Below are 72,089 nucleotides of genomic sequence, written 5' to 3'. Positions count from 1 at the left end.
TAATTTCCATTATTATTATTATTATTATTACGTTTTTTTTTTTAAGTTATATTGATTTATTGAGTCATTTATTGATTTAGTGTTTTTTTTTTACTATTTATTTATCTATCTATTATTATTATTATTATTATTTTTTTTTATTTTTATTTATTTATTTTATTTTTTTTGAATTTATTTATTTATTTAAAATGAAATAAAATCTTTTTACCTTTTATAACTTTCGTAATTAAAATTTATTCATTATTATTTTTATGTATATTTCAATTTTATTATTCCAATAAGTTTCTAACTAACCTTTGTATATATTTCATTATATATATATATATATATATATATATATATATATATATATATTATTTATACTTTAAGTCCCATTTAAAAAACAAATTATAATTTTTTTAATAACTTGCTAACTAACCTTTAACAATTTTTAAATTATTTTATATTTTTATTTATTCACATAATTTAACTAATTTCCATTAAATCTTGACTCTGGTCCTAAAGTCAAAATTAGCCGTTAGTCAAGATAGCTATTGGAGTCTCTGCTCAGACTATTTAACATGCTAAGCTGGATTTGTTTCTTCAACTTGTCCTGATGATGAACCACACTTGTTGGTTCAAAACGCGTCGCCAAATGATTTATCTTGTGATTTACGCCGAAGAATTTCTCGTTAACCTGATATGGATCACAGAAGCCTCAATTCAACAGTTATATCAAATCAGAAATCAACATCTACACTGAAATCAATGCATCTAATGGAAGCAATAAAAAATGATTAGAAAAAAATATCTACACTGAAATCAATGCAGCTAATGCAAGAAATCAAATAGGATTAGAAATCAACATCTACACGGAAATCAATGCATCTAGTGCAAGAAATCAAATATAATAAAAAATTGACGTCTATACTGAAATCAATACTAGTGCAAGCAATCAAATATAATTAGAAATCAACATCTACACTAAAATTAGTGCATCTAGTGCAAGAAATCAAATAGAATTAGAAAACATATACACTAAAATCAATGCATTTAGTGCAAGCAATCAAATAGGATTAGAAATCAAATTTACATTGAAATCAATGCATCTAGTGAAAACAATCAAATATCATTAGAATTCAACATCTACATCGAAATCAGTGCATCTAGTGCAAGTAATCAAATAGGATTATAGACCACCATCTACAATGAAATCAATGCATCTAGTGTAAGCAATCAAATAGGATTATAAATCAATATCTACATTGAAACCGATGCATCTAGTGCAAGCAATCAAATATCATTAGGAATTAACATCTAGACTAAAATCAATTCATATAGTGCAAGCAATCAAATAGTATTAGAAATCACCATGTATGTTAAAATCAATGCATCTAGTGTAAGAAATATTCTTTCCACTCTCGCCTCTCCATCTAAATATATATCTCCCTCCATCTCTCTGTCTTTGTCTCTCTATCTCACCCCCAAAAATACACACACTCTCTACATCTCTTCCTTGTCACCCCCCCTCTCTCTCCACTTCTTTCTCTCTATGTCTTTCTTCTTCCCTCCCTCTCTCCCCTTCCAACTCCATCTCTTTTTCCCTTCCTCTCTCCTCCTTTCTCTCCCTCCTTCTCTCCTCATCCTCTCTCATCCTGCCTCTCTAACCCTGTCTCTCTCCCCACCTCTCTCTCTCTCTCTCTCTCTCTCTCTCTCTCTCTCTCACCCACTCACTCACTCTCTTTTCCATCTAACCCTGAAAATTTCTCCGTCCCTCTCTCCTTCTCTCTCCTCCTCTCTCCCCCTCCATCTATCTCTCCTCCTCTCTCCCCCTCCATCACTCTCTCTCTCTCTCTCTCTCTCGTAGCCTTCTCTCCCTCTCTCACTCCTCTCCTTCTCTCTCTTCATTCCTCCTCTCCCCTCTAATTTAGTTTATCTTCTTCAATGCAAGCAATCAAATAGGATTAGAAATCACCATCTACATTAAAATCGATGCATCCAGTGCAAGAAATATTATTCCCTCTCTCCCCCATCCATCTATATCTATATCTCACTCCATATCTCCTTCTTTTTCTCTCTATCTCACCCACCAAAACACACATTCTCTCTCTCCATATTTATCTATCTCTCCATCTATCTATCTCTCTCTTCTTCCCTCTTTTTACCTTCCATATATATCTCTATTTCCCTCTATCTCTCTTGTCTTTCTATATCACCCCCAAAACATACACACTCTTTCTCCATATCTATATATCTTTCCCTCCCTCTTCCTTTTGCTCACTCTTCCTTTCCCTCACTCTCTCTCTTCCCCTTCTCTCCCTCTCTCCGCCCTTCTATCTATCTTCTTTCCTGCTTTCATCTCTCCCTCTCTCTCCATCTCCATTATCACTCCCTCTCACTCTTTCCACCTTTCTCTCTATGTGTCTTTCTTCCGACCTTCCTCTCTCCTTCTCTCTTTCATGTCCTCGCACTCTTCCTTCCTCTCTCTCCCTTTCTCTCCCCCTCAACTCTCTCTCTCTCTCTCTCTCTCTCCCTCCCTCTCTCTCTCTCTCTCTCTCCAACTTCGTAACTATCTCCCTCCCTCTCTCCTTCTCTTTCCTTCTCTCCCCCTTTCTCTCCATCTCTCCATTTCACTACCTCTATCTCTCCACCTCTATCACTCTATGTCTTTGTTCTTCCCTCCGTATATATTTAGAGTTATATATCATGATATATTAATATATATTTTAATATAACAAATTGAATATTATATTAAATTTAAAATTGTATTAATTCAAAGTTATTAAATGTATATTTATTATTAATATTGGAATATAATATAATTAGCTTAGATCCATCTAACTTCAAATCTATCATGTGTGGGTTCATATTGGAATATAACATAACCAACCTAGATCCATCTAACTTTGGATCTATCATGCGCTGAAAGGCATAAAATCCCTCAAGGTGAAAACCTTCTTTTTGGAGTGTAGAATTTGAGGAAAGGTTTGTACCTCGATCAAATCCCTAGATGTATTGATTTTAGTGTAGACTTTTATTTTTTATAATATTGGTTTTTTTGCACTAGATGCATTGATTTCTGTGTAGATGTTGATTTCTAATCCTATTTGATTGCTTGCATTAGATGTATCTCAACTATTTTCTTTACTATTCTTATTGTCACCCGTGTTAGTTTTGACATATTTTCATATCGATTATATGAAAAGTGTAGTTAAAATCGCAAACCAATCAAATGTTTAACTCAAGCTATTGTAGTAAACATCTTACCTTTTATCTCTTGCTCTCCAATATTAATAGGTTGAATTAATATAACACAAAAATCAATGCACACTGTCAATATTTTTTTGTGCTTAAACTAAAATCAATCACACTGTTAATCCAATCACTTTAAAATTAATGTTCCATCATACATCCAGTTACATCAAATCAGAAATCAACATCTACATTAAAATCAATGCATCTAATACAAGCAATCAAATATGATTAAAAAAAGCATCTACACTAAAATCAATGCATCTAATGCAAGCAATCAAATAGGATTAGAAATCAACATCTACACAGAAATCAATGCATCTAGTGCAAAAAATCCAATATAATAAAAAATAAAAGTCTACACTAAAATCAATACATCTAGTGCAAGCAATCAAATATAATTAGAAATCAACATCTACACTAAAATCAGTGCATCTAGCGCAATAAATCAAATAGAATTAGAAAACATATACATTAAAATCAATGCATCTAGTGGAAGTAATCAAATAGGATTAGAAATCACATCTACACTGAAATCAATGCATCTAGTGCAAACAATCAAATATCATTAGAAACCAACATCTACATTGAAATCAGTGCATGTAGTGCAAGCAATCAAATAGGATTATAGACCACCATCTACACTGAAATCAATGCATTTAGTGCAAGCAATCAAATAGGATTATAAATAACCATCTACACTAAAATCATTGCATCTAGTGCAAGAAATCATGTAGAATTCGAAAACATCTACACTAAAATCAATGCATCTAGTGTAAGCAATAAAATAGGATTGTAAATCAACATCTACACTGAAACCAATACATCTAGTGCAAGCAATCAAATATCATTAGGAATCAAAATCTACACTAAATCAATGCATCTAGTGCAAGCAATCAAATAGTATTAGAAATCACCATGTGTGTTAAAATCAATGCATCTATTGTAAGAAATATTCTTCCCTCTCTCGCCTCTCCATCTACATCTATATCTCCCTCCATCTCTTTGTCTTTATCTCTCTATCTAACCCCCCACACATACACACACTCTCTACATATCTTCCTTGTCACTCCCTCTCTCTCGCTATGTCTTTCTTCTTCCCTCCCTCTCTCCCTTTCCAACTGCATCTCTTTGTCCCTTCTCCTCTCCTCCTCTCTCTCCCTCCTCTCCTCCTCTCTATCCCTTTCTCTCTCCCGATATATCTCTCTCTCTTTGCCCTCTAACCCTGTCAATTTCTCCCTCCCTCCCTCCTCCTCTCGCCCCCTCCATCTCTCGCTCCTCCTCTCTCTCTCTCTCTCTCCTCCTCTCTCTCTCTCTTAGCATTCTCTCCCTCTCTCACTCCTCTCCTTCTCTATCTCTTCGTTCCTCCTCTCCCCTCTAATTTAGTTTATCTCCTTCAATGCAATAATCAAATAGGATTATAAATCACCATCTACACTAAAATCAATGAATCTAGTGCAAGAAATATTCTTCCCTCTCTCCCCCTCCATATATATCTATATCTTAGTCCATATCTCCTTCTTTGTCTCTATATCTCACCCCCCAAAACACACAGGCTCCCTCTCTCCATATTTATCTATCTCTCCATCTATATATCTCTCTCTTCTTCCCTCTCTTCACCTTCCATCTATATCTCTATCTCCTCTATCTCTCTTTTATTTCTATGTCACCCCCAAAACATACACATTCTTTCTCCATATCTATATATCTCTCCCTCACTCTCTCTCTTCATTCCTCCTCTCCACTTTAATTTAGTTTATCTCCTTCAATGCAAGTAATCAATTATGATTAAAAATCACCATCTACACTAGAATCAATGCATCTAGTCAATAAATATTCTTCCCTCTCTCCCCCCTCCATATATATCTATATCTTAGTCCATATCTCCTTCTTTGTCTCTCTATCTCACCCCCCAAAACACACATGCTCTTTGTCTCCATATTTATCTATCTCTCCATCTATCTATCTCTCTCTTCTTCCCTCTCTTCACCTTCCATCTATATATCTATCTTCCTCTGTCTCTCTTTTCTTTCTATATCAGCCCCAAAACATACACACTCTTTCTCCATATCTATATATCTCTCCCTCCCTCTTCCTCTCCCTCACTCTCTCTCTTCCCGTTCTCTCCCTCTCTCCCCCCTTCTATCTATCTTCCCTCCTACTCTCCTCTCTCCCTCTCTCTCCATCTATGTTATCACTCCCTCTCACTCTCTCCACCTTTCTCTCTATGTGTCTTTCTTCTTACCTTCCTCTCTCTCTCTCTCCCCCTTCCTCTCTCATTCTCTCTCTCTACCCTCCAACCTTGTCACTTTCTCCCTCCCTCTCTCCTTCTCTCTCTCCCCCTCTCTTACCCCTCCATCTTTGTGTCTCCCTCTCTTTCTTACCCTTCTCTTCCTCTCTCACTCTTCTCTTTCTCTCTCTCTTCATTCCTCCTCTCCTCTATCCTTCATTTTATCTCCATCTCTCCCTTTCACTACCTCTATCTCTCCACCTCTATCACTCTATGTCTTTGTTCTTCCATCCATATATATTTAGAGTTAATATATATCATGATATATTAATATATATTTTAATATAACAAATTGAATATTATATTAAATTTAATATTGTATTAATTCAAAGTTATTTAAATTTAAATTTAATATTAATATCAATATTAAAATATTAATGTTATATTTAATGATGTTTTTACATAGCATGATAATGAAATTTATAATAAAACTATATCAAATTGATATTTTCAAATATTATAACTTTGATGTTGAAATATTTGTCTTTAAAGATTTTAATATATCCATAGGATATGGTTTTTCATTTTAAAGATTCATTTTACAAAAAAATATTTAAAAAAATATTTAAAATACTTTGGAGATTTTTTATTCTCCATATCAAATTAAATTGTTATTTATTTATTTATTTAAAAAATGGTATTGGCTTTAGTAAAGAGTAAAAATGTTTAAAATTTTACCTAATTTGAAATTTTAATGTGGTAATTTTTTTTGTTAAAGGTAAATTTATGATCCCTTCAAATTCATGTATATGATAAAGGAACTATTAAACACATGAGATACTTTATTATCCATTTAAACTATATATAATAATACACAGTTGTGTTTTAATAATTAATCTTAGTCCATTAATAAAAAGCTATATATAGTTTAGAGATTCAAGTTATATATAATTTAAGATTCAAGTTACTGTTTTGGCCGATATTAGCAAATATTATTTTTATTATTTTTTGAGAACGTGGCATACTTACACATCTGGGTCATACTGGGTTGTAGAATGCGCTGCTTAATAATTAGGTAAAAGCAAATATTTTTTTTTTTAAATTATCAATTAAATAGCTTGAATGTAAATGATTGGATAAAAGCAAATAAATATGTATTATGTGACCTACTTTTATTTTCAAAAAATGAACTATAAATATATAAATGTTGTAATGTATCACTAATAATTAATAATTAACATAGAATTAATAATTAACATCGATTATTATTTATATGATTGATAAGTTAAAATTGATAATTTTTTTTATTTTTTTTTATTAACTAGGATTTGATGTTAGATTGATTATTTATTTGGTATGTTCATCACATATGTGATTAAACTAATATTAATTTTTATAATAAAAAATTAAAATATCAAAAGCATATCAATCACATTTATGATTGTGCTTGTATTAATTTTTAAAGGAAATTGGAATTTTTAAAATAAAAAGCAATGACACAAGTCAATACATCAAAGTTTCTAAAAAAATATTTACAAATATATGCAAATCAATATAACTATTCAAATCAATATGTCTTTCTCATAATATCATACAAGAATTACAAAATTTAATAACTCAATTAAAATTATTGATATATATTATATTATCATCACTTAGGGAAACATTATGATATTTTGTATCTTTAAGTGAAATATTGTGATTTTGAATCTTCATCAATGGATATTAATAAAAATTTCAATTTCAATTAAATCTAAAAAAAATATATTAAAAGAACACTCACATTGATGGACATTCCTCAACCAATTTTTCAACCTTTTTAAGTAAATTAAATATTACATAATTAATAAATAAATTAAATCTTATTTCATTACATATAAACACTCTTGAGATTGGAAACCTTAAGAGACAATAGTATCTCGGAATCTCATCAATTCATCATCACAACATAATTGAGTTTATGCTTTTAACCTTTCCAAAAATAATTAAAAAGAATAGAATAAAAAATAATTTAAATTCCTTTTAAATATAAAATATCTATACATTAGTAGCTAAAAAAGAAACTAAGAAATTAAAAACCCTAATTGTTAATATAATTTAAAAATCAAACATTTATTAAAAAAAATTATTGAATTATTGTTAAATTTTATTTTGAAATATGTTTTTTTTTAAATCAAAACACAAAAATTGTATTAAGCAAAAATATACAATGGAAGTATGAAGTACACTGGAATGGATATTATAAAGGGAAAAAAAATTAATGATTCACAAAAGAGGAGGGCAAAAAAACCATCCTCCTTCCAAAAAAAAGAAGCGAGGAGATCCAACACTAGACCTTCTAAAACTTGAACCTACTGCTTCATGAGAACAAGAATAGATTCTTCCAAATTGCTTGCACAAGATGGTACAAAAACAAGACATTTATAAGATTTAATAAAAACTGACCCCCCACTAGAACCACAGAAGGCTAAAGAAGGATGGGCACTAGATTTTGGAGATTTCTTGCCTCGGGCTTTTCTACTTCTTGTTAATGGAGGGGAAGATTGTTGGTTGCTTTTTAGAACCTCTGAATAGGAAGGATAAGAAGAGGGGAGATTGAGATCCTTCTCTTCCTCTAAACTAGATGCTTCTTCCTTCTTATTTGAAGGAGGGTTTTTGCCAATATCCTTAGAAGTAATCTCTCATTCAGAGGGTTAGTTGTTGTTCTTTGTAGGCACTTGATCTTGGATCTACCTAATCTTCTTCAACTATGAATTTTTCCTCCAAGGACTTCAAAACTTCATCTATATTATTGGAGGGAGGATGTTGATGAGATTTAAACCTATTGGAATGAGGCCTCTTAAATGGATGATTCCTGTGCTTCCTTAAAATTAGTTTCAATGTTCCTTGCTCATCATTACTTTGAAAATATGGTAGATGGATAGAAGAAGAATGAGATGTCAGTGCTTTTGGGCAACTTTTTGCAAATTTCCCATACTCATGGAAAAATTTGCATTTCAAAGGAACCTATTCATAATCTAGAACTTGAAGTTGGGACCAACCCTCCAACTCAAGCTAAATCGCCTTAGGGAGTCCTTTTGCAAAATCTATTTCAACACAAATTCTGGCACGAGATAAATTATTGTCCTTGCCCTTATAACTTGTAATGTAGTGACCCATTTTGTCACCTATGGCTTTGAAAATACAATCACAATAGCAAAGAAGGGGAATATGTGGCAATCTAATCCAAATAGGAACAGAAGAGAGTTCCATGGTAGGATTAAAATCTAGACAATCTCAGAGGATATTTCCATGGTAGAATTGAAATTCAGATACCAATGGGTGAGAAACATTCCTTTGGAGGTGATTAAATAGGGCCCAAATTTGTAAATCAAATCATTGTCCTCCTTGCTTACAAAACAAAAGAAAAAATAATTGTTACCATAATATAAAGTACCAATGGGCTCATGATCTTCCCAATTTTTAGAGAACCATTCTAAAACATACTATAATTATCCCGAAGTCCAATAAAATTACCTATCAATCATCTTTCCTTAAGGGTATTAATGTTCTTCTTGTGTAGGCATCCAACCCCAAATAAAGAGAAGACATTGTATCTTCCCTTTTTACAAATCTACCACGGGGAAAATAGACATGACTATCCATGCTGGAAATACCACCTATTGTACCAATAATGAACTCAACAACCCACATGTTTTAATCAGGAACAATGTAGCAAACACAAATAGATCTTAAAAATCGACACAAATCAACTCTGCCAAGCGAGTTGAGCAACTAAAATTTGAAACTCCAACTTTGCAACAACTATGAAGCAACCACAAACTACTCTCATGACATACTACGAAATATTGTAGAATCTCAAGGTGAAGCAATGACAATTAGGAAACCCCAATCATTCGCTCCATGTGCTTCATTGGCTCCATCTACATAATACACTATCTATTTGAAATATGATTTTAAGGGAGATAGGTCTATCTCAATTTTAAGTCTAATATATAGAAGTTTTAAGTATCAAAGGATTATAAGACAAAAAAATAAAAATAAAAAAATCAACTTATTTTTTAGCTTGTAATGCTTTGCTATCAACAAATATCAAAGGATCAAAAGACAAAAACAAAAAAATGAAAACCCTAGCTTAAATTTTTTTGTGGGAAACTTTGGCATTTTGTTTTTTCATAATGTATAAGTTGTAATAATAATATCTATTACAATATTGAAAATTATCCTTATCCCAATAAGTTAAGTTTGATGGGGAGGATGAATAAAAAGTCATTAATGTAGGAGTGGTAGGAGCGGGGGAGGGATAATTTATTGCCCCATAGGGAAATTTGAAGTTTTGTTTTATGGGGACCCAAATCAACATCAAATAACTAAGCTTAGACCTACTGATTGTTTCAAGGTCTCCTTCAAGCATCCTCTCTCAATGTTTGTAAAATTTTGTAGTGGGAGACTATCATATTTTAATGTACCATATTCGTTATAGTTCATGTCCTATGGACATATCCTTCTTCATATATTTTTTTGTTTATTGCATCAATTCAAATATTACGAGGATTTTCAAGTCCTTAGGAAAAAACAATTCTAAGGCAGATCATTTAGATAATTGTGGCACAAGGATGCAGCAAGGAGAGCTATTGGTTAACAAGATAAAAAAACTATTTTCCAATCCCCTAATGAGGAATGCCTTGCACATATGAACCACCTGGGCACTTTTCACTTGGTCAAGAGTGTGGGATGGTGTGGGAAACTTAAAGAATCAAATAATCAAATGTGATTTGGAATCATAGTAGCAATTAATGAGTCATTGCAAGAGTACCTTTGGACATCATATGAGGGAATTCAACAAGCTCTAGCATTTATTTTTTATGTGGGCTTCCCTCAAAAATGTCTCCTCTATCTGAATGAAAAATGTGGTGGCGTTGGTTACCATTGTCTTAGTTTGATTAATCCAGTTTTGAAGTTATATTTATTATATCTCTCTATTCTCCAAAAGTAGAGAAACAAAGGTGGAAGCTGAGGGAAATTAAAGGGATTTTGAAATCTCTTGAGGTGCTCAAGGGTCACGACACATATTAAGATTAAGGGTTCATTTTTGAAAAATAAGTGGGTAGTTTATTGGAGTGTGCATTTATATGGTTGAAATTAGGTCTCAATTTCAAGTTGCAAAGGGTCAACCCATGATGCAAGGAGGAGGGGATGATGACTCTAAATATATTATGTAGCACAAGCTTATATAAAACCAACTTGCTTAGACCTTATCTATAGTGTTGATTTTGGGTAGAAACGGATGTGCTTTAGCCTTGAAAATTGGTGGAGAGGCTAAGGCACATGAGATGTCCAAGACCCATAAATCCTTTGGAGAAATTACACCTGGAAGAGGAATTATTAAAATAATTAATATTTTTAATGGGTTCCTAAGTCTAAACTTAGGAAAATAAAAATATTAATGTGTATTAATAAAATATGGGTGAGAAAGTTCTAAGTGACGAGGATCAAGCTAGTTCTAATCTTAGCTGTTGATTAGGGACTTAATCTTAGCCATTGATTCGTCAACATGAAAAGTATAAGATGAGGCATGAGGGTCAGTTGGAGATACACCAGGTGATCAAAGAATTCGATTTTCTAGGGTGAGGTTTGCTGAGGAAATCGTGTTAATGATCAGAGTTGCAGTGAGGGGCAGTTCAACAAGGGATTTCCATTCGAGGTTGAAAAATACATAGCAAAGAGGCAGCACAGTGCCGGGAGAGACATCGAAGGCCCTAGAAGGGCTGACGCAGATGTCGTGAAGCTGATGCAGAGGACGCAAAAGGGATGACGTAGTGAGACACAAAATCCATATAGGCTGATGTTGGGCCTCAGAGGCAGCACTGGGGAGATTTTGTGGGGCAGAATGGGAGCATATCAGTAGATTCTGAGCCAGGATAGAGTGACATAGCTCCTGGAAGAGTGGTGCAGTTCCAGAGCAGTGCTTGGAGCAGCTTTTGCTGTCCAGCGTAAGGGACATCCGGAGTCGCTATGGGGTTTGATCATCCCTTTGTTGATTTGTAGGAATATTTGTCTCCGGATAGAGGTACTACTGCCAAGGATATTCTCTGTTGGGTGAGCCATTTCTGGCACCCCAGTTATATTCACGAAATCTGCTTAATAATACAAAACCTCTATATGTTGCACTAGTTTTCCCGAATTGTGTTTTTCCGCGGATAATTTTCCAAAAATAACAGTGTCCCTTGTGTTATTGTCTCAGTTTATTTCAGTGCATGATCTCTATATTTGTGAAGGCTACAATAGTGTTTACTTCGATGTTTATGCAATTAAATAACTTGTTAATGTAAAGAATAAGTAGGAGATTGTAAACCAATGATTGCAGTAGGGGTTTCTAATGTGTTAGATTCAAGAATTTTCATATGGTATCAGAGTGATTGTAGATCATAGGCGACTAAAGACACTAGCCAAGAAATCTGAGAATTTTCAATAGATAAGCAACTACCTCGAGGGACATTGTTGTTCTAGAGCTAAAAAGGCAAGAGGAGGAGTGACGCAGAGGCTCACACAATGCCTACGTCAGCACTCTGAGCCAAGAGAAGGGTCAGCGCAGAGGTAGAGGAGGGCATATCAGGCTCACACAGAGTCACATCATCTTTCTGAGCTAGGAAGGATTGACGCAGTTGTTCAAGAGGAGAAGATTCAACCCACACAGAGATTGCGCAGAGCCTGAAGGGCTCAGATTCTTCGAGTTGTCGGGGCTAAGGGAGTTGTGCAGATTTTGATTTGTGGAGCTGGTGGGACGATGATTCTGTCAATACATAACAATGTCTAAGGAGACTGAACCAAGGTAGAGGGAAGCACTACCTCGACAAATTTCTAGCCAAGAAATCTAGATCCAGGTTACAGCGGCAAAGGAGGATTGGAGAGGAGTGATTCGACAGTTGGCCGGAGGATTTTCGAGAGGGAAATCAGGACTCAGAGGGAGTCTAGAGAAGAGGAGCAGAGATGGAAATGAATGGGTTGAGGGATCATGACAGATTGGACAGAGAATCCAATTTTGTTATCTAGAAGGCCAGTATCCTGGCAATCCTAGAAAAACATTACTTTAAGGACTATGCCTTGAAGGTTGTTGTTGAACTGGTCGACGTTGATCCATTGAAGAAATACGAGGAGGCCCAGGCTAAGGCCAAGTGCATGATCCTAGACGGGGTCAAAGATCATGTAGTACCACACATTGCTGAGAAGAACATGTCAAGGGAGATGTGGACCTTGACCACCTTGTATCAGGGCTCTTTCGTACAACAGAAGATGCTATTAGAAAATCAGCTGAGACAATATCAGATGCAGAAAGGAGACGAGATAGATCCCTTCCTTCTCAGGTTACAAGGGGTCCACGATCATCTTACTTCCATGGGGTCTACACTGGATCCAGAGTTCATGGTCAGGACTGCCCTGAATGTAGTCTCTTAGGAGTGGGAGACATTTCTCCAAAGAATTTTGGGCAGAGAAACTCTCCCTAGTTGGGAGGATATGTGGGCAGCTACTCAACAAGAAGAGCTCAGGAGATTGACCAAGGCAGGGAGTAGCGGTAAGAGAGTTGGAATCAAGAAGGAGGAAGAGGAGGATTCAACTCTCGCATCAGCAAGATAGCAAGGGCTACAAAAGAGGAAGAAGAAAGACATCTCCAAGGTGAATGGCTTCAAATGTGGGGAGCTGGGACATTATGCCTCTCAGTGCCCCGGGAAGAAAGGGAAGGGAGAAGCTTCCAACTCAAAGGTTGCTCCAGCAAAGGTGGAGAAGGATGTCGAGACTGATGATGATTGTTGTTGGGCAATTTAATTGCTTAAATTGCTTTCATTAAATTATCAACCAGGGAAACTCGTAAGCTTGTGATGATGCCAACAACATATATGCAGGAGTAGGCAACTAACTCTATGTCTAACTAAATTATTTACGATTCAATATAATATGCAAGGGAAGAGGCTCCTAATTAAGGAGGTCCTGGTTGTCCTTCCCTACAGTATCATAGATTGAAAAGAAATCATTGATTACATGAAACCAGAAACTTGAAATAAAGACAAGAGAATGAACTTTAATTGTTGTTCAGATTCAAATAGAGAGAAAGACTAACTTAGTCCCTTGATTGTCCCCTAATATACTAATCCAAACTAAGCTAAGATTCATTCATAAGCATAAGAAATGAAATACTTGAAACATAAAAACAAAAGAATGAATTTCAATTATCATGCAAATCAAATGGAGAGAGAGCCTAACTTAGACCCTTGGTTATCCCCTCATATGCTGATAAGATTTTAATTTAAAACTCATTCATCAATCACAAACAAATCCTCAAACATCTAAGCAATTAAATGAAATAAGATCTATTATGAAATAAAATGTTTCTTTCATCCTTTTAGAGTGAGCTCAATTCTCTTAAGAACAAAGTGACAAATTATTCCATTTACTACACTAAGACAACTTATATCTAAAACTATATAATGGAAATTTATGTAAAATGAAGCTTTATTCTATTCCATCATAAGCTGGATACATGCTCCAAGAGTCCTCCCCTTTGGAATGGAGGAGGTACTCCTATTTATACAATGGGATGAGATAACAAACTCATAATGATGATCCACTAATATCTCTTTAGTTCCATACATTTCTCAACCATCTAGACACATAACCCCCTTTTATCCTTGATCTTCTCCATGAGATCATGATCTTTTCCATGAGGCTTATCTTATCAAATTCGAATTTGATCATTCAAGGCCACATAAAGATGCCCTGGAAGCTTCCTTTGTACCTACACATGTCAACAAACTCATTCTAATTGTTAGGTATAAGTGTAAGCATATTATTTTCTAAAGTTTAACCATAAATCCACTTTAAAATGTTAAAAATTAGTAAACATTGGAAAAGCATAGTTATAACCCAATAATGAGGTAAATTTAATGATGTGGAGGTGTAATGGAGGTGACATGAAGGTAAAATGTGAAGGTATTGGTGAATAATGGAGTGAGAATAAGGACAATTTGAAGCCCAACATACCCCCAAACTGAAGGTATTGCATGTCCTCATGCAATCTATTACATTACTTTTTGGTACTTGAGCTTTGGCTTAAACTCTGCATGATATCATTTACTTAACTTTTGCAAAGCGTTTTTTTGATGAACTACAACTTGGTTGGTTCTTGTGTTTCAACCATATTTTGTTTGTTGCATTCAATTTTAATGTATGATCTTTGCATATTGATAATGTGATTTTTATTGCAGAGTATTTTTGTTGGAATGCATCATAGTTGGTTCTTGTGTAACAACCATGATTGTGTTGGCATCCAATTAACTTTTAAATACTTTTGACAAAGCCATTTGTATGCTCATGTAATAGTGAATATATTTTGAAGGTAAGTGGGTTTTAGAATGTGATATATGAATATGGATGTTATATGAATGTGACAAAGTATGTATGTAAATGTATCCTTCCCCTTAAACGGATGGTTTGGGCAGTTATGTGAAATGAGGAAAGGAAGTGAAGTTTTTCCAAAAATTATTATTCTAACTTTTCAAGGAATTTAATGGTTAAAAGTTAGAAAATATCATACCCTAACTTACCCTTCCAAAAATGGATGAGAGTTGTGCACGTGTGGCTGCAAAAACTGTTATTCATAGTCTTCTTTACTTGGTTGTGAAAATGGTGGATGAAATCGAAAAAGTGAATCTTTTATTGTTGCTGCATCTGCTGTTGAATCTGTTGTTGGATCTTCTGCTGAATGTTCGAAATCTGCTGCTAAATGCGGCTGAAAATGTATAAGGCTTGGAAAGTATACAAATTATAGAAGTTACATTTCCCCCCCAGCCTTATTTATTGACTTGTCCTCAAGTGATGACAAACTGAAAAACAATGAAAGGAAATTGGCTTCATCTGCTACAAAATATGGGTCTTCAAGTCTTCAACGCTCGATGGCACAAATCTTACTATGTGATTAAATGTGTCGATGTCAAACATAGCAAGAAGTTATTGACTTAGTGGCCGTTAATGAATGCCCCTAGCCAACACAAGAGCTCCCACCATTGATTCCAATGGGAGTCAGGATGCCTAACACATCTTTGTAGGTACGAATAAATTTGTCGTGGTCGAGTCACCTACAAGATCCAACGAACAAGGGATATTAATGTACTCCCATTGTTCATTGGCAAGAGTACTTGCCATTAAGGCATGCAAGCCTCTAGGTGTTTTTACAAAGTTAATTGGACTCTAGGACTTTGACTCAATGATATCCATAGAAGTAGGATTTTATTTGCGGAAATGAAGGGGAATGGTAATGACATGGAAAATAACAATAAGCTTGTAAGGAATGGATGTAAGGAAATGCATGGTGTATGAATAAGAACTCTTGCTGTGAAAAATGGATATGGAAAGGTCATGCTTTATGGTTTGACAATTGGTGGAATTCAAAATCTTTTGCAAAAAGGGAGTTGCAAAGGAGCGGTTGTAGAGTTGGATTTGTCTTTAGAATTTTTCATGAATTTAGTCTTTGGAAGACCAATTGTCGTCACAATGTAATCTCCTTATGATCACTTGATTATCCTGTAACCTGTAAAAAACTTGGTACAAAGAAAACATAAGTGTGCTCTAGAAGAAATGGCCAGTTTCTTCATGATTCTTATGCAAAAATTTCATACCAAATAAAACAAATTAAGGACAGACAAAGTGTTAAAATTGACTTAATCATGATATTAATATCAATCCATTTTTTAAAATAACCATGAAAAGTAATACTCCCTGTTTGTGTCAGATGAAATATGCCCGGCAAAAAGATTGGCATTAGAAAGATCTGTTGTGTTCTGCATATTAGTATGTCATATAAAAGTATTCAACAGAAATATGTTATGAGTATAATGCCATCTTAAAGCTATTAAAACAAGATAATCATCATCTACAGAATCCTCCAAATGTTTGATAAATCGATCCTGGAAATTTGTTTCCAAGTGTTCCATTATTTATTTTCAAACCTGCGCGAATTTTGTGAAAAGTGTGTTTGTTTGTTTGTTTGTTTTTTTAATTTTTGCTTTTGTACCAACTGTTGCAGTTTCATCCAGTTCTTGTAATTCTCATGATTCTCTCAATTTACATGCCACCAAAGTTTTGTTTTATGCCAAAAACAATCACAAAACACTTAACATAATTTTTTTATTATTTTTATTTTTATTTTTTAACAATCATAACATAACAATGATAACCTAATGTATTAAGACAATCATACAACATAATAACAAAATACATTACCAACATAACAAAAAAAAATTATAACTATATTAATTAATGCAATTATAAAAGATATTAATATATTAATATAATTAATACAATTAATATATTAATATATTAATACAATTTTTATAACAAACATTAATTAATAATTAAATAACATAACTAACAAATATATACAACAACTTATTATATATATATATATATATATATATATATATATATATATATATATATATAACAAATTACAATTAACAAATATTAATGTATACAATGAATTTAAATATATAAATAACAACAAAATACAATTATAATAATATATTAATATATTAATACAATTAATATATCAATATATTAATTATAATAACAAACATTAAGAAATTACAACAAACATGAAGAAATTATATATAACGAAATCAAAACAAATAAATACAATAACAAAATAAAGCTAAAAATACCAAACGCACAATAAAAAGTGGGATTTGGTGGACTCTTACATTTCAACTCAGGGAAGAATATGTTCCAGAAATAAATTTCGATGTTCTCAAATCCAAAATCCGCGAGCTCTTCAAATTAAACCCTAACGCAGACATTTCCATCACATACACAGATGAAGACGGTGACGTGGTCACCATGGCAGACGATGGGGATTTCTTAGACGCTGCCCGTCAGGGTTTAAACGCTTTGCGTCTCGACGTTTCATTGGCAACGAAGCCGTCGAATTCAGAGAGATCTTCAGCCCCCGCGGAGCAGAGGTATGAAGGGATGGAACCGTTATTGGAGGCGTTGAGAAAGGTTTCTGATCCTACATATCATTTGAGGGCATTGTCAGAGGTTCCTCTTCTTAATTCTGTGTTCTCATCTCCAGCAGTGGCTGAACTCATGAGGTTGGGTACTGCAAATTTTGGGTCGCTTTTCGATGCCCAATCTCGTTCAGGGCAGAACAATTTTTTTATTTTAAACCCAGAACCCCCAATAGAAGCACCTTATTTACATGTTTATGCATTGCAGGAAGAAAACCTCAGTCAAGAGCAGTTTTTGTTTTCATAAGCAATTTTATGGCGCAGGAAGAATAGATTTAAATCAGAAGCTGGAACTAGATAAAAAAAAATTGCAAAATCAAACAATCGTATGTGCATGCAATTAATTTATTTCAATATGATGTGAATTTAAATAGAAAATTAAATTGTTGCAGCAAATTGATATCTGAATCTTGCAAATTTTCTTATAATCCATAGAATGCGCAGCTTAATTTTCTAGCGAGAGTATTTTTATTTGAAATAAATCAATAGATTTTTTGATCTTCCAGATCGCACGAAGGGCATGAAGAGAGCATACTAATCGTTTGATTTGTTTTTATTTATGCAGGGGGGTTTTAAAAATTGAATTTAAAACTAGCTAAATACTAAAACATCAGAAAACTCAAACTTGAACTCCTTTATGAAGATCCTGATGTCACCAGGTTTCACAAGTTAGTTTTTCTAAAGAAAAATACTAGTACTGAATTAAATTCCTAATGCCTGATCCCTTAGCACCATCCCCAGCAACGGCGCCAAAATGTTGGGCAATTTAATTGCTTAAATTGCTTTCATTAAATTATCAACCAAGGAAACTCGTAAGCTTGTGATGATGCCAACAAAATATATGCAGGAGTAGGCAACTAACTCTATGTCTAACTAAATTATTTACGATTCAATATAATATGCAAGGGAAGAGGCTCCTAATTAAGGAGGTCCTGGTTGTCCTTCCCTACAGTATCATAGATTGAAAAGAAATCATTGATTACATGAAACCAGAAACTTGAAATAAAGACAAGAGAATGAACTTTAATTGTTGTTCAGATTCAAATAGAGAGAAAGACTAACTTAGTCCCTTGATTGTCCCCTCATATACTAATCCAAACTAAACTAAGATTCATTCATAAGCATAAGAAATGAAATACTTGAAACATAAAAACAAAAGAATGAATTTCAATTATCATGCAAATCAAATGGAGAGAGAGCCTAACTTAGACCCTTGGTTATCCCCTCATATGCTGATAAGATTTTAATTTAAAACTCATTCATCAATCACAAACAAATCCTCAAACATCTAAGCAATTAAATGAAATAAGATCTATTATGAAATAAAATGTTTCTTTCATTCTTTTAGAGTGAGCTCAATTCTCTTAAGAACAAAGTGACAAATTATTCCATTTACTACACTAAGACAACTTATATCTAAAACTATATAATGGAAATTTATGTAAAATGAAGCTTTATTCTATTCCATCATAAGTTGGATACATGCTCCAAGAGTCCTCCCCTTTGGAATGGGGGAGGTACTCCTATTTATACAATGGGATGAGATAACAAACTCATAATGATAATCCACTAATCTCTCTTTAGTTCCATACATTTCTCAACCATCTAGACACATAACCCCCTTTTGTCCTTGATCTTCTCCATGAGATCATGATCTTTTCCATGAGGCTTATCTTATCAAATTCGAATTTGATCATTCAAGGCCACATAAAGATGCCCTAGAAGCTTCCTTTGTACCTACACATGTCAACAAACTCATTCTAATTTTTAGGTATAAGTGTAAGCATATTATTTTCTAAAGTTTAACCATAAATCCACTTTAAAATGTTAAGAATTAATAAACTTTGGAAAAGCATAGTTATAACCCAATAATGAGGTAAATGTAATGATGTGGAGGTGTAATGGAGGTGACATGAAGGTAAAATGTGAAGGTATTGGTGAATAATGGAGTGACAATAAGGACAATTTTGAAGCCCAACAATTGTGCCATGAGTGCTCATGCACCTCTAGAGAAGAGGTGGGGAGACATGGAGCTGTAGTCAAGAGGACTATAGAAAGGGGGCAGGACCCTTGAGGTGCCCAAACTCTTGGATCACATACGGCTATGGGATCCCTTAAAGACAGTAGCACGATGACAGGTGTTGGGTGGAGCAAGGTGTGATGGAGCGACAAGGCAGTGCTAAAGTGCAGAAGTCTATAGCAGCGAAGTGGAGGTTGCAGAAGTGCGAGAGGCATAGAAGAGGTTGCAGCAGCGTAGTGGTAGCAGAGGGAACACAGGATAGTAGCAGAGGAAGCTTTAGAATCATGAGGTTTCTAGACTGACCAGGATGTCAGTATTTGGGTGAAGTCAGTTACTTACTTCTCGGTAACTGAGTTGCAGTGCAGCAGTTAGCAGTCACAGTGCTATGGGCAACATGATGCACCATGTTGAGAGAGAGTTGCAGTATAGATGTAGTAGTGGTGGTGTCATGGGCATCAATACAGGAAGTAGTAGTGCAGTGGATGTGGGGCAGTAGGCCAAGCATCAGCAAAGAGGACCGATGCAGAGGATCAGTGTGGTGCTTCTATGATGAAGCATTGATAGAGCACATTCCTCGCTAAGAGGGAGTGTTGATTTTGGGTAGCATCGGATGTGCTATAGCCTTGAAAATTGGTGGAGAGGCTAAGGCACATGATATCTCCAAGACCTAGAAATCGTTTGGAGAAATTCCACCTGGATGAGGAATTATTAAAATAATTAATATTTTTAATGGGTTCTTAAGTCTAAACTTAGGAAAATAAAAATATTAACGTGTATTAATAAAATATGGGTGAGAAAGTTCTAAGTGATGAGGATCAAGCTAGTTCTAATCTTAGCCATTGATTAGGGACTTAATATTAGCCGTTGATTCGTCAACAGGAAAACTATAAGAGGAGGCTTGAGGGTCAGTTGGAGATACACCGGGTGATCAAAGAATTTGATTTTCTGGGGCGAGGTTTGCTTAGGAAATTGAGTTAGTGATTAGAGTTGCAGTGAGGGGTGGTTCAACAAGGGATTTTCATCCGAGGTTGAAGAATACATAGCAGAGAGGCAATGCAATGCCGGGAGAGACAATGTAGGCCCTAGAAGGGCTGATGCAAAGGACATAGAAGGGCTGACGTAGTGAGATGCATAAGCCACAGAGGCTGATGCTAGGACTCAGAGGCAGTGCTAGGGAGATTATGTGGGGAAGACTATGAGCATATCAGCTGATTCTAAGCCGAGATAGGGTGACACATCTCCTGGAGGAATGCCACATTTCCAGAGCAGTGCTTGGAGTAGCTTTCGCTGTCCAACATAAGGAACAACGAGAGTCACTGTGGGGTTTGATCATCCATTTGATGATTTGCCAGAATATCTGTCTCTGGATAGAGGTACTACTGCCAAGGATATTCTCTGTTGAGTGAGCCATTTCTGGCACCCTAGTTGTATTCACGAAATCTGCTTAATAATACACACCCTCCATATGTTGCACTGGTTTTCCCGAATTGGGTTTTTCCGAGGACAATTGTCCGAAAATAACGGTGTCCCTTGTGTTATTGACTCAATTTATTACAGTGCATGATCTGTATATTTTTGAAGGCTGCAATAGTGTTTACTTCGATGTTTATGCAATTAAATAACTTGTTAATGTAAAGAAAAAGTATGAGATTGTAGACCAGTAATTGCAGTAGGGGTTTTTGATGTGTTAGATTCATGAATTTTCACATATAGTGATGGGGAACATTATTGATCATAAAACTCATTTGAACAATATGGAAAATGAACTATGATATATCATGAACCAAATGGAAGAAATATAATTGGATATGACACACAATTGTCAAGACCCTTCCCAATCTGTCAAATCAGTGATTATGGAGAATACTAGACTTTTGAACATAAATGAACTAGTGGGGCAAGCTATGGAGTTGGAGTCTTTAGGCAAAGGCACAAAAAATTTAAACCTAGTTTTATATGGAATTTAAATTTTGTATGTATTAAGTATATTTTAGAAAGTATTTACATATAGATGTTTTAGTCAATTTGCATTGTATATAGGAAACAATTTTGTCAAATGGCTAGTTTAGCATGAAACCGTAGAGATTGTAAAGCCTGATATGCCAAATGTTGCTCCTCTGATGTATTGTTGTATGCCTTAATGCAAAGTTTTATTATAAAATTTCATGGTTATGGTTAAAAAAAGGTCATTGATGAACCATGGCTTTCTAATCTTTGATTTGTGCATGTCATGAATTGAACTCCACCATTTGTAAATAACTACCTATTGGCATGTTGGAATATCAATATATTAAGGTTGCAATGTAAGAATTGTGGCATCAAATTGTAGTGGCAATAAATCTACCAATTGATGCACAAACCATTTGCAAGATCTTGGAACCCATGTTTAGTCACTCGATGAAATAGTTCCATTGCTCATCACTCAACAATTTTAGGAAACAACGAGGATATTTTCTCTATTTATTTTTCACGTCGATCTTTGTTAGATTTATGTTATTCTTGCACATGCACCTAGAAATCCAAGATTGATATATTTATTATTAAAATAGGATGACACAAATATTGTAACAAAATTAGTGATTGAAATACAATACCTAAATTTGTAACAACACTATTGATCCAAACACACTACTTGAAGAGGGATGTTAATCTCTTTACTTGTTAGGGACAAGATTCAACTTCCTAGAGAAATATCAAAGAAATTAGCAATATCTTCTCTTCGTTTTAGAGAGGTGGTACTCCTATTTTGATATGTGGAAGATTCATATTATGGTTGTAAATGAATGCAATGGGTGAATGCTAAACATGGAACCCCAAAAAAACTCTCATACAACAGATTTAGTCATTAAGCACACAAGAAATGAAAAATGAAAATAAAGATTTTATGTACTGGGGGTTTGTCTTCAATAAGTATTTTGTCTTCCTCTTTAAAATAATGTGAATCTGAAGGCAGCTATGAATTTGAAAGATGAAATAAAACACAATAAAATGGACATGTTTTCAAATAACATTAAGATTTGCATACATTAGAATCAAATGAGTTTGTAAAGAGTCAACCAAATGATTTTGTAAATTATCGATTGCACAAGAATCCATTGATACATCATCATATAGACTCATGCCTACAACATGAAACTTAAATAGCTCTTTATGGATAGATTAACAATAATATACAAATGTAAGAAGTTTAACTTCGCCTGAAACTGAAACAACCTCTTAAATGACAAATAAATAAATTGTAATTAAATTGCATTTCCTTTATTGCAAGTAGGGGTTTTTCTCTCCAGGACCTAAAATACAATATGAAGTGCTTCAAAGAGATGAGAAGGCATAATAAAACCTATATCTTCATGTAGTTGAGCACAGATAAAAAACCTAACATAAATACAAATGCAAAATAATAGTTGAGAGGGAAAGCTAAGCAAGTTGATTCACACAATCTTTTGGAAAGGAAAATTCACCTTTAGGAGAAACCTCCAACCCTGTTTTCGAATGCGATATTCTCTCTTCATAAACTTCTCTTCATATTTTAAAATATTTGATAGTTAGGTTTTTCCTCTTCGTGTTATCTAAATGAAGATCCATTTTGAAAATATGAAGTTAGGAATTTGTCTTCCGAACTCAGGCCCCACTTCAAATATTCTACATTTCTTATTTTATAAATCATTTTAAAAAATAATTTGGTGATAGACCTGAAATAATTGCAAATTTTCTTTTAATTTTCTAAAATCACATCTATAATTTTATCCATAGAACCACTCCCAATATGTTCTTCATGATTCCATATTGTCCTTCATGATTCCATATTTCTATAAAGCTCTCATTTGCTTGAGTTGGATATCAGGAGCTCGAGTTATGGCTTCTAGAAGTTCATGTTTCAACAATCACTAATTTTGTTGAAGGTTGATCTTAGCCATTAATCTACAAGTCCATATGTTAATCTCACGTGCATAATGGTACTATACTTCAACATATTTATAAATATAATCCCCCCCATATTGTTCATGTGTTAAGCATAGAGAGTCATAGAACTTTGAGCAGTTTATGGAGAGTATAATATTTTTCCCTTTGTCTACCAACTCATCACCTAGTCATAAGTGTCCAAACAATTCCCTTCAAATGTCACCTTGCCACATGCCATAGGAAGTTAAGCCAAAGGAATTTAGGATAAAAATTATATGAGAAATAATAAAAAAAATAATGTGGAGGTGAGATGCAAGAAAAATTGACTAGTAATAAAGTGGTTTGTGGGTATGGTGTGTGAGGTGTGTGAAGGAAGGAGAGACTTGCATGGGAGAAAAGTTTGTGAAGAGTGAGGAAAGGTTTGTGATGGAAAATAAAGTAGCCCTTTTTCAAAAATATGGACAATAGAAATGTAGAAATATGAAAAACTAGATGGTAGAAGGAAAAAGGTAGTAAAATGGAAAGTGGCAAGACTAAGCATGGGAGCATGGGAGCATGGAAGTATGAAAAATTCTAGAATAATATGGGGGCAGATAAATTGTAAATGAAACATGAAAAAATAATGGAAAATGGATAATGGTTGATGGTAAATGGACAAGGTAAAATAATAAATGGTAAATGTAAAAGGTGAATAGTAAATGGGGATAGGATACAATAGACAAATTTAGGAAAATATAATGAAAATGACGTAGATGGATTAAATCCATGAGTTCTTGAATAAAATTGGAAATATCTTAAGCAAATTACCTCATTTTTAGATTTTGTAAAGTGTTGGGTGCAACTAAGAGATAGGGCTATCAAATAAAGGGATGGACACATACCATTTTTTCCTTCTAGTAACCCTTTAACTTTCTAAAGGAGAAATCTTCATGGTTAGCCTTTTATAAGGAAGCATCACATCTTGAGATTGATTTTAAAATCTTTAAACTTTTTGGGTCTTCACGAAGGTCATCTAGCATTATTCAAAAGAGGAATTTGCCTTCAATATTATTATGAAATGATGATCAATAAGGAATTAAGGGAAAAACTAGAAGGGTGGTTTTTCCACCCATGCCTTTTTTTAACTAAGATGGATAAGTCAAGTTGAGCCTGCTATAGCTTGTAATCAATTTCTCTCCTATAATGACAAAAATGATAATAACTAGTCCTTAACACTTCTCTAAAAACCTATAGCCTGATTATGGGTTTTATCTTTATTGGCTATAACTACCTATGGTTATTGGAAATTTCTTAGTTGTTCTAATATTTTATAAGACAACCATCAAAATAAAATTGTAACCTATTGAGTTGAGATAGAAAAAGAAGGACCTCTATCCAAAGTACTGTGTATCCTATGCCTCTTAAGTAATGATAAACATGCCAAATTTTTTTGAAGAGCTATAGAATAGGTTATCTTCAAATCCCATCCCACATTTCCATTGCAAAAGACAAGTTTGCAAATTTCTTATAATCTACACTCTAAGGGTCCTCTTAGTATTTGTTTGAAATACGATATCACCTACTATGGTTATGGGGGCATTGTTTGGTTTATTCTTATCTTGTCATTATAAAAATTATTAAACCAACATCGTAGCCCAATGTCGAATCTTTCCAACATTTTTGTAATGTGGGATTTGTTCAATTTTGTAGGGTAAGTATAGTCATGGAAAACTTCATGTAGGGTGAAGTGGCACTGTGTGACCATTTTTTTCTTTTAGATATAGAGTAAATATTCAAATGGAAAAATTTGTCAAGCACTCCCCGTCATCCAATAGATCAACATTTTTCAATGGTATGAATGATCCAGGTCGATATTGGTGGCCACCCACCTATTCCACCTGACTCACAACATAGTTTCTTATTTTTGCGGCGCAATTTCCTATTTTGGAGGTTTTCTATTTTTGGCAGTTTTCAGGTATTAAACTTTCATAGCCATTTTGAGGCCCTAAATGATGATATTTGAAGAAACGGGAAAACGTGAGCCTTTGAGTCTCTTTTGCAGTCAAAATTTGTTCTCCTCATATAGACCTTTCTAATTGGAAATCATCACCAAATGAAGATCGTATGCCAAAGTTACGACCTTGTGAAGTTGTTGTTCTAACTTATCCCATCGGGGCCCATAAGCCTTTGGCACTTCATATCCTAGGGCTACAGTTTCAGATGTTTAGAGTTTCTCATTGTTTCTTCATGATAAAAAGTCTTATGGGCCTCATTGTAACATAGTTCGAGATGCCACATAGCCATGACATCTCTTCACAAATATAAGGTACCACCGCTCACGCTAGTATATTTTCATTTTGCATGTAAATAGTTTTCATAAATTTTTATTTATTAATTCAAGTTTATTTTCATTGTATCTCTATGTTTTTATTTATATATGCATTCCATTCCATTCCCTTCATAAATCTGGATTAGTGGTATCAGAGTGGTCTATTATTTATATGTTTTTTTGTGCATGTCCCCAATGAGGTTGGGGTAAAAGGAGTTGGGACTCGAATTGTTTGAGCCCTGGCAAGACCGTCCTTGCCGACCCCGATGGCCTCCCATGGAAGAAGCAAAGAAATATGGGGGAGCAGAAGACCCTATCAAATTGTCATGTGAAGAAGCACTCGAGTGACAAAGGAATGAAACGATGGATAATTTTTCCTAGATCCTTCAACGAATAGGAATAGGTTATGAATCTTCATCCAGTCACCACTTTGGAGGTGTCATCCCCTTTAACGTACAAGTTAATTTTGATATTCATATATTTGAAGGCCAAATAGATGCATATGTTCTAGATAAATAATTAAATCAACTAGGAGGATACTTTTCGGTCCATAATTTTTTCGATAGAAAGAAGATTAATTTTGCATTTCTTAAAGTCACCCCCCATGTCAAGGACTAGTGGGAAACTTATTGTGAGAAAAGCACCACGGAAGAATCCACACTATTTTCAGTTGCACCCTCTTAGACTTCTTTTAGGGATGTTTTCAAGGAATAGTATTACCTTGTGGGAAGCTATGAAGATAAGTATATAAAATGGACCACACTACAGCAGGAAAGGGACCAAGAAGTATCATATTTCATGAATATTTTTCATACCTTGTGCACAAAACTAGCTATCAAAGACTCTGTGCGACATCTAGTGCTCGAGTACCATGGTTTTTTGCACAAATACATCCAGATAGAAATGGAGTTCCTACACATCTCCTTGCTTGACACAACATATCGATATGCTTCTATAATCAAGAAAAATGTTAAATAGAAGAAGCGAGACTTTTGATATATGAATTTGAAGTAAGGCAAGGGTTCCCCCAAACTATAGATTAAAGGACAAAGCTAGGGTGGTACCCCTAGGAGAACCCACCAAAGATGCAAGAAAATAATAATAATGGAAAGATGAAGAAAGACATGGGAAAGTGACGCGAGTTCCACAAGAGCCCCACTCATAACAAAAATGAATGCCATGCAAATTAGTCACTAGTGGTCAAGTTAAAAGCTTCAGAGTATGATGTAGGTTCTGACTCTAAACTAGACCTCGAAAATGGGAAACAAATCATTGATATAGAAACCGGTGCCACTATTGCTACCACCAAGGTCCAACAAAGTGAGCTTGAAGATCTAGAGGAAGGTGAATGTCTCTTCTACTCACAGATGTGGGTGAAGGTTTCTTTGCTTCATTTCATTGTCGACAACGAGAGTTGAAACAACCTCATCTCAACATGGGTCATTAAGTGGTTTGACATGCCAACAAGCCCACACCCACAACCATACACCATGGGATGACTCTAGCAAGGGTGAGATCTTAATTTCAACCAACAACGTCACCTACCATAAAGCATCAAGCCCTTCATGGACATGGTATTGTGTGATGCTGCTTCCCTTGAATTTTGTAACGTTTTGTATGGCCAACCATACTTGTGGAAGTGTCATGCTATGTATGAATCCAAACCTCATACTATTATTATCACTTTGGGAGGAAAACTATATAGGATACAAGAGGTAGCCCCACCTAGATATTATTATCACTTTGATCTCTTCTAAGTAATGTAACAAGATCATCTCTAAGATTGGGAAATTTGTCTTCCTCCCTATTCACTCGAAAAGTAAAGGGAATATTTTAGCCACATCCATGGCCTCCACATGGGGCTCCTCTGTGAAACAGAGACAAGAGGATAAGGTTGTAGAAGAGTATGAAGACATCTTCTCTTCATCCATGAAGGTAAATTTGCACTACCAGGTTAAGAATTCAATCGATTTGATCCCCGGTGCACCACTACCTAATGGTCCAATCTATCATCGCTCTCTTATGGAAAATGAGGAAATCAAGTGGTAGATCCAAGAGTTGCTAAAAAATGGGCACATGCGACCAAGTTCCTCACCTTGTGGGAGCCGAATTGTACTCGTGGAGAATAAGGATGGGACCTGGAGACTATGCATTGATTATTGAGCCATGAAAAAAATCACAGTGAGGAATAGGTACCTGATTCCACTTATTGATTGCCTTTTGTACCAACTTAAAGGGGCCAAATACTTCAACAAGATTGATTTGAAGTCTGGCTATCGCCAAGTTCCAATAGAACCCATGGATGTGTGGAAGATTTCTTTCCAGTCCAAGAGGCTTCTTTTTGAGTGGTTGTTCATGCCCTTCGGTTTGAAAAATTCCCCCACAAATTTCATGAGGCTGATGGATGAAATCATGTGAGCCTTTACCAACTTCTTCATGGTTGTATATTTGGATGATATCCTCATCTTTAACAAGATTTTAGGAAAGCACTTGAAACATATTCGATAGGTTATTCACACTCTGCAACAACGCAATCTATGTGCTAACTTGGAAGGCATGGATGAGGTCCAATATCTGGGTTACATTATTGATGAGAAAGGTGTGCATGTGTACAACTAAGATCCAATTCATTTGGGATTGGCCAACCCTGACAACTCTAACTGAGCTTCATAGCTTCTTGGGCCTTGATAATTTATATGGAAGATTCATGTTTGGGTTGTCTCATATCACTTGGACCTTAATTAAAGTTATAAAAGGTGGAGAAAAAGCAAAGTTTTTTTTGTTCGGGTCACAACAGAAAACTTTCATTGAACTGAAACACCGCCTTTTCTCTACACAAGTCGTCACCTTGCCAAACTTACAACAACCATTTGAGATTGAAAAAAATGCCTCTGACTATGCTATTGGTGCAGTCCTCACTCAACAAGGGCATCTGGTGGCCTATCATAGTGAGACACTCTCAAATATTGTTTGAAGATATCCCACCCATGATAAGGATAGGTATTCCATCACACAGGCCTGCTGACAATGGAAACGTTATATTTTGGGAAAGGAAACGATCATCCAAATAGATCACTGACCTATTCAATTATGCAGACACAAGGGAAGTTACATAATAATTGCCATTATAAATTTTCGACATATTTGCAACAATTGCGTATGAACATTAAATATAAGAAGGGTAGCATGAATCACATCACAGATTGCCTCGTCCATCACACGGTTGTGGAATTGACCACAATTCTCAACTCTTATGGGCACGAGACCTCTAGATGGTTGCACGAGACCTCTAGATGGTTGCAACTATACAATAGTGATCTAGAATTCACTAACACATACCAAATTCTAATGGAAGGAAACCAAGTTCTAGACTTCAACCTCCAAGATGCATGATTGTGCTACCTAGGACACATAGGTGTTCCTTTAAGTGAGTGTGCCAAGTTGATCTAAGAGGCATATTACAATCAGGTAAGAAATATCAGAAAAATATCGGGAATTATAAAAAATTATCGGGAAATTTTAAAAAATATAAAAATATTTTTTTCTCTCAAATTTTTAACTTCTAAAACAACATCAACATCAAACAAACACATTGCTACATAAATATGAAATGATAATCGATATATAAGATGTATAAGGTGTGAAGTGATACATTAGACATTGATATTGAAATATGGTATTTGTTTTGAGTCATAAGATCTTGTAGAATTATACAAAATCATATCAAAACAAAAATAAATGTATCTCATGAGATAAATCATGGCAATGAAAACAACAAATTTCCCCTTGTTTGCTGGATGGAAAATGGTCAGAGCATCCTCAACAATGTTATTAGAATTGGAGCAAAAGTTTAGTTGACCAAAAAATATATAAAATATTAAAATTTTGAAAAGAACATATAAGTCACGTGTGTCCATATGAATCTAAATTAGTATACACAAATAGGTAAAATTTCTCATGTATATAGAAAAAATCCATATAACCAAAATATCACCAAGTGAATCAAGTAAATCAATAGAGATGTTCTAAATGGCCTCTGAAATCCAAAGAAAATCATGCTACAACAAATAACTACATAACATCAAAATTATTGCCTATATTGGGATCCTCCTCATCAAGATCACCCTCTGGGAATTAAAATATGATAGAAAAAGCTTAACATCCTAATCAATTATATTGCTGGAGTGATGTGTACATTTTTACTAGGGTCATGAAGTAGGAGCTCAAAAATCAATGCCAACAACATTGAGGTACATAAAGGGCTTGGTGATATTGATCAAATATTAGTTCCATACCCTCGTACATCACATAATGTAGCAGAAACATTGCAATCCCATCAATCCTAATATATTAAAAACTATTAAGTTTGCATAATTTTGTTGTGTTGATCATGTAATTGTGATGTCGGAAATTGCTCCACAATAGGAATATTTAATTATCGACATTTCGAGTCTAAACCAATACCTTTGTCCTGACGACAGGTCTTGGTTTAGACTCGAAACACCGATAATTAAATATGTCTATTGTGGAGAGATTTCCAACATCACAATTACAACTAATAAGTTTGTTGGATTTTGAGTGGGATCTAAAATTGTACTTTTTCCATATGAAATCAAATGAGGTGAGAACCACTCTCAAACACCTTGAGTCAATTAATGGTAATGTTAAAAATTTAATTAAAATGATGAAAATAGAAGATAAAGGAAAATGTCACTTTTACTTTAATAATTTAATATTACCATTAACTATTATGCTGTATCTATCTCATGAGATGAACCATGGGAAATGAAAACAATAGATTTTCCCTTGATTGCTTGATGGAAATAATCTGAGTATACTCACATCTCAATTCCCTAACTCACTTTTGTCAAAAAGAATGGTAATAAATTGAAATTAGCAAAAACAGGGCGATAATTTCAAAATTATCATGGTAATTACCTAAATTATCACGATAAATTGAAATTATCGTGATAATTTCAAAAGGAAAAATTATCACGATAATTATTGTCGATATTATGGTCGAGGTTGGTTTTAGCAATATTATCGCGATAAGTGCAACATTGATCACAACAGAAGCCACTGCCAACCTCTTCTTCGAATGGGTGTGGGTACATTTTCGTATCTTGCAAAGCATCATATTAGATCAGGATAGTAGGTTCCTCAACACATTATGGTCAAGCCTCTCATCATTGTTTGACCCCAAGCTCACCAAGTCGACAACCTTCCACCCCCAAATCGATGGCCAGATAGAGGTTGTCAATAGGATGATCATGCACATTTTACACATGTAAAACTTCAAGCGCCAACGAACATGGGATGAGAGTCTCCACTGTCCAAAACAACTACAACAAAGCTCTCCATATCTCAACTAGATACAATCCCTTTTAGGTGGGCCTAGGATTTCAACCATTGTGTCCCATTAATGTTTCACTACCCCTTGCAACTACATGGGCAAAATATTCACATGTTCCATCCAAAGCCGAAAAATACACCAATTTTATTGAACAAATTCAGTACATCTGTGAGAAAGTTCGTGATATCCTGCTCAAGGCCAATACTAAGTGAAAACAACGTCATGATTAGCACCAGGTGCCATATAAGTTTCAAGTAGGCGAAAAGGTTTGGTTGCAGAAGGAACGCCTTATAGGAGCCCATCAAAATATTTGACCACTCCAATACGAACCCTAAACCATCAGCAAGGTTTTTGGCAACAATGATTTTGAGCTAAGTATCCCCCCATTACTTTTCCTACACCTAGTATTCAATGTGGATTGCCTTCGGCCATACTTTCCACAATTGTTGAACACATCAAACATTGTCGAGAAACTGACACCAATAGAGCTCAACCCAATTTGCATTGAACAAGCAACATCTAGTCAAATCATGGACATAGATTAAGAACACTCGAAAACAAAGGATCTAGCTATATTGGGTTGTCAAAGTGGGCTAGCTCTTGCACCAAGGCAAGTGGCTCACTAGGGAAAAAGTTCAACAAAAGTGTCCCCATCCCAGGTATCCACTCAATGCAATGGGGACCATTGTTTCCTAAGGGGGGAGGATTGATTCAAGTGGATATTAGTGGCCACCCACCTATTATAGTTGGCTCATAGAACAGTTTCCTATTTTGGCAGTTTTTAGATCCTGGACTTCCATAGCCTTTCTAAGGCCTAAAGGAAATATTTTAGGGAAATGGAAAATATGAGTCTTTGACTCACACATTTCCAGTTGAAATTTTTTCTCCTCGGATATACCTTTATAACTTGTTATTGTGCACACCAAAAAAAGATCATATGCCAAAGTTACGACCCAGGGAAGTTGATGTTCCAACTTACCCCATCGTGGCCCATAAGACTTTGGTGCTTCATCTCCTAGGGTTAGGGTTTTGGATGTTTGGGGTTTCTCATTGTTTCTTCATGATAAAAAGGCCTTTGAGCCTCATTGTAGCACAGGTCAAGAAGCCACATATTCGTCACATCTCTTCTCAGCGATAAGCTACCATCACTCGAGCTAGTTTATTTTTGTTTTGCATGTAAGCAATTTTTAGCTTTTGTTATTTATTAATTGAAGTTCATTTTCATTGTATCTCTATGTTTCTGTTTATATCTACATTTCATTTTTTCCCTTCATAAAATCCCACATTAACATTGGAAAAGATAAATTAGTAAATTTCTTATAATCTACACTATAAGGGGCCTCTTAGTCTTTGTTTGAAATATGATATCACCTACTATGGCTATGGGGGCATTGATTGGTTTATTCATATCTTTTCTCTATAAAAAATATTAAACCAACATGTCACAATCCTATGTAGGATATTTTCAAAAAAAATAATGTGGGCTTTGTCCAATTTTCTAGGGTAGGTATAGTCATAGCAAACTTCATGTAGGGTGAAGTGGCACTATGTGATGATTTTTTTTTTCTTTTAGATAAAAGAGTAAATCTTCAAATGGAAGACTTTGTCGAGAACTCTACCTCATCTAATAGATCAAAATTTTTCAATGGTATGACATTTTTTAAATTTATCAAAATAGAAATCACACCTCTAACCAAAAAAGAAAATAAAATAAAAAGTTATAAGAAACAACACAAACAACTTAGAAATTATTAAACTCTCACCATAAGCATCTTAGTGTTCTACCCAACTTTTCCAACCAAAATATGTTCAATATTAACAACAAAATCATCAATACATCCAATGTGTCAACATCGTATAGAATTCAAATTGAGTCAATGTGTTATCAAACGTTATGAGGTTAATGATATAATTTAATTTGTGATTATGGAAGAATTTGATGTGTTAACGGTAATGGGATTGTATGTAAGTGTGCATGGTATCATTACGAGATGAGGAATATCATTTCTATTTCCACCTACTAGAACTCTTTTTCCATGAACCAAGTTTAAAATTTTGTGATGCTTTTACTTAGAGGTAACATTTTGTTCTGAGCATAGGCCATGGATTTGATCACTCACAAGGTTTAGTTTATGGGTGTGTAATAATTTGACATCCTTATTCCTCAGTGACCATTATTCTTTTTTTCTTCCCTTGGAAAAAGTTGTAATCTTCATTAATGAGGAAAATTACATTTTGCAGATGCCAGTGGCATATATTGTACTGTGGGCTAGAAGCCTATCCTTGTGAGTTCAAACTAGATAGAGGTGTTCTCCACGCAGGGAGACACTGATCTAAGCTATGATCTTCAAAAAATTACTTATGTACTTACTGTACGCAGAGAGTATCAAAAAATAACTGTCATGTGAAACTAAACTGCTTGATAAAAACTTCATATAAATATTTATATAAAGACAACACAGGAAAATATATACAACAAAAACTTTAATTCAGATCCCATTGAGCTTTACTAATATGATATCTATATGAAAGGTCTATGACAATACTGATGAAAGGTTCCATTAGTTTGCTCCAATATGCTCCAAGTGCCTACAGGCCTGTGCGTTGCTTCCTTGGATAGTAGATCGGCAGCTGTGTTCCTCTCCTTGTATATATGCTGACAAGTAAATGTGTAAAATAAATTTATAAGTCTGAAAATTTCTTCCGTGATGTGTCTCAGAGAAAAAGCATGACAAATAGTAACTTTGTTAATCCAATTGCATATAGTTTTTGAATCTCCAAATAGTTGTAAGTTTCTGCACTGTTTTTCCAAGGCAAAGTGTATGGTGTATTTTGCTGCTGTAAGCTCAGCAAATTTTTTTGTCCCTCTGCCCATACCCATTTGAATTTTGTAAATATGATTCAATGTAATGTGGAGGACAACACCTCCCCCACAACCAATGTCTTGAGCTGATCCATCAAAGTATGCCCAGGGGAGGGATTGGTTTATGCTCTTAGGGATGATATGCCTAGGAATTGGGTTTGTTTCCTCCTCAGGTATCTGTTGGTAATCTGCTAGGATTTGTGCGGTATTGTTCGACCAGTGGGGGGGAGAATTTTGAAATATGATTCTGTTTCGGGAAATCCAAATGGCCCAGCTAGTCAGTAAAGGGATGTTTTTTGCTCTTTTCGAGAATACATTGGACCACCATCCCTCCCAAGATTCCTGAACGGTTGTGCCTTGCCACATAGGGAGGGAAGGTATATGAGAGTGGATAGAATTCCAAATCTCCCTTGTGCATGGGCAAGTAAGAAAGAGATGATTCTCAGTCTCAGTGTTTGCTTTGCAGAGGCTGCACCAGAAGGGTCCATGAAAATATCTTTTAGTCAAGTTTTCTCCTGTTGGGATTTTATGACACAGAATAGTCCACATGAGGAGTCTAGACCTGGGTGGTGATTTAAGTTTCCAAATGCTTCTCCACCAAGGTTCACTCTATAGGGGTTTCAGAGAGTTTATAAGAGCTATGTATCTCTCCTTAGGTGAGTATTTCCCGTGCTTTTCAAGAGCCCAGATAAGCTCGTCCTCCCCTTCCTGTATCTTGATATGAGATTCCATGAGTTCCCTCGTGTATTCCTTCCAATGCTGCTGCCATTGTCGAGGGATCTGTAACATCCTTCTAGATTTCCAAGCTTGTTGTAAAAAAGTAGAGCGGCCATTATCTGCTATATGGTTAATGTGAGTGATCCCTCTGGAGGTGAGGTATGCTCTAAGCTCCTGTGGGAGTCTGTGAGCGTTCCCACACCCAATCCAGGTGTCTATCCTATTTTAATAGCTTCTCTTGACTATATTCTCCATGTGAATCCATGGTGACCATTATTCTATCAACAAGGTAGTGAAAAATATTAGTTAACAAGGTCTCAACAATTGTGTCATTTCCCCCACGAAAGAAAGTGGATGCTTGAAGGGCATGTGTGAACATGGCACCCTTAGTACTTAGTAAAAGGTAACTCTTGAAGGGAATGGAGAAGCATGGCACCCTTAATATTGATTAAAATTTTTTATTTTTCATTAAAATATGGTTATTAAGCATGTGAAAATATGTTTCATGTAACACCCCTAGGATGACCCTTGTGTGTGTGACGTACATATCATGTTTAGGCTAATGAGCCAAGAACCATTTTGGGGCTTGTGAGCTAGTGTACATTTTTTTTAGGCCAATGTGCCTATGTTTATATGTGTCTGAGGCTAGAGATCCTAGTTTTGTAAATATGAAATCACATGCATATTAATAAAATACATCACTTTTGTAGACCAAATCAAATAGAGAGTATGAGGGGCTAAGACTCCACTAGTGTGACAAGGGGGTTAAGGTATAATTTATGAAGGGATTAATCCTAGGTGGATAAGATATTATTAAAATAATCCTTTAAGTCAAAAAGTGCACATGTTTTATCCTAAGTCCATAAAGTCACTTTAGATAGTGTCATTTGTCAAAGGAGGGGCATGCACATAAAAGTGAAGCGTGTTAAAGTCATTTCATCATTAATTGCGGCATTCATATGGTGAAGAAGGTAATTAGACTCTCTGTAAAGAAAGAAAGTGTTACTATGTGATATGACTAGCTCCTGGTAAAATCCTAGGTGGATTCGAGAAAAAGAGGATAGGGTTCCCTGGTGTGAGGCCAGAAAGGTACCAGGAGGGAAACTCCTACGGGTAGTTGTAACTCCTATAAGCCACAAGGCTATGAGGCATCCCTAGCTAGTTAAGTTGAAAACCCATGGAAAGGTAGTCGCATAGCCTAATAGACTGTAGGTGCAAAGAAGGGTATGCACTACCTTGGATTATGTGGGTTCATGGGGGATGTGATACTGTTGGTGGGAGGTTGCTAGAGTTTGATATCATGGACCTATTCATGTTTAACATTATTTGGGTGCCATAGTTGGATTTTTAGGTAACCCTTTATGCTTGTGGAGTCATGGCCCAAATTCACAAGTGACCCACTATGAACCAAGGATTAGTAGTGTGGTTTATGGCTAGGTGGAACATCTAAGATATGCATCTAGTCTATGCTCTCGTTAAAATATAAGTGTTTATTATTATGTTTATATACTTCCCATTGTTAATATTCATGTACTTTTATGTGTTACATGTGAATATTAATGTAAATGATGCCATTTATGTAATTACATCTTGTATATGAATGCATTACATGGTATAATGGATTAGGCATGCATGACTAATGTTATAGGAATTGAATTGAAGGGAAATATTTAGAAAGATTAGGTTACAGAGATAGTGATATGCCTCAATGAGTGACGACTAGGAGTGTTACATTTCAATAAGCATGTGCATTTAATTTAGTTTGAGAAAAATAAAATGCAGGGTTGATTGATTGATTGAGCACATAGGTTATTACATTTCATGATTAAGAGGAAAAAAAAAATATTTCATTTAAGAATTATTTGAAGATAAATGCATTAAGAGATGTGCATGAAATAGAAAATTAGTAATTTTAATAAACTACAAACCAGTGCACCGACAAATCAAGGAGAAGAAAGAGGAACAAGTAATTCAAATTCAAATAGAAATGCGGGAAAACAAAGGTGTGTTTGAGATATATTAAAGAGAGTTAATAATTAACAAGATTAGTACCTACATGTACACCTACTCAAATAGGAAAAGTGGATGAGATCAAGGGAACATTTAGGTGCAAAAATAGGAAGTGTAGCAGTTTGGCCAGAAATAATCATTATTTTTTTCTATAATGAATTACTTGTGCATGTGAGTGACACATGAGTAGGTTTATAATAAGTAATTAGTAAATTAGTAAATTATAATTTTGCATGAGACTAAAAAGTGGCTTGAGTCAAAATTGACAAATATCCCAAACCCATATCTAGACTTAATTTTTATCTAAATTCCTTGGTCCATTTCTACCTAATCCCAAATATTATATATATATTTTTTAAATAATATTTTTATTCCTGTCACTCCATTCGCTTTTCACCCTATTAACACTTCGTAGTTTTCCTAGGTTGAGGAGGAAAATTGCAAAGGTAACCACAACCCTCTTTTGGACCAGAATCTAGCACTTATGGCCTTGAGAGGGCGCTCTCTATTTGAGTTTACAGACAATTAGATGACTGAATGTTTCATATTTGAGGCTAGTTATGAAGATCAAAAGATAGGTTTTGAAGTTGTGGTTGCAAAGTAAAGGAGAGGTCCATTGGGCATGGAGTCACAATAATGTTCAACGATCAATCACAAATGAATAGAGAGACTTGAAACAAGGTGAGGCAGCAAACTCCTGGATCTTACAAAGTTGTTGTAGTATGGGTGAGATGAATGAGGGTAAGGATTTGTTAAATATAAAGCATACAGAGATCAATTTTATATTTAATTTGAGGAGAAAAACATTAAAATTGTTTAATAAGCCAGAGCAGAGTACTGTGAGTAAATTCCACTCATAATCTTCTTATAAACAATTAAAAGGAGAATCCATGTAAAAAGTAGAAGGAAAGACAAATTTATAAAAAGACAAACAACACCATTTGTCTCACACAAGAATCTTGAAACAAAATTGTCTATGTATTGTTGAATTGATTACTTGTATTGAAACTCCACACCTTACAATATCAAAGGAAAGATCTTATTTTAACTCCACAATCAACCCTTTCTACATTCAAGATCATGCACTATATACAAAATATTGTTTCTAGATCAAAGGAGGTCAAAACCCACCTATCCCCAATAGATGGAACTGATTTCATGAAGATAGGAAAGGAAAAACCACTATTATGGAAACTAGGAAAGCATCTTTGACTATTACTTATAAACTTTCCTACACTCCTAATACATTGAACTTGTATAAAACATCACGAGAGAAGTTTTTACATGACAAAAGCTAAATAATGACATGATTTAAACTTTCATTTGCCAACGCTGAGGTAAAAATTCGGTCCAAAAAAGTTCACTGTATTTGTGCATAACACCTCACTGTTCCTTCTCTGACCGCATAGTTGGATGCACTTTGATTAAAAAACTCCTAGTTGATGCCCTGTTGACTATATTAAATATATAGATGCCCTATAAGTACCAATTTTTTTTTCGAAAAATGCCCTTTTCAAGAAATCTTAGTCTTGCTACTCATCCTGTGTGTAGTGACTATATTTCTTGAATATCTCCTAAACTGTTAATCAGATTGAGTTAATTTTTTTTCTCATTAGATTAATATAATCAGAATTCTTCTCCACAAAAAATTGAGCTAAATCCGATGCACGAATTTCGATAAATTCCAAAAATGGTTGTAGATGACAATGCCTCATTTTTCGAAAATCGTGCAACATTTTAACCCGAAATTAAGAGGGTTTATTCATATTATCCCCGTGCATCTATTGTACAAATTTCATGGTAAAAGGGTACAGGGTTTAAGAGATATGATGAAAATATGTTGATTGTGTGCATGCACAATGCCATCTATTTTTCATGGTTTAAGCAACAATGGGGTCTCTGAACAAGCTGCACATGTTGGTGATGACGTTGAAACTATTTAGTGATAACACACACCCCTTTCAAGCCTCCTTTTGCAAAAAATGCAAAACATTCATCTCTAGACCAAAAACCTTAACCCTAATACTTTGTCAATAGTGCAACAAACTTCTGGTTGATGTCTGGAGGGTCTGAAAAGGTGAAGAATGAACTCGGTGGATGTTTCTGAAAGCCAAGCATGTTATTTTAATCCTTCGCGTGGTCTAGATTCTTCTTTAGTTACAATTATGCCCCACTTTCAAAAACACAACACCACTTGCGATGATGAGGTATGATCTTGTAAATAACATGACAATTGACTCATGACACCTCACTCATGACAAGACACTCATGACCAAATACCCCTTATTTCTCCAAATTATGTTTTAGACTTGATATTTATAAGATCATGACTAAACTTCATAAATTGACTTAAATACACAAAAAACCAAATTGATAGTGATTACTATGACTATAGGATACTAACACACCCTTATTATCATATCCTCATATTTTTTCTTATATATATATTTTACTATACCGTACAATTATTTTTATTATTCATTCATAAAAATTATTATATTGTACTTTACGTTTATCTTATTCATTTATCCCCATTATTCCATACTCAACGAATTATTAAAATATTATTTTTGTTCATTCAAACATATGTCTTTACCCTACATTTCACACATTAAAACACCATTACATACAAAACCTCGAGATTGTGAAGCAATAAATCTATGGTTTGAGAGGGGGGTAGCCACATGTTCCTATTTCATGTATTGTGGACGCCCCCCTCCTAAACCATTTACCACATACTACCCCATGCAATACTATTGAAAAACCACTTACCATATGGATTTGAATTTATAAATGGAGTGTGAGAAATCATAAAGTCTGCATCGAAGGCGATAATGGAGGGAAGACTTTTATAGTCCAATTTTTATGGAATGAGCTTATGGGTGAAAGATTGAGGGAAGAGGAGGCTATATCAACAACTGAAATGTATTTTCGTGGAGACATGTTCCAGAAATACATTTCAATACAAATTATAGAGTTTCCAATTGTTATAAAGAAATATTTCCTCCCTATCCAATTTTTTTACAAGAGTGAAAAGGGGGAGATGAAAAGATATTCATTATTTACCAAACATGGTTGGAGACATGGTTTTCAAAACCATGGGAAGCAAAACAATAGAAGGTTTTCACAGAAAAAATGAGAATTATTTATAAAGTTTCATTTATTCATAAGTATACCAAAAGTGGCCAAAACTAAATATGAAAACAGTGGATGATTTGGGTAAATTATTGTACATTTATCTTATGAAATTCATAAACAAATAAATGTTACAATTGAGAAGTATTACAAGATATGGTTTTACAAAGCAAAGATTATTTAAGGAAATATTTCAGGATTTGATTTATGAAACTCATGAGGAAAGGAACAGTTTTACATGTCAAAACAAGACATGGTTTTTCAAAACCACATACAAGAATTATTTTTTTGGAAATATGGAAATATGATTTTATAGATTTTTGGGAAATATTTTTATCAAAATATCTTATTCCCAAAAATTTAATATTTATATTTTTGAAAATTAAAGAGACAATAAATCAATGATTTCCAAATCATTTTCAAATTTATCGACAATGGTTAAGCACCTGAAGGATAATTAAGATAATTGAATTATCAAAGGATTTTATCAAAGGACAGGGGATTAATCAATTCTATAAAAAGGGATCAATCAACCAGATTATGGGCATATTAACTGAGTTTTAAGGAGCAGCTTCAACAACCTTCAGATTCTGAGGAAAAAGATCAATAAGCAGAAGATTGAGGCAAATTTGTGACAAAAAATGGGCAACCAATTTCAAGAATCAATGCAATCAATCAGCAATCAGTGAGCCAATTCCCAGATTTGAAGACACAAGAATTGAATTCAGCTCCAGGTTTCCTGCATTTTTTTAGAGATTCTTTTTATTTTAGTATATTGTTCATATTTTTATTCCAAAAAGTTAGACACAGTCACTTGGGTGTAATGTTTTATATATTGTTTCAATTTCAATGTAAAAGGGTTGGCTTTTGATGCCAAAACCCTATCATTTTTGTAAAGTCTTTTATTGCAAAATTTTTAATTAAAGTATTATGGTTTTAATTTCATGACATAATTTGTTTCTCATGTATGTTTTTCCCTGTGATTTCAAAATATGTTTATGCATATATTCAAGGTAACATAGGAGTTAGGGTAAGTCTAGGTTTGATTATCAACCTCCATGATAGCCCACTGCAAAGTTATCATCATTACGAAGACTAGCTAATTGAACAACCTGTTTAAAACAACTCCTCTGCATCATTTAATTGTTGCCTTATGTCATCCCTTAAGTGTATATTTGTTTGGTTGTAGAAGTATTATATATGCATCTACTAAATTTGATTGATTGAGTATTCAGTATGGATACTTAATTATCTAATTTATCTTCTATTTCTCTACCAAACTCTTTAAAGTTATGTTATTCTGTCAAAGCTGGATGTTGGCACTTTGATCAAGTTTCTGCAAGAGAGGGATTTATTTCTGAGTAGAGATTGGACAACCATCGGAAACCACTTATAAAAATCATAGATCTGAATGTTGTGCTTCATAGGTTGTTGTCTAGTGACAACGAAAAACGTTAAAAAAATCCTCGTAACACTTGAGGGAGCCCCCTCTGGTTCGAGGGCCAGCTTAAACCTAAAGTTTTGTCGAGTTGGTTTCTCGGTGTAGTTTTGCAACCAAAAATCACCTTCAAGAAACATATACAAGAGGTACAATTATGATTCTTTAGCCTGTCCTACCTAGGACTTCTATGTTATGAAACCAGCTCAAGAAAAGATAGAAAAGATAGACCAACGCCTTAGAATTCAACCTCTTCGCCAAAATAATTCCTTCTTAACCCTGTGGTAAGTTTTTAAAAATCCTGAGTGCCCTCCTAAGGGAGAAGTGTGCAATTCCATAAGAATCTTTTGTTTTAGCTGGGAATTCTTACAAAGGTATAAGCGATCTTTGTACCATAACGAATCATTTTGCCAGCTAAATGTATCAGACGTATTGGAATCTTGTTGTAACTTTTGAATAAGTGCCCACACTTCTTCGTCATTATTCCACTCCTCCCTTGCTTAATTTATCCAATCTGGTTGGATAATAGAAATGGCGCACAACAATGCTTCCACATCCTCATCCTTTCTTGAGAGTGCATCTGCCACCACATTTTGCTTCCCCCTTTTGTAGATGATTTCAAAGTCATAACCCAACATCTTTGTGACCCACTTTTGTCGCTCTTCAGAGGATAATCTTTGTTCTAAGAAGTATTTAAGGCTATCATGATCCGTTTTTACCTTGAAGTGTCTTCCCATTAGGTAGGGTCGCCATTTCTTAAGTGCATGGAGTATTGCCAACATTTCCTTCTCATAAATAGCTTTGCTTAAAAACTTTCCCTTGATTGGACGACTTTCAAAAGCAATGGGTCTTTCATCTTGCATTAGAACAACACCAATTCCATTTCCTGAAGCATCATATTCCACAATAAAGGTTTTTGTGAAGTCCGGTGTAGCTAAGACCGGTGCTTGGCACATTACCTCTTTAAGATGTTCAAAGGCCTTTGTTGCTTCCGGAGTCCATGAAAATGCATCTTTATTCAATAATGTTGTTAGAGGTGCTGCTATTCTCCCATAATTCTTAACAAACTTGCGATAATACCCTGTCAACCCGAGAAATCCTCGCAGATGCTTTATGGATGTGGGGATTTTCCATTCCTTAATGGCTTTAATTTTGCTAGGGTCTACCTTAACTCCATGAGATACAATATGACCCAAATATTCCACCTCCTGGACTCCAAAGAAACATTTGGATCTTTTTGCATATAATTATTTCTCCTCCAATAGTTGTAACACCCTGTCAACATGTTCAACCTGATCCTTCCAAGACTTGCTGTAGATTAGTATATCATCAAAAAATACTAACACAAATTTTCTAAGGAATGGTTTGAAAATTGAATTCATGAAACCTTGAAATGTTGAAGGTGCATTGGTAAGGCCAAAAGGCATGACCAAAAATTCATAGTGACCCTCATGAATTCTAAATGCTGTTTTTGGAATGTTTTCAATCTTCATTCTGATTTGATGATATCCTGGATGAAGATCCAACTTGGTGAAGTAAATTGATCCATGCAATTCATCCAGTGATTCATCAATGACAGGAATGGGGAACTTATCTTTAATAGTGAGCTTGTTGAGCTCCCTATAATCCGGACACATGCGCCATGATCCATCCTTCTTGTGCACCAATACTACTGGAGCAAAGAAAGAACTTTGACTCGGTTGAATTATACCAGCCTCTAGCATTTATGCAACCATACGTTCAATTTCACTCTTTTGGACATAGGGATATCTGTATGGCATGATGTTTGGAGGAACACTTCCTAGAATCAGATGAATAGCATGATCATGATCACGCATAGGTGGGAGACCCTTGGGAGTATCAAATACCTTGGAATGATTGTCCAGGACTTTTTGGAGATCTGGAGAAATAGATGATTCTGATGTGGAAACATCTAGCGAACATAATTGTGCAATTACACCTCTTTGTTCCTTTTTTAGAAGCTTAGTCATACCATTAGAGCTGATTAGCTTTCCTGGTTTCCCTGCAATACCCCTTAATTCAACTTCCTTTCCTTCCGTAGAAAATTTGATGAAAATTTTTTGAAAATTAAAAGCTATTGTACCCAAGGATTGTAGCCATTGGACTCCTAGTACAACATCAACACCTCCCATTGGAATGGAAAGCATTGGGCTAGTCAATACATATTCTCCCATGGATAGCTTGATATTATGGCACTTTTCAGAGCACTTTATTGTTCCTCCATTTGCAATCATCACTTGACACTCTGGTGCTGGATATAGGAAGCAATTCAATTCTTTTACTACCTTACAATGAATAAAATTGTGGGTGCTTCCTGAATCAATCAACACTATTACCTTTTTCTTCTTGATTTGTCCTTCTATCTTGATGGTTTGAGGAGTGGTAATTCCCGCCAATGCATTACAATATATGGTTGGATTTATTTGTTCTTCATATAGGCTTTGTTCCTGGAGTATATCCTCTTCTTTTGACCTTTCTTGCTCCTTTTCTTCTTCCTCTTCACAATCTATGTAGAATAATTTCTTCTCAGCACACTTATGACCTTTAGTGTATTTGCTATCACAACTGTAACAAAGCCCTTTTGCTCTTTTTTCTTCCAATTGTTGTGGTTTCAACCTTATAGGTTGTGGAAGACTATGGGCAACAACACTTCCGTCTTTATAGCTGTGAGTGGTATGCTTCCTGGTTGCCATAATTTTGCTTTCCATTTTTCTTGCTAACCTGAATGCCTTCTCTAATGAATCAGGTTCCCAAAGGCGAACATCATGTTGGATATTATCCTTTAAAGACCCTATGAACACATCAATCCTATGCTCCTCTGGAATATATTTTACCCTTATGTTCAATTTTTGGAACTCCTCAATGTACTCCATTATTGAACCATTTTGTTTGAGACTTATCAATTGGCTAAAAAAAATGTTGCTTTTTGTATCCTCATAATGTGCTATCAATTCTTCCGTAAAAATTGCCCAAGTGATAAATTGTTTACGAGAGCAAAGCCATTGATACCATACAAACTGATTTGGTTCCAAATATAAAGTTTCCATACGTACCTTTTGTGTGTTTTGCACATTATTGAGATCGAAGAATTGCTCCATCTGTAATATCCATGTTGCGGGATCCTTACCATCAAACTTCCTCATATCGATTTTTGGAATATGGTGGGTCTTCAATCCAACATTAGAGTCTATGGAATCATGATTAACATTTCTTTTGTTCTCATCATTAGTTTCCTTTACTACCCTTTCACCATTAGTGACCCTTTCTTGTAGCAACTTCTTCAATTCTTCCATGTCTGTCTTCAAATCTATCTTCAAATCATCCATATTAGCTTCTACGCCTTTCTTTAAACCATCCATCTTAGCTTCTACATCTTTCTTTAAACCATCCATCTTAGATTCTGTTCCTTTTTGTGCAAGTGACACTTGTTGCACTTGGTCTCGTAATTTTGCTATATCATGTTACATTTCTTCCTCTTCTTCATAAGTCATGCTAGAGCTTTCAGGTTGCTTACTAGGTGTTTACATTTTCTTTCCTTGTGGCATCAATTATCAATAATAATGCTTTACTATGCCCTTTGAATTCCTTCAAACCAAGCTTACACAAAATTAAAAAAAAAAACTACACACCTTTTTTCACTTTGTAGAAGCTTGATATTGAATCTGATGTATCTCTGTAATTTCGAATCATTCAGTTCCGAAATTGTGATTTTCACTAGCCTTCTGTGTCCTCTTTCCAATGCCACTAGTCTGATCCAAATTGGATTCTCCAAGAAAGAGTTATGCACAATCTCCCGCAGTGACCTGATTGTAGACTAGTTCAGCAGAGTGAACTTGTATGAAGTGCCACGTGTCACTGTTTCGACCTTTGACTCTAAAAAATATATACAAGAAAATTACAGTCCATCCTATTTTTGTACCTTCTTACGAAATTTCAATCCGATGCTCAGAAAGAAAGTTATGACGATTTTCCCCAAGTCACCTGTTTGGAATGTAATTCAGGAGTCTGCAAAAGGACCAACTTCCTCAGATCATATCTCCACAAATATAGAGCGAAAAGCTTTGAAATTCGGACCCGAGGTTCAGCGTGATTTCTTCTCAAATGGGTTTTTTTTGCAACTTCTGAAACGTCACATAAAAAAAGTTATAGAGAAAATGCCACGATGACCTGTTTGGAGCAGCGAAACCCTAGAATCCAAAGCTCTGATACCAAATGTTATGAAACCAGCTCAAGAAAAGATAGAAAAGATAGATCAACGCCTTAGAATTCAGCCTCTTCGAGGGGGCAACCTCCTTTACATTACATAAATGAACAATTCTTGGATGATTCAAATGACAAAACCTCCTTTATATATATAGGAGTCTAAGGAGTCACAATATAATCCAGCCAACCTAACAATAATAATATAAAGCCACAAAAATAACAATAGAGGGATTCTATGGGGCACAGTAATAACGATATGGGGGCAATAGGGGCACAACGATATTAATAAGGGGTATAACTACAATAATAATGGGGTAATCACTAGTATTATGGGGACCCAACATTCTATCTCAATGCCACTTGGTAAATATGAGAAGGGGAGGGTCACCCTACTTGCTTGAGTTTCTCTGGTGGTTTAGGCATTGTTTTAACCTGGAGAGAATTCTCGGTTGCAAGGGTTTTGAAAAATGCAGCAAGAAAGTCTCAATTTGATTTCGCCTTGGTCGAATTGAAAAAAAATCAAATTGCCACATAACAGACAACTTGGAAGTAATTAACTTGTGTGACATGGCTCTTTAAACTCAGTTATCTTAGTAAATTCGAGTTAGAGGAGTTGGATTTCTTAAGCATGTGCGATTCTTAATTTATAGCAATCAAGGTCAATTATTTCAAGTTGTTTTTATTTAAACTAGTTCTAACTATTGGAGGAACTAGTGGAAGGTCAGTTGCGCAGTGGGACTTCAGTCTAACTCAGTGATCATCCAGTTAACTGATCAATCAACCCAAAATAGCTAGTGCATGTAGAGAATTCGAGTTCCCTGGTTGTGGTGGAGATTCCAAGGAAATGTAACCATGATTGTAGACTAGTCTTGAGTGTACAGGTGTTGCATGTAGTCAGATAATCAACCTTGGTAATTGCACAAGAATTTTGCAGGAAATTCCTAAATAATAGGGGCCTAATTTTCTACGAATTTGCACAAGGAAATAAGGGCTCAAGAAAAGGCGAAATGTTAGGTCCTTATACTACTAGTGTAGCCCCTTATCATTATTAGTGAAACCCCCTTATTGTATTGGTGTACTCATGTAGTCCCCATATTATTATTATTGTGCCCCATAGAAGCCCACTATTGTTATTGTTGTTCCCTTACAATATTATTGTTATGTAGCCTTTGATTATATTGCGACCCCTTAGACTCCTATATATATAAAGGAGGTATTGTGGCTAATTTTGAAGTCGTTGATCTATCTCTTCTTCTATTTTGTGAGTTGGTTGCATAACATTTGGTATCAGAGCTTTGGACTCTAGCGTTTCACTACTTCAAACAAGTCATCATGGAATTTTCTCTATAACTTGTTTTCTACAAAGATTCAGAAGCTAAAATTAAAACCCATTTGATATGAAATCACGGTGAACCTTGTGTACAAATTTATATCTTGTCTCACTATATTTTCGGAGAGATGATCTGAGGAAGTTAAGGTTCTTGCAGGCTCCAGAATTCAATCTCAAACAGGTGACCTTGGGAAAATTGTCATAACTTTCTCTCTGAGAATTGGATTAAAATTTTGTAAAAAGTGACATAAACAAGACAAACTTTAGTTTGTTGGGTATCTTTTTCAGGGCCGAATGTCGAAACAGTGACACGTGGAACTTCGTACAAGTTTTCTCTACTAAACTAGTTTATAATCAGGTCATCATGGGAGATTGTGAATAACTCTTTCTTAGAGAATCCAATCTCAATAAGACTTATGGGGTTGGAAAGAGGAATCAGAGGGCTACCACAAGACTTAATTTCAGAATTTTAATGTCATAAATTATAGAGTTACAGTCATTTCAATATTGAGATCCGAAAAGAAAGAAAAAGAATGACTCGAATCAAGAAAATAGAAACACCTAGTAAGAAAAATTGGATGGAAGATTTGAAGAATGCAATCGAAGCTAAGATAAATGGTTTTATCTATGCCTTGGAAGCTAATATAGATGGTATATAATCAAAATTTAAAGGCAACATGGAATATTTGAAGAAAGACAGGGAAGGTTTGAAGGAAGGTTGGACAAAGTTGCTACAAGAAAGACTTCCTAATGACGAAAAGGTAGTAAAGGAAACCCACGATGAGAAAAAAAGGAAATGTTAATCATTATTTCATAGAATCTAACGGTGGATTGAAGACCCACCATATTCCAAAGATAGATATGAGGAATTTTGATGGCAAGGATCTAGTAACTTGGATACTACAAATGGAGCAATATTTTGATCTACATGAAGTGCCACTGCCACAAAAGGTATGTATTGCATCTTTATATTTAGAACCAAATCATTTTGTATGGTATAGAGGGCTTTTTTCTCGTAAACCACTTGTCACTTGGTCAATATTCGCAGAGGAAATGATAGCACATTATGAGGATACATAGAGAAACACCTTCTTTAGCCAATTGATAAATCTCAAACAAAAGGGTTAAATGGAAGAGCACATTGAGGACTTCCAAAAATTGAATATAAGGGTAAATGCTATTCTAGAGAAGCATAGGATTGAATTCTTCATAGGGACTTTAAAGGATAACATCCAACATGAGGTTTGCCTTTGGGAACCTGATTCATTGGAGAAGGCATTCAGGCTGGCAAGAAAAATTGAAAGCAAAATTATGTCAACAAGGAAGCCTACCACTCATAACTATAAATATGGAAGTGTTGTTGCTCCTAGCCTTCCACAACCTACAAGGTTGACACCACAACAATTGGAAGAAAAAAGAGTAAAAGGGCTTCGCTACAGTTGTGATAGAAAATACACTGAAGGTCATAAGTGTGCTGAGAAGAAATTAATTTACATAGATGGGGAAGAGGAAGAAGATAAGGAACAAGAAATGTCAAAAGAACAAGATGTACACCAGGAACCAACCCCGGAGAAAGAAGAAATGAATCTTACCATATCTTGTAATGCATTGGCAGGAACTACCACTCCTCAAATTCTCAAGATAGAAGGACATATCACAAAGAAAAAAGTAATATTGCTTATTTCTTCAAGTAGTACCCATAATTTTATTCGTTGTAAGATAGCCAAGGAATTGAATTGCTTACTATATCTAGCACCAGAGTGCCAAGTAATGGTTGCAAGTGGACGAACCATAAATTGCTCTGGAAAGTGCCATAATATCAAGCTGTCCATGGGAGAATATGTCTTGAATAGTCCAATGCTTTCCATTCCAATGGGTGGTGTTGATGTTGTACTAGGAGTCCAATGGTTACAGTCTTTGGGGATGATAACTTTCAATTTTCAAGAAATTTTCTTGAATTTTTTTTGGGAAGGAAAGGAAGTTGAATCAAGGGGTATCGCAAGGAAACCAGGAAAGATAATCATATCTAATGGCATGAAAAATATTCCAAATAAAGAAAAACGGGGCATAATTGCACAATTATGTTCACTAGAGGTTCAAACAGCGAAATCATCCATTTATCTTGATCTCCAAAAAGTATTGGATAATCATTCTAAGGTTCAAGCAGTGGAATATCACATCGAGCATCAACAACAAGTTCTACAACTCTTAAATGATGACCTCACTTTGGTATAGAATTGAATGAAACAACAGGTAGATCAACATCATAGCGAAATAAGTTTTGATGTAGGCGACTGGGTATTTTTACGGCTACAACCATACAAACAAATTTCCCTCAAGCAAGCTAAGAAGGATAATAAATTATCACCAAAGTACTATGGTCCTTACAAGGTGTTGCAAAAGATTGGTACTAGGCATAAAAATTGGAGCTTCCTGTATCTTCTTGAGTGCACCCAATTCTCCATGTTTCATGCTTAAATAAGGTTATAGGTGACAAGCTCCCAGTTCAAACAATATTGTTGGAACTTCACAAGGAAGGAAAAATCATATTCGTACCTGAAGTCATCATGGAAACAATAACTTGATAGCTACAAAATCGATCAATTTCAGTGTATCTCATCAAGTGGAAGAACTTACTCGCTAAAGATTCCACATGGGAGGATGAGAATTTTATACAAAATCATCAAAAACTACTCAAGCGTTGAGGACAACACTTTTTTGAAGGAGAGGGGAATGTTAGGTCCCTATACTACTAGTGTAGCCCCTTATTGTTATTAGTGCAACCCCCTTATTGTATTTTTGTGCTCATGTAGCCCCCATATTGTTATTATTGTGCCCCATAGAAGCCCACAATTGTTATTGTTGTGCCCTTACAATATTATTTTTATGTAGCCTCTAATTATATTGTGACCCCTTAGACTCTTATATATAAAGGAGGTCTTGTCATTTGTATCATCCAAGAATTGTTCATTTGTGTAATGTAAAGGAGGTTGCCCCCTCGAAGAGGCTAATTTTGAAGTCGTTGATCTATCTCTTCTTCTATTTTGTGAGTTGGTTGCATAATGCAGAAATTGACTAAGTCTAGGTCATAGATTCTCAGTGAGAAAAGAGATAGGTTGTTCACATGCATGTTGAGCTTAGATTGAACTAGCAATTGTAATACATCTTTATTCATCAGATTAATGGAAGCAGGAAAATGGGTTTTTCACAGATTGCTTTCCCCTGGAAAAATATTGTGTGCATGTGTGTTATTTCTCATTACAAGTTTGTGATTAACGTTCTAAATTGTTAATTGAATTTCACAAAGCAGTAGAGTAGGATTGTGTCTTGTGTTTTCGATTAAAATTTCATGAGAAATTACAATTATACACCATAATTTCTACATGGTATCAAAGCAGGATTCACATTAGAACGGGGATTTCAAAGTTGTTTCTCAAGAGGATCGAATTTGCAGTTTAGTGTAGTAGGATATCTTCACAATTGGGAAAACTACCTTCAACAGGATGAGACTAGAGTATGCCTTGGAAGGTAGCTCTAATTTCATTGCATAGAAGGATCACATGGAAGCAGTATTGGATGACAATTGATTTGCTAGAATATTTCAAGACATATATTGCAAAACTATAGGCATCTGATGCTCAGATTCTAGCCCAACGAAAGAAATATGTAGCCAAGGTGACGAGAATAATCTTGGAGGGAGTACAAGACCACATTGTCTCAAATATACATGGGAAAGAAACTCCTTTCACAATGTGGAAATCACTGACATAATTGTTCGAGAATAGTAGTGAACATAGGAAGTTGGCGCTCAAGGATAAACTTCGAAATATCAAGATGCAGAAGAATGACAGTATCTTGTAGTATCTGAGAATATTTACACAAGTTCGTGATGAACTTGGTGGGGTTGGTGTTAATGTTTCAGAGGATGACTTGGTAAGCCTATCTCTTCCGGGCCTTCCCAAAAGTTGGCATAGATACAAAGACTCAGTGAATGTGAGGGAGAAATTACCAAATTGGGAACACTTATGGTATGATTTGGTACAAGAAGAGATAAGGTAGAATACCAGAGATGGGAATTCATCCAGTGGAGAGGATGAAAAACAAATTTCTTTAGTTAGAAAGGGAAATAAGGGAAAGGGAAGAAATATAAAACCAAACTAGAATCCATCCAAGGGGAAAGGAAGAAAGATTTATCCAAATTAAATGCTTCAATTGTCATGAATTTGGGCACTATGCCACGAAGCTCCCACATAAAAAGTCGAGCAAGAATACCTCAAGAGGAGCATTAGGGGAAGCTTTAGCTTCACATTTTGAGCTTGACCTCACCCTTATCACATGCATGGAAAACCCAGTGATGGGAAGCGTGTGGCACTTGGATTCAGGTGCATCAGTCCACATGACAGGGTTGTAGAAATTATGATGTAGACTTGCAACTTCTCATGAAGTTTTAATCAAAATCACAAGACACAAACCTACTCTATTGCTATGAAAAATTTAATTCACAATTTAGAACAAAAATCTCATATGTGCAATAAGAAATCACACACATTCAAATAGTATTTTTCTCATGGAAAACAAACAACTAAAAACCCCAATGACTACTTGCATTAATATGATAAATAGAGATGTATTGCAATTCCTTTGCTCAATTGAGCACAACCTGTAAGTGCATAACATATCTCTCTACTCACTTAGAATCTCTGACCCATACATAGTCAATTTTTGCCTCTACTTGAGCCCCTATTAAATAGGAAATTCCTCTAATTCATTACATAATTCCCAAGGATGTTCCACTTAACCACATGCAACACCTATACACTCAACTAGTTTAAATTTTTTGGTTAACTACCTTGGAAACTCCAACACAACTGGGAAACTCATATTCTTTGCATGCATGAGCTAATGATTAGTTGATTGAATAGTTAACTAGATGAAATCGGAGTTAGATTGATGTCCCACTACTTAACGAGCCATCAACTAGTTCTATTGACAGTTAGAACTAGTTTGATTGATTACAATTGAAATTAACTCAACCTAGGCACCCTAAATTTAAGAATCAGTACAGAAAACTGAACTTCATGCACTTAACTCGAATTAACTGAGTTATACTCCTATAAAATAGGAATCAACACATGCAACTTGAAATTCAACTCATTAAATTGAATTGAGGGTTCTTAATTGGTTGACAAGAGCCATGTCACCTCAGTTAACTCCTCCAAGTTGTCTGTTGATGTGGAATTTCAGATTTCCTTGATTTAATCAAGGAAAAAATCAAATTGAGAATTTATTGCTACATTTTTCAACACTCCCTCTCAGTAAGAAAGGGATTATCAACCACCCCTATCTTGCATTAGTGTAATGTATTGAATGTAAAACTTCTCATTGTTGTTGTTGCTACTGCAACATATGCAACTGAGAAGCTTCCAAAAATCTAAATCAACTGTGTCTGCAACTATCTACTATAAAAATTGTGTTGTTTTTTACTTTGCTACTAAGTCTCCTACTCTGTTGTCAATACTCCTCTGCACTCCTCATTATTTAATAGACATTGATCGTCTTGCTATTGAATATTGTGGCCCCCCATATCAAGTTATTGATCCATGAGGAGAATTCCTCAATGGACCCTACACATATTTCTACAACTCTTGGACTAAGGATCTGCATCACTCTGCCTCACTCCTGGAGGTATAGTTGCATGTTCTCTCTCTGCCCGCTTGGCTTGAACTCTCCCCCTACTGGAGGTCTTTGCTTGAGTGGATGTCTCCACTCTGCCTCCTCTCTGCCTCTCCATTTGTGGTTGCTCCACAACTTCTTAAGGCTCGTTATAAGTCTCCATCTTTAGAGGTCTATCCTTCTCCCTGTCAAACACCATATCTCTAATATTTGTCTTGCTCCTCAAGGTTCCACATGTATCTTTTGTTGAAATATGTAACTAGGTTTGGTCTTCATTAATATATTTGACTCATAATGAAATGTACTTATCAAAAGAATGAAGAAAATATTATTATTATTATTATTATGACTTATTAAAGCATGAATTTCATGCTTGGGTCATCTTGTTTTAGGTCAAAGTCCCGATTGGGGACTTCTAGGATTTATTCTGAGTCATTTGAGTATTTTCCATTAAAAGAGACACTTCTTGGGCTTTTGAATCATGTAAAAATAATTATTTTTTAGTCAAAAATGAATTTTGTCACCTCCACACCAACTCGGCCTCAAGAAGGGTAATCACACCTCACTAGAAGGCTATATATACAAGGCACTTCGAATTCATTTGGAGGAATTCACTCTCACATATAGTTCGATATGTGAAGATGGAAGCTACGAAGTGCAAAGTTGGAAAAGGGTTGGAAGGAGAGCTGGAAAGGAATGCGAGTTTTTGGAGGAAGATAGAAGACACCAAAATCAAAATTTGGGCCAAATCTCTCTCACTTCTAAGGTGTATCAAGGGAGATCGAAGTTTTCCTAGTCTAGTCAAAGCTGTTGTTGTTGCTACTACTAGGTGGAAGTTGTTACCCCATGTTGATCCAACTAGGTCGAAGTTGCTTTTGAAGGGTTATCATCTGCAAGAAGGATTGAGGGTTGAATTGGTGTGGAGGAAGTCTTTGTTTAGCTCAAAGAGTCTTAGATTATCTCGAGAGACTATTGATGGAAGAATTGTTGAATGGGTTTTCCCCTAGATAGGGGTTTTTCCCTAGCTGTCCGCCTACATCTGTTGTCCTTGTATTGTTGTTTTGGTAATTTCTTGATGAACTAAAAGATAAAATAAGAACATAAAGGTAAAATAATCACAAATAATTATCTATATAAGAAAATATTTCTGGCTTTTTAATTTTCTAACATGGTATCAAAGCTAAGGTGAAGAATGAAAAGGGTAGTTTTGAGTATCTACTGGAAGGAATATAAAGGATTGATCTAGGGATCATATAACGAGCTATTATAAGAGAATAAGCTCACTATCTTCAAGGAAAATTTCTAACACAATAAAGAGTGAGAACAAATTATAATGAACATCAAACTACAAGTCTTGGAAGAAGAGAATTGACCTCATCCTTGAAAAGAAAAAGATCTTGGATTTGGTCAAAGGAAAGGTGAAGAGACCTACTGAAGAATCTAGTGATGGAGACAAGGAGAAGTACAAAGAGTCACAGATATTGTCTATGACACTAATGGTAGAAAGCATAAAGGACAACCTTGTCCCATACATTTCCAAGATAGACCATACTCAAGAAATGTATGCAGATTTGTCAAAATCATTCAATATCAAGAACATCGGTCAACTATCAAGTTTGAAGAATGAGTTAAGGACCACAAAAATTACAAAGGAGGATATTGTTTTTTTTTTTGGTTCACAGACACCTTGGTCAATGGGTGGCACTACATCCATGGAAAAATCTGGGTTGATCGACCCTGAAGGGAATCTAGCCCCGCGACCCACTAGCTAGGCCTAACCCCAAGGGCTTCGAGGAGAATGGACCTTGTGACCTCCCGATGGTGAGGCACTGATTTTTGACCAACTGAGCTAACCCTTGGGGCTCAAAGGAGGATATTGTTGCTTCCTTCTTTGTGACATTATATAGAACTAGAGATGAAATTCAAGAAACAGATGAAATTGTACTGAAAAAGGAGCTAGTGATCACTGCATTATTGGGATTACCACCTACTTGGAGTTCTTTTGCTTCAGGTCTCAACAGTTGGAAAGAAGCTTTTACCTTCAAGCAATTATGGAATGCTTGTACCCAAGAAGAAATTAGAATCTCATTAGTATCCAACATTGAAGAAGAAAAGGTTTCAAATACATACTCTAGTTTTCACAAGAAAGGAAACTCCAATAAGTCAAGAGGGTCAAGGAAGGTCAATATGTCCAAGATATAATGTTACCAATGCCACAAATTGGGTCACTATAGAAGTGATTATCCTAGCAATTCTAAGAACAAGAAAAGAAGCAGAGACCAAACCAATGTTTTTGAAGAAGGATCTCCAAAGAAGAATAAGCCCTAAGAACTGGATATAAGGGACTTACACTACTAAGTCCTTTGATCTAAGCCTTAGTTATTTCATTGTTTTATTTCTAGTATTTGTAGGTTTAACATGTTTTTGGGAAAAAAAAAATGATTTGTTTTTATAAGGTTATAGGTTTCCCTCAAGCTTGGAGGGAGCCCTCACCAACCTCCAAAGGTAAGTATCTTGTTACCTTTTTTCATTTTTAGTCTTCATTACTTATCTAATTTTTCTTGCATTAAATACTAATCATATTTCCATTCCTATTTTCCTTGTTTAGTAAAAGTTTCCTAAATAGTCAAGGAACATAGAAGAAGGCTTCACAAGACAAAGCATTGGAATTGCAAGGTTTATTAAGAAACAAGAGGTATGTTTTGAACCACAAGTTTTTTCTGTCTTCATATTCATTCTTGACAAACTAGTACTAACATCATTGTGTCTAGCTTTCTTGAATCTTAAAGATTCTTGATTGGGTGATTCATCATTAGATAAATATACCCTCCTCATATATTTGATTAGTCTTGTTGAAACCTAAAAAGGTTCTTCGTGAAAAACCCTAACCTAAAGGTATATCAATGATTATGTGTGAAACCCTAACCTAACCTAACCTAATTAGGTTATTGTTGAAAGAAAATGCTTGATGCTTTGATAATGTCATGTTTGGGTTTTTCGTTTGGTTATGAAAACCCTATCTTATTAGGGTTTAATGGTAATGTCTGAAATCTCGAACCTTTGAAGTATTGGTAATTTAGGGTTTTCTATGTTTTGTATTGAAACCCTAGATTATTAGGGTTTGGTAGGGTGTATAAGCAAGACCCTTAGAATTCCCTAGAAATTAAAATCCTTGGTATATGTGTTTGTCTAATCAAACGCTAGTCTAATCAAGTTTGTTATATGTCTAACTGTTATTGATATTTGTGTCTTTGGGTTTGACTAACACCTATTATGATATGCTTGTGCTTGATGATGGAATCTGTTGATGGTGTTGGACCCGTTAACATTCGGGGGATCACCCCGGTATGAAGTCCCAACTAGACCTCACACCATTTGGTGTGGGAGTCCCATCCAGTATGATGGCCTGATTGCCATTATCTTAAATATCTGTCTCAACTCTTACTTGTCAGCATAGGAGAGTGATCTACTTTGTCTTTCAAGAAGTGAGGTTCACGTGCCTGGTGATTGTAAGTGTCTCTTGTGTCAATGGTTCTTTTACTGTAGAGGGGGAGGGTGGGAGTGAGTCCCAAGTTGGTTGGGAGAAGTCCCAACTCTACTAGGAACACACAACACAATAGGACATGCACAGCTTCCGGCGGAACTGTCCACACGGATGCGGTAGTCACAACATAAAAGGGAAGATAACACATATAACACTCAGCGGATTAGTCCACATGAGTACAACGGCTGTTACAACAAGTTTTATGTGAAAGGTATGTCTGATGTCCGGGAGAGTAGTCTACATGGGCAAGATAATGTTAACATCATATACAACACATTTTCATTAACATATATGTATTACAACAATTGAATTAGTTCAAGTGCTAAGCACAGGTTAAAGTAACATGCATTACAAGTGTTAAATATTAGTCTTACAACCATTACAATACATGTGTGAAAACGTGCTGACCTGTTAGCAGGCTTCTGAATTAAGCGAAAGTTCCAAGATACATCGTTACACCATACATCACTAACCCCGCATGCGGGGAATTGGAGCCACTACTTACTCCTCAAAGAAAAGATTACAGACTCTCAAGGCTATGTGGGAGGAGATGAGGTGAAAATTCCTTTGCATGTACAAATGAGGGGGTATTTATAGCCAAGGGTGAAACCGACCCTTGTGGTTGTTCGACTACCCTCATGACTGTTTGACTTCCATGACTTTTAGATTTTACATGACTCGTCATAGAACAACTGGGTCTCTTGGACTTCCACGTTAAATTACATTGATTGATAGTATGGCCTGCAGTAGAGATGTGGATGACATGACTCGACATGATAGTGCTGGTACATTCATGCTGCTACTTGTGTGCATGTCGAGCTGCAATGTTGTTGGTGATGGATGTCCTCATAGTGTGTCATAGCTTCACCTCCACATGGAAACATGCATGGAGTCTTCGATGGTCGTTGGGTTCACTTTATGTTGCATTCGCACATTTCTCCTTACTTGTATGTCCGAAGGTTTGACAGGTTCGTCCGTTCGCGAAAAGTGTATGTTCGTCCATCTGTCCGTCCATGAACACATTTTTGCATGCTTTCTCGCTCACCCATCCGTGAACACATCTTTGTATGATTATCTATTCGCAAGCACATCTCTTTGCATGCATCATTTGTTTATCTGTTAGCCAACATGTCCTTCTGCATGTGCTCCCTTCGTTCATCCCATCCGTCATCGCACCATGTTTTTTTTGTACATGTACCCGCATTCAATCATGATGCGATGACATCAAATCAAAAAACACCCTAGTCTACCATGATGCATGATCGTTTTAGATGCAGGTGACGGGGAGAGGAGACAAGGTTGTGAGATGGGGTGGAGGCTCCAAACATTGCTGATGAAAATTGTGCAGGAGTCACAAGGTGATGAAGATGGGCAATCTGGATCGACAGTGACTGTTCGCAGGGTCTGGCTCAGTTGGAGGACAAAATTGCATAGTTTTTTAGAGGAATAGTCCAGGTTGTAGAAAGGCTAGGCAGGCAAGATCTGCACAATTTTCCGGAACGAGCGGACATCAGGATCTTGGCAGCAAAAACTACGCAATTCTTGAGGGGAACTGACAATCAGTTGCTGGGTCACTAGCATCAAAAGTACGCAATTCCTGAGGGGAACTGGTAGTCCGCTGTCGGGAGCTTGGTAGAAAAAATTGCGCAATTCCTGGAGGGAACTAGCAGTCAGCTGTTGGAGCTTCGCAACAAAAACTATGCAATTCTTGGAGGGAACTAGCAGTTAGCTGCTGGAGCTTGGCAGCAAAAACTGCAATTCCTGAGGGGAACTGTTAGTCGGCTATCGGGATTTGTTGGGATGGATCTATAACTTGTACGGGCGCAGTTTCATCCATCTATGCATGTTGCACCCCCTCTTGTACCTGTTCTTGTTGCAACTCATTCTATCATCTGTGCAACTCCTGTTCTTCCTTGAGTTGTTGCTCCATCACATGCAACTCCTTCTCTGTTCCTTTCTCTACCTTTGCGCAGTCTTCATGTCGTGCCGTCACCTCATAGCCTCAATCTCTAAAGCTTCTTTCATCATGAGTGGATCTGCTTTGAACTTGCAGCTTGGCTCTGCCTCTATGCTCAACAACCTCCCTCTTACATTCATCACGTGCATGTGTGTTGCCTTTTGCTTATGTGGATGGTGTTGCTCACTATGATGTCATTTCCATTCATCTTGATATCCTTGTCCATGAACAACTTGATGTCCGCATTGATAGGCAAGTTCATAGACACTTGATCGACTGCATCCTTAGTTGTGCTCTGAACGGTGTCTTCGACTCTACTCTCCTAGAAGCCATTGTACCTATGATGCTGAGAGGCAGGCGAGCACCTGCGATACCTGGAGACATTGCAACACTCATGACAGATAATCTATCAGCGGAAAACCAAAACGAACTTGAGAGTTGACTTGCAACATACCTGTGTGATTGATCATGAAGGTTGCGCAATTTCCGTGGGAGGTCAGGAGATTGACTGCCAAAATTGCACAAGGTATAGTCTCGGCTGTCAGGAGGCTGACTGACAGCTGGAACTATGCAATGCACAATCCAGCCTAGCCTGCTGAGGACTGAAACTGTGCAATGCGCAATTTCAGTTAGCAGTGACATGCAACCAGTAAATTGCATTACCCAGTTTCTGGGGGCCAACAGGAAACTGCCTCCAAGAATTGCACAATGCAAGCTTGGAGGTCAGTTCTGGGCTATATTTGCACAATTTTTGGAGGATAGGCAGAGCCTTCACTTCCAAAAATGCACAGTGTTAGCCAGGCCAAGGCAGCCCAAACCAGCCGACAGGCGAGTGAAAACAAGAGTGAATGATCATACATACAAAACACAAGTGCAGGATTCAGAAAACAGGAAAGCATGCATGTGTGTGAAGCAATTCACCGCAACAGCGACCGTTCATGCAAAAACAGTGTCATGCATGTGAAAACAATGATATGCAAATGAAAACTGAAACAGTGCTTCTACAAGCTAACATACATCAAAACGATAGCAAGCACTCACTGAATTTGAGCAAACAACGCTCACACAAAGCAAAACACAAAAAGCGATAGAAACGCTACACAAGACATGAAAAGCGGGCTTACCCCGAAAAAACAAACAAGAATGTGTCGACGACTCCTAGATGCCATGTGGGATGTAAGAGCTTCAAGGTCGATGTGAGGAATGAGCTCTGCAGTGTCTGGTTGATGAGTTTTGATAAGATCAAGGTTATGACGCCCATGCCACAAATCTAGGAAAAGTGACACTTGGCGGGAGGTTTCTGAGATGATCCTTGCATTTGTTGTCTTGTTGGGGCCTGACCTAGGTTTGAAGTTAATTAGCCAAACAAATCGCTATACTACTGGCCCTTTGGCAACAGTTCGTGAAGCGCGGACTGAGCTCTCACCCAAAGTAGTATGGAGGGGGGGGGGGGGGGGGGGAGGGGTGTTGGAACCAGGTTTCCGCACCCTTGAGATGTCTGATGGTTTGATTTAGTCCAACTATTAGTTCCTTCGCGTCGGTTACTTTGCACACTTCCCTGGCCTTCGCGCCCTGATATATTCGCCTTCGCTCAACCCTAACCAGGGGATGTGGGGCTTCCATGCTGCTGGAGCAATGCTCTGCACTATTTCCCTAAGTCACACCCGAGATCCTTACTTATCTTCTTATAATAATTAGTTATCTTTGCGTAAACAAATGCCTTGTATTATATTTACTTGTTCAGCACATTCATATGAGTTCACGCAGTAAGTAAACAGTAAGCTTGCAATTCATACCCAATAATATAAAACAGGAAAAGATACAGAGAAATATGGTAAAACTTCTCTTTATTAATTCTTCCCATAGTTATAGCTGCAGGGGTCCACGCGCTCAGCTGCAAACTACTAGGCCTCTACGCACTCAGCTGCAGAGCCTTCTCCTACTCTACGACCCAAAGACACGATTTACACTTGACTCAATGCTTCATCAATCCCTTAGACTCATCATGCTTCCTTAGATAGATTTTTTTCTACACTTAGAGCCTCACTCTATTTATACAATCCCATGGTCCGCGGACCATGGGTAGATCTTTCAAACCGACATTACATTACAAAACCAAGGGCGGACAACCCTGTGACTCTATTATGACTTCGCACTCCACACCCACAAATCGTGGAGTCTTTACAATGGACTTGATCAGAACTTGGGATTTAAGCCCCAAAACATGCCTTAGGGGGATTCCACGCCCAACAGGCCCCCAACACAAACATCGTGACTCGCCCTTGAGTCACTTTGTCGGTGCGGAGATCTTCGCGCGGAGACCCTCCAACTATGCTCTAATAGCTGCAAGGTTGGTAGCACACTGAGCGGCTTCTTGTTGAATCTCCTGTAGATGTTGTTCCGAGGCCGTAGTGTCAAAACCAGTTCCCTGCATTTGTTCCTGCATCCCCTACATCTGTTTATAGTCTCGCGCCTTCTTCCAGCTACTTGGAGCGCGAAGACTGTGCTTCTGGCAGGTAGTCAGATAGTTGGGCCCCCTGTGTTTGGCTTCAATCGACTGCCATTCACTTTGCCTGGGAAAGGTTCTCCATTTAGTTTTACCAGTTACACTGCGCTTCCATTTGTGACCTCCTTAAAAACATACGGTCCTAGCCAATGCATTCTGAACTTTCTCAGTAATTTATCAAACTTACTATCATACAGTAACACTAAATCGTTTACCTTGAAGGTGTGCAACTTAATATGGAGATCATGCCAGGACTTTTCGCGTTGCTTTTGGACTTGTTGATGGAAGCCAACCAGGAATCATTCCTATTCAAGTTCTTCCAAATGCGCGAGCCTCTCTTCTAGGGCTCCATAGGCTATCATATCTATTGGCACTACTATGCGTGGACTAGGAATTTTATGCTCGATGGGGTTACAGCATTCACTCCATACTCCAGCCTCGAAGGGTGTCTGCTTCGTCAGTTTCTTGCATGTTTTCCTATAAGCCCACAGAACCACTGGTATGCGCATGTCCCAATCAGTCCACTTGTTATAAAACCAGCTCACAAAAAGATAGAAAAGATAGATCAATGCCTTAGAATTCAGCCTCTTCGAGGGGGAAACCTCCTTTACATTACACAAATGAATGATTCTTTTATGATTCAAATGACAAAACCTCCTTTCTATATATAGGATTCTAAGGAGTCACAATATAACCCAGCCGACCTAAAAATAATAATATAAAGGCACAAAAATAACAATAGAGGGATTCTATGGGACACAGTAATAACAATATGGGGACAATAGGGGCACAACGATATTAATAAGGGATACAACTACAATAGTAATGGGGTAATCACTAGTATTATAGGGACCTAACATGCCCCTCTCCTTCAAAAAAGTGTTGTCCTCAATGCTTGAGTAGTTTTGGATGCTTCTGTATAAAATTCTCATCCTCCCATGTGGAATCTTCAGCGGATAAGTTCTTCCACTTAATGAGATAATCCAAAATTGATCGATCTCGTAGCTGTCGAGTTCTTGTTTCTGTGATTGCTTCCAGTTCCAATATAATTTTTCCTTCCTCATCAAGTTCTGGCAATATTGTTTGAACTTGGAGCTTGTCACCTATAACCTTCTTTAAACATGAAACATGGAAAACTGGGTGCACTCGAGAAGCTGCAGGATGCTCCAATTTGTATGCCATAGTACCAATCTTTTGCAACGCCTTGTACGGACCATAATACTTTGGTGATAATTTATTATCCTTCTTAGCTTGCTTGAGGGACATTTGTTTATATGGTTGTAGTCATAGGAATGCCCAATCACCTACATCAAAACTTCTTTCACTGCGATGTTGATCTACCTGTTGTTTCATTCTATTCTGCGCCAACACGAGGTTATCCTTTAAGAGTTGGAGGACTTGTTGTTGATGCTCGATGTGATGTTCCACTGCTTGAACCTTAGAATTTTCTCTTAAATATGATGTGATGGATGGTGGCTGATATCCATAAAGTGCCATAAATGGGGTCATTTTTGTTGCTGTATGGAAGGAAGTGTTATAACACCATTCAGCCAGAGGCAACCATTTGACCCATTGTGTCTGTTTATCAGATACAAAGCAACGAAGATATCCTTCCAAACATTTGTTTACTATCTCAGTTTGCCCATCAGATTGAGGATGATAAGATGAGCTATGAGCTAACTAAGTACCAAGACAAGAAAATAATTCTGTCCAAAAATTTCCAGTGAAAATGGGATCTCTGTCACTTACAATAATCTTTGGGTTTCCATGTAGCTTTTGAATTGTTTCCATAAATGCAGTAGAAACTGTACTGGCTTTAAATGGATGTGATAATGCACAAAAGTGTGCATACTTGGTAAGTCTGTCAACTACCACCATGATGACACTCTTTCCCTCAGACTTGGGTAAACCTGTGATAAAATCCATTGAAACCTCCTCCCAACGTTGGCTTGGAATGCATAAAGGTTGTAATAGACCTGGGGTCTTATTCAACTTTATTTTGTTGGCAAACCAAACATTCCACCACAAACTTTTGAATATCCGATTTAAGGCCATCCTAAGAAAATTCCTTCTTAACCCTGTGGTACTTTTTAAAAATCCTGAGTGCCCTCCTAAGGGAGAAGTGTGCAATTCCATAAGAATCTTTTGTTTGAGTTGGGAATTCTTACGGAGGTATAAGTGATCTTTGTACCATAACGAATCAATTTTCCAGCTAAATGCATCAGATGTATTGGAATCTTGTTGTAACTTTCGAATAAGTGCCCACACTTCTTCATCATTCTTCCATTCCTCCCTTGCTTCGTTTATCCAATTTGGTTGGATAATAGAAATGGTGCACAACAATGCTTCCACATCCTCATCCTTTCTTGAGAGTGCATCTGCCACCACATTTTGCTTCCCTTTTTTGTAGATGATTTCAAATTCATAACCCAACATCTTTGTGACCCACTTTTGTTGCTCTTCAAAGGATAATCTTTGTTCTAAAAAGTATTTAAGGCTATCATGATCCATTTTTATCTTGAAGTGTCTTCCCATTAGGTAGGGTCTCCATTTCTTAAGTGCATGTAGTATTACCAACATTTCCTTCTCATAAATAGCTTTGTGTGAAAACTTTCCCTTGATTGGACGACTTTCAAAAGCAATGGGTCTTTCATCTTGCATTAAAACAATACCAATTCCATTTCCTGAAACATCGCATTCCATAATAAAGGTTTTTGTGAAGTCCGGTGTAGCTAAGACCAGTGCTTGGCACATTGCCTCTTTAAGATGTTCGAAGGCCTTTGTTGCTTCTGGAGTCCATGAAAATGCATCTTTCTTCAATAATGTTTCTAGAGGTGCTACTATTCTCCCATAATTCTTAACAAACTTGCAATAATACCCTGTCAACCTGAGAAATCCTCGCAAATGCTTTATGGGTGTGGGGATTTTCCATTCCTTAATGGCTTCAGTTTTGCTAGGGTCTACCTTAACTCCTTCATGAGATACAATATGACCCAGATATTCCACCTCTTGTACTCCAAAGAAACATTTGTATCTTTTTGCATATAATTGTTTCTCCTCCAATAGTTGTAGCACCCTGTCAACATGTTCAACATGATCCTTCCAAGACTTGCTGTAGATTAGTATATCATCAAAAAATACTAACACAAATTTTCTAAGGAAGGGTTTGAAGATGGAATTCATCAAACCTTGAAATTTAGAAGGTGCGTTGGTAAGGCCAAAAGGCATGACCAAAAATTCATAATGACCCTCATGACTTCTAAATGTTTTTTTCGGAATGTCTTCATTCTTCATTCTGATTTGATGATATCCTGAACGAAGATCCAACTTGGTGAAGTAAATTGATCCATGCAATTCATCCAGTAATTCATCAATGACAGGAATGGGAAACTTATCTTTAATAGTGAGCTTGTTGAGCTCCCTATAATCCGAACACATATGCCATGATCCATCCTTCTTGTGCACTGATACTACTGGAGCAGAGAAAGAACTTTGACTAGGTTGAATTATACCAGCCTCTAGCATTTCTGCAACCATACGTTCAATTTCACTCTTTTGGGCATAGGGATATTTGTACGGCTTGATGTTTGGAGGAACACTTCCTGGAATCAGATGAATAGCATGATCATGATCACAAATAGGTGGGAGACCTTTGGGAGTCTCAAATACCTTGGAATGATTGTCCAAGACTTTTTGGAGATCTGGAGAAATAGATGATTTCGATGTGGAAACATCTAGCGAACATAATTGTGAAATTACACCTCTTTGTTCCTTTTTTAGAAGCTTTGTCATACCGTTGGAGCTGATTATCTTTCCTGATTTCCCTGCAATACCCCTTAATTCAACTTCCTTTCCTTCCGCAGAAAATTTCATGAAACGTTCTTGAAAATTAAAAGCTATTGTACCCAAGGATTGTAGCCATTGGACTCCTAGTACAACATCAGCATCTCCCATTGGAATGGAAAGAATTGGGCTAGTCAATACATATTCTCCCATGGATAGCTTGATATTATGGCACTTTCCAAAGAAATTTATTGCTCCTCCATTTGCAACCATCACTTGACACTCTGGTGCTGGATATAGGAAGCAATTCAATTCTTTTGCTACCTTACAATGAATAAAATTGTGGTTACTTCCTGAATCAATCAACACTATTACCTTTTTCTTCTTGATTTGTCCTTCTATCTTGATGGTTTGAGGAGTGGTAATTCCAACCAATGCATTACAAGATATGGTTGGATTCATTTCTTCTTTATCTAGGCTTTGTTCCTAGATTATATCCTCTTCTTTTGACCTTTCTTGCTCCTTTTCTTCTTCCTCTTCACAATCTATGTATAATAATTTCTTCTCAGCACAATATGACCTTTAGTGTATTTGCTATCACAACTGTAACAAAGCCCTTTTGCTCTTTTTTCTTCCAATTGTTGTGGTGTCAACCTTATAGGTTGTGGAAGACTAGGGGCAACAACACTTCCGTCTTTATAGTTGTGAGTGGTATGCTTCCTGGTTGCCATAATTTTTCTTTCCATTTTTCTTGCTAACCTAAATGCCTTCTCTAATGAATCAAATTCCCAAAGGCGAACATCATGTTGGATATTATCCTTTAAAGCCCCTATGAACACATCAATCCTATGTTCCTATGGAATATTTTTTACCCTTATGTTCAATTTTTGGAACTCCTCAATGTGCTCCATTATTGAACCCTTTTGTTTGAGACTTATCAATTGGCTAAAAAAAGTGTTTCTTTTTGTATCCTCATAATGTGCTGTGAATTCTTCCGTAAAAATTGCCCAAGCGATAATTTGTTTATGAGAGCAAGGCCATTGATACCATACAAACTGATATGGTTCCAAATATAAAGTTGCAATATGTACCTTTTGTGTGTTTTGCACATTATTGAGATCAAAAAATTGCTCCATTTGTAATATCCATGTTGCGGGATCCTTGCCATCAAACTTCCTCATATCGATTTTTGGAATATGGTGGGTCTTCGATCCAACATTAGAGTTTATGAAATCATGATTAACATTTATTTTGTTCGCATCATGAGTTTCCTTTACTACGCTTTCACTATTAGTAAGTATTTCTTGTGGAAAATTTGTCAAATCTGTCTTCAAATCTACCATGCCTGTCTTCAAATCATCCATCTTAGCTTCCACGCCATTCATGTTAGCTTCCACACCCTTTATCTTAGATTCCACGCCATTTATCTTAGCTTCTGTTAGCTTTTGTGAGAGTGACATTTGTTACACTTGGTCTTGTAATTTTGATATATCATGTAGCATTTCTTCCTCTTCTTCATGAGTCATGCTAGAGCTTTCAGGTTGCTTACTAGGTGTTTGCACTTTCTTTCCTTGGGGCATCAGTTACCGATAATAATTCTCTACTATGCCCTTTGAATTCCTTCAAAATAATTTTTCAAACCAAGCTTAAGCAAAAATTTAAAAAAATCTACACACCTTTTTTTACTTTGTAGGAGCTCAATATTGCCTGTGATGTATCTCTGTAATTTCGGATCATCCAGTTCTGAAATTGTGTCCTGCAATAGCCCTCTATGTCCTCTTTCCAATGCCACTAGTCTGATCCAAATTGGGTTCTCCAAGGAAGAGTTATGCCAAATCTCCCACAGTGACCTGATTATATACTAGTTCAGTAGAGCAAATTTGTACGACGTGCCACGTGTCCCTGTTTCAACCTTTGGATCTGAAAAATATATACAAGAAACTATAGTCCATCCTCTTTTTGTACCGTCTTACTAAATTTCAATCCGATCCACAGAGAGAAAGTTATGACGATTTTCCCTAGGTCACATGTTTTGAATGTAATTCAGGAGTCTGCAAAAAGACCAACTTCCTTAGATCATATCTCCGCAAATATCACGCGAAAAGCTCTGAAATTCAGACCGAAGGTTCAGTGCGATTTCTTCTCAAATGGGTTTTTTTGCGACTTCTGAAACGTCACAGGAAAAAATTTATAGCGAAAATGCCACGATGACCTATTTGGAGCAGCGAAACCCTAGAATCCAAAGCTCTGATACCAAATGTTATGAAACCAGCTCAAGAAAAGATAGAAAAGATTGATCAACGCCTTAGAATTCAGCCTCTTCGAAGGGGAAACCTCCTTTACATTACATAAATGAACAATTCTTCGATGATTCAAATGACAAAACCTCCTTTCTATATTAGGAGTCTAAGGAGTCACAATACAATCCAGCCGACCTAACAATAATAATATAAAGACACAAAAATAACAATAGAGGGATTCTATGGGGCACAATAATAACAATATGGGGACAATAGGGGCACAACAATATTAATAAGGGATACAACTACAATATTAATGGGGTAATCACTAGTATTACTATGTTGTGCCCCTATTTCCCCCATATTGTTATTACTATGCCCCATAGAATCCCTCTATTGTTATTTTTGTGGCTTTATATTATTATTGTTAGGTCGACTGGATTGTATTGTGACTCCTTAGACTCCTATATATAGAAATGAGGTTTTGTCATTTGAATCATCGAAGAATTGTTCATTTATGTAATGTAAAGGAGGTTTCCCCCTCGAAGAGGCTGAATTCTAAGGCGTTGATCTATCTTTTCTATCTTTTCTTGAGCTGCGTATCAGAGCTTTGGATTCTAGGGTTTCACTGCTCCAAATAGGTCATCGTGGCATTTTCGCTATAAATTTTTTTCTGTGACGTTTCAAAAGTCGCAAAGAAAACCCATTTGAGAAGAAATCGCGCTGAACCTTCGGTCCGAATTTCAGAGCTTTTCGCGTGATATTTGCATAGATATGATCTGAGGAAGTTGGTCTTTTTGCAGACTCCTGAATTACATTCAAAACAGGTGACCTGGGGAAAATCGTCATAACTTTTTCTCTGTGGATCGGATTGAAATTTCGTAAGGTACAGAAAGAGGACGGACTGTAGTTTCTTGTATGCATGTTTTAGATCCAAAGATCGGAACAGTGACTCGTGGCACGTCATACAAGTTCCCTCTACTGAACTAGTCTATAAGCAAGTCACTGTGGGAGATTTCGCATAACTCTTCCTTGGAGAATCCAATTTGGGTCAGACTTGTGGCATTGGAAAGAGGACACAGAGGGCTACTACAGGTCACAAATTCAGAACTAGATGATAGGACAGTACAGAGATACATGAGAGGCAATATCGAGCTCCTACAAAGTGAAAAAAGGTGTGTAGATTTTCTTAAATTTTTGGCTTAAGCTTGGTTTGAAAATTTATTTTGAAGGAATTCAAAGGGCATAGTAGAGAATATTATTGGTAACTGATGCCCCGAAGAAAGAAAATGTAAACACCTAGTAAGGAACCTGAAAGCTCTAGCATGAATCATGAAGAAGAGGAAGAAATGCAACATGATATATCAAAATTACAAGACCAAGTGCAACAATTGTCCCTTGCACAAAAGGGAACAGAATCAAAGATGAATGGTTTAAAGAAATATGTAGAAGCTAAGATGGATGGTTTAAAGAAAGGTGTAGAAGCTAAGATGATTTGCGTGGAAGCTAAGATGGATGATTTGAAGATAGATTTGAAGACAGACATGGACGAGTTGAAGATAAATATGAATAAGTTGCTACAAGAAATGGTCCCTCAAGGTGAAAGGGTACTAAAGGAAACTCATGATGAGAACAAAAGAATGTTAATCATGATTCCATAGACGCTAATTTTGGATCGAAGACTCACCATATTCCAATAATTGATATGAGGAAGTTTGATGGCAAGGATCCTGCCACATGGATATTACAAATGGAGCAATTCTTCGATCTCAATAATGTGCAAAACACACAAAAGGTACGTATGGAAACTTTATATTTGGAACCAAATCAGTTTGTATCGTATCAATGGCTTTGCTCTCGTAAACCATTTATCACTTGGGCAATTTTTACGGAAGAATTGATAGCACATTATGAGGATACAAAAAGAAACACTTTTTTTAGCCAATTGATAAGTCTCAAACAAAAGGGTTCAATAATGGAGCACATTGAGGAGTTCCAAAAATTGAACATATGGGTAAAAGATATTCCAGAGGAGCATAGGATTGATGTGTTCATAGGGTCTTTAAATGATAATATCCAACATGATGTTCACCTTTGGGAACTTGATTCATTAGAGAAGGCATTCAGGTTAGCAAGAAAAATGGAAAGCAAAATTATGGCAACCAGGAAGCATACCACTCACAACTATAAAGACGGAAGTGTTGTTGCCCCTAGTCTTCCACAACCCATAAGGTTGACACCACAAAAATTGGAAGAAAAAAGAGCAAAAGGGCGTTGTTACAGTTGTGATAGCAAATACACTAAAGGTCATAAGTGTGTTGAGAAGAAATTATTCTACATAGATTGTGAAGAGGAAGAAGAAAAGGAGCAAGAAAGGTCTAAAGAAGAGGATATACTCCAGGAACAAAGCCTAGATGAAGAACAAATAAATCCGACCATATCTTGTAATGCATTGGCGGGAATTACCACTCCTCAAACCATCAAGATAGAAGGACAAATCAAGAAGAAAAAGGTAATAGTGTTGATTGATTCAGGAAGCACCCACAATTTTATTCATTGTAAGGTAGCAAAAGAATTGAATTGCTTCCTATATCCAACACCAGAGTGTCAAGTGATGATTGCAAATGGAGGAACAATAAATTGCTCTAGAAAGTTCCATAATATCAAGCTATCCATGGGAGAATATGTATTGACTAGCCCAATGCTTTCCATTCCAATGGGAGGTGTTGATGTTGTAATAGGAGTCCAATGGCTACAATCCCTGGGTACAATAGATTTTAATTTTCAAGAACTTTTCATCAAATTTTCTATGGAAGGAAAGGAAGTTGAATTAATGGGTATTGCAGGGAAACCAGGAAAGATAATCAGCTCTAATAGTATGACAAAGCTTCTAAAAAAGGAGCAAAGAGGTGTAATTGCACAATTATGCTCGCTAGATGTTTCCACATCAGAATCATCTATTTCTCCAGATCTCCAAAAAGTCCTGGACAATCATTCCAAGGTATTTGAGACTCCCAAAGGTCTCCCACCTATGCGTGATCATGATCATGCTATTCATCTGATTCCAGGAAGTGTTCCTCCAAACATCAGGCTATACAGATATCCCTATGTCCAAAAGAGTGAAATTGAACATATGGTTGCAGAAATGCTAGAGGCTGGTATAATTCAACCAGGTCAAAGTTCTTTCTATGCTCCAATAGTATTGGTGCACAAGAAGGATGGATCATGGCGCATGTGTCGGATTATAGGGAGCTCAACAAGCTCACTGTTAAAGATAAGTTCCCCATTCCTGTCATTGATGAATTACTGGATGAATTGCATGGATCAATTTACTTCACCAAGTTGGATCTTCATTCAGGATATCATCAAATCAGAATGAAGACTGAAGACATTCTGAAAACAGCATTTAGAACTCATGAGGGTCATTATGAATTTTTGGTCATGCCTTTTGGCCTTACCAATGCACCTTCAACATTTCAAGGTTTGATGAATTCAATTTTCAAACCATTCCTTAGAAAATTTGTGTTAGTATTTTTTGATGATATACTAATCTACAGCAATTCTTGGAAGGATCATGTCGAACATGTTGCCAGGGTGCTACAACTATTGAAGGAGAAACAATTATATGCAAAAAGATCCAAATGTTTCTTTGGAGTCCAGGAGGTGGAATATTTAAGTCATATGGTATCTCATGAAGGAGTTAAGGTAGACCCTAGCAAAATTAAAGCCATTAAGGAATGGAAAATCCCCACATCCATAAAGCATCTGCGAGGATTTCTCGGGTTGACAGGGTATTATCGCAAGTTTGTTAAGAATTATGGGAGAATAGCAGCACCTCTAACAACATTATTGAAGAAAGATGCATTTTCATGGACTTCGGAAGCAACAAAGGCCTTTGAACATCTTAAAGAGGCAATGTGCCAAGCACCGGTCTTAGCTACACCGGACTTCACAAAAACCTTTATTGTGGAATGTGATGCTTCAGGAAATGGAATTGGTGCTGTTCTAATGCAAGATGAAAGACCCATTTCTTTTGCAATTCGTCTAATCAAGGGAAAGTTTTTAAGAAAAGCTATTTATGAGAAGGAAATGTTGGCAATACTCCATGCACTTAAGAAATGGCGACCCTACCTAATGGGTAGACACTTCAAGGTAAAAACAGATCATGATAGCCTTAAATACTTTTTACAACAAAGATTATCCTCTGAAGAGCAACAAAAGTGGGTCACAAAGATGTTGGGTTATGACTTTGAAATCATCTACAAAAAAGGGAAGCAAAATGTGGTGGCAGATGCACTCTCAAGAAAGGATGAGGATGTGGAAGCATTGTTGTGCGCCATTTATATTATCCAACCAGATTGGATAAACGAAGCAAGGGAGGAATGGAAGAATGACAAAGAAGTGTGGGCACTTATTCGAAAGTTACAACAAGATTCCAGTACGTCTGATACATTTAGCTGGCAAAATGATTCGTTATGGTACAAAGATTGCTTATACCTCTGTAAGAATTCCCAGCTAAAACAAAAGATTCTTATGGAATTGCACACTTCTCCCTTAGGAGGGCACTCATGATTTTTAAAAACTTACCACAGGGTTAAGAAGGAATTTTTTTGGGATGGCCTTAAATCAGATATTCAAAAGTTTGTGGCGGAATGTTTGGTTTGCCAACAAAATAAAGTTGAAACAATTAAGACACTGGGTCTATTACAACCTTTATCCATTCCAAGCTAACGTTGGGAGGAGGTTTCAATGGATTTTATCACAGGTTTACCCAAGTCTGAGGGAAAGAGTGCCATCATGGTGGTAGTTGACAGACTTACCAAGTATGCACACTTTTGTGCATTATCACATCCATTTAAAGCCAGTACAGTTTCTACTGCATTTATGGAAACAATTCAAAAGCTACATGGAAACCCAAAGATTATTGTAAGTGACAGAGATCCCATTTTCACTGGAAATTTTTGGACAGAATTATTTTCTTGTCTTGGTACTCAGTTAGCTCATAGCTCATCTTATCATCCTCAATCTGATGGGCAAACTGAGATAGTAAACAAATGTTTGGAAGGATATCTTCGTTGCTTTGTATCTGATAAACAGACACAATGGGTCAAATGGTTGCCTCTGGCTGAATGGTGGTATAACACTTCCTTCCATACAGCAACAAAAATGACCCCATTTATGGCACTTTATGGGTATCAACCACCATCCATCACATCATATTTAAGAGAAAATTCTAAGGTTCAGGCAGTGGAACATCACATCGAACATCAACAACAAGTCCTCCAACTCTTAAAGGATAACCTCGTGTTGGCACAGAATAGAATGAAACAACAGGCAGATCAACATCGCAGTGAAAGAAGTTTTGATGTAGGTGATTGGGTATTCCTATGGCTACAACCATATAAGCAAATGTCCCTCAAGCAAGCTAAGAAGGATAATAAATTATCACCAAAGTATTATGGTCCGTACAAGGTGTTGCAAAAGATTGGTACTATGGCATACAAATTGGAGCTTCCTGCAGCTTCTCGATTGCACCCAGTTTTCCATGTTTCATGTTTAAAGAAGGTT

This window comes from Pinus tabuliformis, chromosome Q (assembly GCF_031772625.1).
Source record: "Pinus tabuliformis cultivar Carrire ecotype Pingquan chromosome Q, CPIR1, whole genome shotgun sequence".
Classification (NCBI taxonomy): domain Eukaryota; kingdom Viridiplantae; phylum Streptophyta; class Pinopsida; order Pinales; family Pinaceae; genus Pinus; species Pinus tabuliformis.
This window is presented reverse-complemented; position numbering follows the sequence as displayed.